Source organism: Triticum urartu, chromosome 7A, assembly GCF_056163025.1.
Source record: "Triticum urartu cultivar PI428250 chromosome 7A, HENAU_Tu73, whole genome shotgun sequence".
Lineage (NCBI taxonomy): Eukaryota > Viridiplantae > Streptophyta > Magnoliopsida > Poales > Poaceae > Triticum > Triticum urartu.
Window position 1 is genome coordinate 11,105,909 of NC_141879.1, and position 69,763 is coordinate 11,175,671.

At 44.1% G+C, this 69,763-nt stretch overlaps 1 protein-coding gene and 3 non-coding genes across 5 annotated transcripts; all 4 read right to left on the reverse strand.

The window, feature by feature from the left end:
• Positions 1-27,305: 27,305 nt before the first annotated feature.
• Positions 27,306-27,379, reverse strand: TRNAN-GUU (transfer RNA asparagine (anticodon GUU)). The gene has a single exon. It is a non-coding gene; the product is annotated as a tRNA-Asn (tRNA).
• A 130-nt stretch (positions 27,380-27,509) lies between these two features.
• Positions 27,510-27,583, reverse strand: TRNAM-CAU (transfer RNA methionine (anticodon CAU)). Its single transcript has one exon. It is a non-coding gene; the product is annotated as a tRNA-Met (tRNA).
• Positions 27,584-35,027: 7,444 nt separating this feature from the next.
• On the reverse strand, positions 35,028-37,434 carry LOC147956908 (uncharacterized). 2 transcript variants are annotated; one of them, XM_087536988.1, is made up of 4 exons: positions 37,135-37,434; positions 36,893-37,053; positions 35,574-35,671; positions 35,028-35,482 (listed from the first exon to the last, which is right to left on the reverse strand). In XM_087536988.1, exons 1-3 carry the CDS (start codon positions 37,318-37,320, stop codon positions 35,608-35,610), a joined length of 411 nt encoding a protein of 136 aa, XP_087393114.1. In that variant the 5' UTR covers positions 37,321-37,434; the 3' UTR covers positions 35,028-35,482; positions 35,574-35,607. The 2 variants fall into 2 exon arrangements, with proteins under 2 accessions (XP_087393114.1, XP_087393113.1); XM_087536987.1 differs by lacking the exon at positions 36,893-37,053 and having other exon boundaries at positions 37,135-37,424.
• Positions 37,435-49,714: 12,280 nt separating this feature from the next.
• Positions 49,715-50,018, reverse strand: LOC147956909 (signal recognition particle RNA). The gene has a single exon (XR_015612440.1).
• Between the last annotated feature and the right edge of the window lie 19,745 nt (positions 50,019-69,763).

The window sequence follows — 69,763 nt, forward strand, 5'->3', positions numbered from 1 at the left end:
CGGACATGACTGAAATCCTCAAGAAGTAAGTTAAATCGATCATTATCCACCATATCAGCAACTTTGTTCATTTCCTGATATCAAGTAATTGTTTTCTTTGTCCGGCAGGGTTTGGAGAAAATTCACCAAAATAGTTCCGGGACTGCCGAAGGAGCTGGAATTTAGACACCCGAAAGTAAGTACTATAGTAGCATGTTCCGCGCATCTCCTAGTGATTCAAGCGCTAGTTTCATCAATACCATTTAGCATTCTTGCTTATCAGTTTGATTGACCTCTATTTCTTGTAAAGTGGTTGTGGCAGGAACAAGGGAATGATTTCTGTGGATACTACATCTGCGAGTCCATCCGCCACACGACCTGTGAGCGGGGCGGGTACTCTAACGAACAATATGAAGTATGTAAATAACAACATTCACAATTTTATTTTATTACCATCATTTGTGTTGAGTTTCATTCATTTATATATATATATATATATATATATATATATGTATTGACCCCCTTCTTCAAATTAGATGTTTCGGAAGCGGGATGAACTCCTAGCACCAGCTCGCATGCGAGCAATTCAAGAGGAATTGGCGGCATTCTTTCTTGACCACGTGATCCCTGAAGACGGAGAATTCTATGTGGACCCTGAGTCCGTATGATTATATTTGTAAGAGATAATTATTGTATATATGTAGCCGGTAGTGTCAGATAGATATACGAGAACTTGTTGTTCGACCAATCTCTCGGAGAAGGAGAGGTGGTCAATATCACTTCTCTCTGTATATATGCATATATGTTCATGACGATCTTTTGTTTCCTTCGTTTGCTTACTAGCTAGCTAGCGTGTCTAGTCCTCTCTATATACGTATGTATAGTACGTAGCGTCGACCAAGCACGGACATAACAGAGGACACTTCTCTCTATTAATTATAACTAGCTAACACAATATATGAAACACCTAAATTAGCCCCCCAAAACTCCCAACCCCCCCCCTTTCAAAAAAAAAACAAAAACCCCAGCCACAGAAGTGCTGACGCGTGGATGCCTATTGGTCCCGGTTGGTGCCACCAACCGGGACCAAACGGTCTCCTGACTGGGCTCTGCGCACTGCCCACGTGGAGGGCCTTTAGTCCCGGTTCTGGATTGAACCGGGACTAAAGGGGGGAGGTATTAGTACCGACACTTTAGTCCCGGTTCCGGAACCGGGACTAAAGGCCCTTATGAACCGGGACTATAGGCCCTTTTTCTACCAGTGCTCATATCATCAAGAATAAATCAAGCAGGACGTAGGGTTTTACCTCCATCAAGAGGGCCCGAACCTGGGTAAACATCGTGTCCCCTGCCTCCTGTTACCATCCGCCTTAGACGCACAGTTCGGGACCCCCTACCTGACATCCGCCGGTTTTGACACCGACATTGGTGCTTTAATTGAGAGTTCCTCTGTGTCGTCGCCGTTAGGCTTGATGGCTCCTACTATCATCGATAGCGATGCAGTCCAGGGTGAGACTTTTCTCCCCGGACAGATCTTTGTGTTCGGCAGCTTCGCACTGCGGGCCAACTTGCTTGGCCATCTGGAGCAGATCGAAAGTTACGCCCAGGCCAGGTTTGAAAGCTTAAACCACACGGCCGATATCCACGGAGACTTGATCTTCGACGGATTCGAGCCTCTGCCTTGTGCGTCACGCGGTCACGATGAGTACGATTTAGCTCTGCCATCAGACAGTGTTCAAGAAATCACACCAGCAGCCGTTCTGACCCTTAATTTGGAGCCAGTTGCGCCTCCCATGGACAGGTGGATAGACCCCGCCACAGAGGCCGCATCCCCAACGGCGATCGAGCCAAATATCGATCTTACCCTTCACGAGAGCCGTGTTGTTAAACTGCCGGATACTTCTCCGGCCACGGACTCTGAACCGCCTGCGCCCGTTCCTATCGAATTCGGTTGGGCTCCGATCATGGAGTTTACCTCCGCGGATATCTTTCAGCACTCGCCCTTCGGTGACATACTGAACTCATTAAAGTCTCTCTCCTTGTCAGAAGAGTCCTGGCCGAACTATGTCCGGCAGGATTGGGATGCGGATGACGAAGAAATTCGCCGCCCACCCACCACCCACTTAGTAGCTGATAACCCACAAGTATAGGGGATCGCAACAGCTTTCGAGGGTAGAGTATTCAACCCAAATTTATTGATTCGACACAAGGGGAGCCAAAGAATATTCTCAAGTATTAGCAGCTGAGTTGTCAATTCAACCACACCTGGAAACTTAATATCTGCAGCAAAGTGTTTAGTAGCAAAGTAATATGATAGTGGTGGTAACGGTAACAAAAGTAAAGACAGCAAAAGTAATGTTTTTGGTATTTTGTAGTGATTAATAGTAGCAGCGGGAAAGTAAATAAGCGAGAACCAGTATATGGAAAACTCGTAGGCACCGGATCAGTGACGGATAATTATGCCGGATGCGGTTCATCATGTAACAGTCATAACATAGGGTGACACAGAACTAACTCCAATTCATCAATGTAATGTAGGCATGTATTCCGTATATAGTCATACGTGCTTATGGAAAAGAACTTGCATGACATCTTTTGTCCTACCCTCCCGTGGCAGCGGGGTCCTATTGGAAACTAAGGGATATTAAGTCCTCCTTTTAATAGAGAACCGGAACAAAGCATTAGCACATAGTGAATACATGAACTACTCAAACTAAGTTCATCACCGGGAGTGGTCCCGATTATTGTCACTTCGGGGTTGCCGGATCATAACACATAGTAGGTGACTATAGACCTGCAAGATAGGATCAAGAACTCACATATATTCATGAAAACATAATAGGTTCAGATCTGAAATCATGGCACTCGGGCCCTAGTGACAAGCATTAAGCATAGCAAAGTCATAGCAACATCAATCTCAGAACATAATGGATACAAGGGATCAAACCCTAACAAAACTAACTCGATTACATGATAAATCTCATCCAACCCATCACCGTCCAGCAAGCCTACGATGGAATTACTCATGCACAGCGGTGAGCATCATGAAATTGGTGATGGAGGATGGTTGATGATGACGACGGCGATGAATCCCCCTCCCCGGAGCCCCGAACGGACTCTAGATCAGCCCTCCCGAGAGGTTTTAGGGCTTGGCGGCGGCTCCGTATCGTAAAACGCGATGATTTCTTCTCTCTTATTTTTTTCTCATCGAAACTCAATATATGGAGGTGGAGTTGGAGTCGGAGACGCAACAGGGGGCCCACGAGGTAGGGGGCGCGCCCTAGGGGGGGGGGTGGCGCCCCCACCCTCGTGAGAAGGGTGTGGGCCCCCTGGTCTTCATCTTTGGCGAGGATTTTTTATTGTTTTTTCTAAGATGTTCCGTGGAGTTTCAGGTGATTCCAAGAATATTTGTTTTCTGCACATAAAACAACATCATGACAATTCTGCTGAAAACAACGTCAGTCCGGGTTAGTTCCATTCAAATCATACAAGTTAGAGTTCAAAATAAGGGCAAAAGTGTTTGGAAAAGTAGATACGATGGAGACGTATCAACTCCCCCAAGCTTAAACCCTTGCTTGTCCTCAAGCAATTCAGTTGACAAACTGAAAGAAAGAAAAACTTTTACAAACTCTTTTGGTCTTGTTGTTGTAACTATGTCAAGCCAGCATTCAAGTTTTCAGCATAGATCATAACTAGGCACATTTGCAATAATTTTCAGGTCTCACAATTACTCATATCAATAGCATAATCAACTAGAAAGTCATAATAATAAATCTCGGATGACAACACTTTCTCAAAACAATCACAATATGATATAACAAGATGGTATCTCGCTAGCCCTTTTTGAGACCGCAAAACATAAATGCAGAGCACCTTTAAAGATCAAGGACTGACTAGACATTGTAATTCATGGTAAAAGAGATCCAATCATAGTCATACCCAATATAAATTAACAGTAATGAATGCAAATGACAGCTGTGCTCTCCAGCTACTGCTTTTTAATAAGAGGGTGATGACTCAACATAAAAGTAAATGGATAGGCCCTTCGCAGAGGGAAGCAGGGATTTGTAGAGGTGCCAGAGCTCGGTTTTGAAATGGAGATAAATTGTATTTTGAGCGGTATACTTTCATTGTCAACGTAACAACTAAGAGATGGCGATATCTTTCATGCTAAACACATTATAGGCGGTTCCCAAACAGAATGGTAAAGTTTATACTCCCCCTCCACCAACAAGCATCAATCCATGGCTTGCTCGAAACAACGAGTGCCTCCAACATACATCAGGTCCCAGGGGGAGTTTTGTTTGCAATTAATTTTGATTTAGTTTGCATAAAGCATGGGACTGTGCATCCCGGTGACCAGCCATTTTCTCATGAGTGAGGAGCGGAGTCCACTCCTCTTGAGAATAACCCGCCTAACACGGAAGATAAGGACAGCCTTGGTTGATACATGAGCTATTCGAGCATACAAAACAGAATGATTATTTGAAGGTTTAGAGTTTGGCACATACAAATTTACTTGGAACGGCAGGTAGATACCGCATATGGGAAGGTATGGTGGACTCATTTGGAATAACTTTGGGGTTTAAGGGATTGGATGCACAAGCAGTATTCCCGCTTAGTACAAGTGAAGGCTAGCAAAAGACTGGGAAGCGACCAACTAGAGAGCGACAACAGCCATGTACATGCATTAAAATTAATAAACATTGGATGCAAGCATGAGTAGGATATAATCCACCATGAACGTAAATATCGTGAAGGCTATGTTGATTTTGTTTCAACTACATGCGTGAACATGTGCCAAGTCAAGTCACTTAAATCATTCAAAAGAGGATACCACCCCATCATACCACATCATAATCATCTCAATAGCATGTTGGCACACAAGGTAAATCATTATAACTCATAGCTAATCAAGCATGGCAGAAGCAACTATGATCTCTAATTGTCATTGTAAACATGTTTATTCATAATAAGCTGAATCAACAATGAGGGACTCATCATATTTACAAAAACAAAAGAGGTCGAGTTCATACCAGCTTTTCTCATCTCAGTCAGCCCATCATATATCATCATAATTGCCTTTCACTTGCACGACCGAACGGTGTGGATAATAATAAGAGTGCACGTGCATTGGACTAAGCTGGACTCTGCGAGCATTCAATAAACAGGAGAAGACAAGGCAATATGGGCTCTTGGTTAAATCAACAATAATGCATATAAGAGCCACTTCAACAATTTAATTATGGTCTTCTCCTATTGACCCCCAAAGAAAAAGAAAAGAAATAAAACTATTTACACAGGAAAGCTCCCAACAAGCAAAAGAAGAACGGGAAATATTTTTGGTTTTTATTTTTAATTATTACTACTACAGCAGAAAAATAAACTACTACTAATTTTTTTCATTTTTCTTAAGGTTTAACAAACACACAAGAAGAAAGAAGGAAAAAGAAAATAAACTAGCATGGATATTACAGTGAAAAGGTATGAGCACCGACATCTAGCAATGAGTGTGTGTGAACATAAATGTAATGTCGGTGAGAAATACGTACTCCCCCAAGCTTAGGCTTTTGGCCTAAGTTGGTCTATGGCCACGGCTGGCCTGGCGGATATCCATAATAATAGTTGTTGGGGTCGTACTGTGATGAGGAGGAATAGTTGGGATCATACTGATGTGCAGCGGTTATCGCCTGCTGAGCTGCAGCGTGGAGTCGAGTTGCCTCCGCTCTCCTCTCGTACTCTTCTGCCTCCTCTCTGGTAATAGCATATCTTCCTTTTGTCTGTGAATCAAAGAAGGCAGGAGCAGGGAGAGTAATACGGAAAACACGTCGTTTATCAAAAATTAAGCAATATAAGAGAGGTGATTCAGGCCTCTCGATGAACTGGTGCGAAGCCATAGAGTTATAGTCTAAATATGCAGGAGGCAACTCCATATCACCCTCACGAATGTCTATTTCAAGAAAATGAGCTAAGCGGGTTGCATAAATTCCTCCAAAGAAATCTTCATTATGTCTATTATGATGCAACCTACGAGCTACAATGGCTCCCATATGATAAGATTGGTCTCCTAACATAGCACTCCTAAGAATGCTAAGATCAGGGACACACATGTGACATGTTTCATCCTTAGCATTTATGCATCTACAGATAAAGAGAGCAAAATAATGTATAGCAAGAGAGTGAATGCTCTCTATGGTAGCATGCGTTATATCTCTAGATTCCCCCACAGTTATACTAGCAAGAAAGTTTCTAAATTCAGATTTAGGGGGATCCCTAACACTACCCCATGATGGAAGTTCGCAAGTAGAAGTGAAATCCTCTAGGTCCATGGTATAAGATTTGTCATAAAGATCAAACATGACTGAAGGAGAATTACGCAAAGATGAATACTCAAACCTCCTCACAAATGAACTTGTGAGATCATGATACTGGGGGCATTTGTTAGCCTCAAAATCTTCAAGACCGGCATTGCACAAATATGCTTTGAATTCTTCTTTAATTCCCGCACGGTCCATAAAATTTTCCGACGGCCATTTGCAAGGCCGTACCGGAGCGTCTCTTGGTGGATCCTCGTCAGCATCGCGCATAGCAATCCTGGGTCCTTGCTTCTTAGAGGAACCACCTTGGAACATCTTCCTAAGCATAATGTCTTTCTCTGAAAAATTCTGAAATTTTTAGTAACTTCAGAATAAAAGTAAACCAAACTCAATAAAACTGATAGCAACTACTCCTACAAGTGCCTAGAGCCTATATCAAGCATTAGAACTACTTGGAACCATATAAATTTGACATGCAAGCTCAAGAACATGATCACATATGCAGCACAAATTTGCAAAGAATAAAGCACTAGAACAAAAACTAATTGGACCAATGGAGGAGTCACATACCAAGGAACAATCTCCCCAAGCAGTTTTGCGAGAGGTGCTTTGAGCATGGAGATCGAAAATCACAGCAAAAGTGGCTGGAACTCGTGCTTGAGTTGGTTTTTCGGGTTTGTGTGAGATAGAGGAAGAAGATGGGTGCTGGGATAAGTGGAGGAGGGCCACCGTGGGCCCACGAGGCAGGGGGCACGCCCTATAGGGGGGGCGCGCCCACCACCCTCGTGGCCAGGTGGCAGCTCCTCCCGCGGTAATTTTTGCACAGTAAATCCTCAAATATTCCCGAAAAAATCATATTAAATTGGCATGGCATTCTAAGGACTTTTATTTTCGGGATATTTTTATATTGCACGGATAAGTCAGGAAACAGACAGAAAAATACTATTTTTACTAATTAATAGAAAGTAAAAGTGGGGTACAGAAGTTTGTGCTTCTAGTTTCATCCATCTCATGCTCATCAAAAAGAATCCACTAACAAGGTTGATCAACTCTTGTTAACAAACTCATTCCGATAATCATGAAACCGGAGAAATTTCGAATAACACTATGTTAGCTCAATGGGGATATGCACATCCCCAATAATAAGATTATCATATTTCTTCTTAACAGTAGGAAGGGGAAATTCAAAACCTCCAAATATAATCGATGGAATTTTTCCAATAGAGTTGATACTATGAACTTGAGGTTGTTTCCTCGGAAAGTGTACCGTATGCTCATTACCATTAACATGAAAAGTGACATTGCCTTTGTTGCAATCAATAACAGCCCCTCCAGTATTAAGAAAAGGTCTTCCGAGAATAATAGACATACTATCATCCTCGGGAATATCAAGAATAACAAAGTCCGTTAAAATAGTAACGTTTGCAACCACAACAGGCACATCCTCACAAATACCGACAGGTATAGCAGTTGATTTATCAGCCATTTGCAAAGATATTTCAGTAGGTGTCAACTTATTCAAGTCAAGTCTACGATATAAAGAGAGAGGCATAACACTAACACCGGCTCCAAGATCACATAAAGCAGTTTTAACATAATTTATTTTAATGGAGCATGGTATAGTAGGTACTCCTGGATCTCCAAGTCTCTTTGGTATTCCACCCTTAAAAGTGTAATTAGCAAGCATGGTGAAAATTTCAGCCTCCGGTATCTTTCTTTTATTAGTAATGATATCCTTCATATACTTAGCATAAGGATTTGTTTTGAGCACATCAGTCAATCGCATACGCAAAAAGATAGGTCTAATCATTTCAGCAAAGCGCTCAAAATCCTCATCATCCTTTTTCTTGGATGGTTTCAGAGGAAAAGGCATGGGTTTCTGAACCCATGGTTCTCTTTCTTTACCATGTTTCCTAGCAACGAAGTCTCTTTTATCATAACGTTGATTCTTTGATTGTGGGTTATCAAGATCAACAGCAGGTTCAAATTCTACATCATTATCATTAGTAGGTTGAGCATCATCATGAACATCATCATTAACATCTTCACCAGGTTCATGTTCATTACCAGATTGTGTTTCAGCATCAGACATAGAGATATCGTTTGGATTATCAGGTGGTTCAGCAATAGGTTCACTAGAAGTTTGCACAGTTCTATCATTTTTCTTTTTCTTCCTTTTAGAAGAACTAGGTGCATCAATATTATTTCTTTGAGAATCTTGCTCGATTCTTAGGGTGGCCTTCAGGATACAAAGGTTCCTGAGTCATTCTACCAGTTCTAGTAGCCACTCTAACAGCATAATCATTTTTCTTACTATTCATTTCATCAAGCATTTCTTTCTGAGCTTTAAGTACTTGTTCTACTTGAGTGGTAACCATAGAAGCATGTTTGCTAACAAGTTTAAGTTCACCTCTAATATTATCCATATAATCACTCAAGCGTTTAATCATAAAGGTATTCTGCTTTAATTGTCTACCAAAATAAGCATTAAAGTCATCTTGCTTAAACATAAAGTCATCAAACTCATCCAAGCACTGACTAGCAATTTTAGTAGGAGGGACTTCAACTTTATCATATCTATAGAGAGAATTTACCTTTACTACCTGTGTCGGGATATCGGGAGGTTCTTCAGTAAATAAGTAGTTGAGATCATATACTTCTTCAACAGGCGGTAAATTAAGACCATGTATTTCTTCAATAGGAGGTAAATTCTTAACATCTTCAGCTTTAATACCTTTTTCTTTCATAGATTTCTTTGCCTCTTGCATATCTTCGGGACTGAGAAATAGAACACCTCTCTTCTTCGGAGTTAGTTTAGGAATAGGCTAAGTAATTGGCTCAGGAGTTGGCTCAGGAGGTGGCTCAGGAGGTGCCCAATTATTTTCATTTGCCAACATATTATTCAATAAAATTTCAGCATCATCCGGTGTTCTTTCCCTGAAAAGAGAACCATCACAACTATCCAGGTAATCTCTGGAAGCATCAGTTAGTCCATTATAAAAGATATCAAATATTTCAGGTTTCTTAAGAGGATGATCAGGCAAAGCATTAAGTAACTTGAGAAGCCTCCCCCAAGCTTGTGGGATACTCTCTTCTTCAATTTGCACAAAATAGTATATTTCCCTCAAAGCAACTTGTTTCTTATGAGCAGGAAAATATTTAGCAGAGAAGTAATAAATCATATCCTGGGGACTTTGCACACAGGCGGGATCAAGAGAATTAAACCATTTCTTAGCATCACCCTTTAATGAGAACGGAAATATTTTGAGTATATAAAAGTGGCGTGATCTCAGATTATTAGTAAATAGGGCAGCTATTTCATCTAACTTACGAAGATGTGCCACAACAGTTTCAGATTCATAGCCATAAAAAGGATCAGATTCAACCAAAGTAATTATATCTGGATCAACAGTAATATCATAATAATCCTGATCAGGAACACAGATAGGTGAAGTAGCAAAAGCAGGGTCGGGTCTCATCCTACCTCTAAAAGATTCCTTACTCCACTTAATTAGTAACCTCTTACGTTCAGGTTTATCCGGACAAGCAAGAATAGCTTCATAAGATTCATTATTAAAAAGATAACCCTCAGGAATAACAGGCATAGGTTCATCATCACTACCATCATCGTGTTCAGGTTCACTAATTTCTCTTTCTCTAGACTTAGAAATTTGCTCATCTAGAAATTCACCAAGTGGCACAGTAGTATCAAGCATAGAAGTAGTTTCATCATAAGTATCATGCATGGCAGAAGTGGCATCATCAATAACATGCGACATATCAGAATTCATAGCAGTAGTAGGTTTAGGTGTCGCTAGCTTACTCATAACAGAAGGTGAATCAAGTGCAGAGCTAGATGACAGTTCCTTACCTCCCCTCGTAGTTGAGGGATAAATTTTTGTCTTAGCGTCTTTCAAGTTCTTCATAGTGTCCAGCAGATATAAATCCCAAGTGACTCAAAGAATAGAGCTATGCTCCCCGGCAACGGCGCCAGAAAAAGATCTTGATAACCCACAAGTATAGGGGATCGCAACAGTTTTCGAGGGTAGAGTATTCAACCCAAATTTGTTGATTCGACACAAGGGGGGCCAAAGAATATTCTCAAGTATTAGCAGCTGAGTTGTCAATTCAACCACACCTGGAAACTTAATATCTGCAGCAAAGTGTTTAGTAGCAAAGTAATATGATAGTGGTGGTAACGGTAACAAAAGTAAAGACAGCAAAAGTAATGTTTTTGGTATTTTTGTAGTGATTGTAACAGTAGCAACGGAAAAGTAAATAAGCGTAAACCAGTATATGGAAAACTCGTAGGCACCGGATCAATGATGGATAATTATGCCGGATGTGGTTCATCATGTAACAGTCATAACATAGGGTGACACAGAACTAGCTCCAGTTCATCAATATAATGTATGCATGTATTTCGTAAATAGTCATACATGCTTATGGAAAAGAACTTGCATGACATCTTTTGTCCTACCCTCCCGTGGCAGCAGGGTCCTATTGGAAACTAAGGGATATTAATGCCTCCTTTTAATAAAGAACCGGAACAAAGCATTAACACATAGTGAATACATGAACTCCTCAAACTATGGTCATCATTGGGAGTGGTCCCAATTATTGTCACTTCGGGGTTGCCGGATCATAACACATAGTAGGTGACTATAGACTTGCAAGATAGGATCTAGAACTCACATATATTCATGAAAACATAATAGGTTCAGATCTGAAATCATGGCACTCGGGCCCTAGTGACAAGCATTAAGCATAGCAAAGTCATAGCAACATCAATCTCAGAACATAGTGGATACTAGGGATCAAACCCTAACAAAACTAACTCGATTACATGATAAATCTCATCCAACCCATCACCGTCCAGCAAGCCTACGATGCAATTACTCACGCACGGCGGTGAGCATCATGAAATTGGTGATGGAGGATGGTTGATGACGACGACGGCGACGAATCCCCCTCTCCGGAGCCCCGAACGGACTCCAGATCAGCCCTCCCGAGAGAGATTAGGGTTTGGCTGCGGCACCGTATCGTAAAACGCGATGAAACTTTCTCTCTGATTTTTTTCTCCCCCAAAGCCAATATATGGAGTTGGAGTTGGCGTCGGAGGGCATCCAGGGGGCCCATGAGGTAGGGGGCGCGCCCAGGGGGGAGGGGCGCGCCCCCACCCTCGTGGACAGGGTGTGGGCCCCCTGGTCTTCATCTTTGGCGAGGATTTTTTATTATTTATTCTAAGATATTCCGTGGAGTTTCAGGTCATTCCGAGAACTTTTGTTTTCTGCACATAAAACAACACCATGGCAATTCTGCTGAAAACAGCGTCAGTCCGGATTAGTTCCATTCAAATCATACAAGTTAGAGTCCAAAACAAGGGCAAAAGTGTTTGGAAAAGTAGATACGACGGAGACGTATCAGGGAGCGACGACTGCCGGCGTTCTTGGAAGTGATGCCGGAAGGGGAGTGGTAGAGCTGCTGCTGCATCAAGGTGCTGTAAAGACGGGGGTGACGCATCCCTCGTCGGTGCTGCTAAGTTGCTCGCCGACATGCACTGGGTGGATGTTGCGAGGCTGCTCACCATGGGAGCGTGGGTGTTATGAGGCGTACATACTTCAATGGCCGCATCGATCGTTCCAGGACCACGGCTACAAGGCGTGGCGCGACGACATCAACAATCACGATCATGCTGCATGGCGTGCTTCAGTTTGTCGTGGCAATGCTTCGACGACCACGACGCCGTCGACGGTCATGGCAATGCTTCGATGACCACGGCAACAGGTGTGTTTCAATGGCCGTGGCAATGCTTCCATGACCATGACGACTTCGATAGCCATGCAATGCTTCAACAACTAGGGCGACGAGGCATGTCATGACGACGTTGACGATTGCAGCGATGCAATGAGGATGCTCCAATGGTCGCAGGGAGGCTTAGACGACCACGACAACATCGACGATTGTGGAGATTCTCCAATGACCACGACGACAGGCGTGCTTCAATGGCCGTGGCAATGCTTCCATGACCGTGACGACTTCGATGGCCAGTCGACCATGGCAATGCTTCAACGACTAGGGCGGCGGGGCATGCCATGACGTCGTTTGACGAGCGTGACCATGCAACAAGGCATGCTTCAAGGTCGTGGCGATGCTTCGACAACCACGACGGTGTAGACGACTGTGGAAATGCTTCGACAACCATGACGATGAGGCGTGCCATCACAGTGTCGACGTCCGCGGCCATGCAACGAGGCATGCTTCAATGAGCTTTATGGAGCATCACCGGTGTTGTTATGGAGCATCGACGGGTCGCCGAAGTATCACTGGTGCTGCGATGGAGCATCGTCGGGCCATCAGAACCTCGCGGGTGCTGCATTGGAGCATCGACGGGTTGCCGGAGCATCACGGGGGCTGCAATGAAGCATCAACGGGGCGGCGGAGCATCGCCGGTGCTGCAACGAAGCATTTGCCGGGCTGCCGGAGCATCACCATTGCTTTGATGGAACATCAACGGGTCGCCGAAGCATAGCTGGTGCTGCGACGGGACGCTGGAGCATCGCTGATGCTTCAGGAGCTGGTCGCAACAGCGTCGGTGCTGCCAGTGGCGGAGCTAGGGGGACGAGCCCCCCCCCCCAATGATCGAGCGGACATGGAGCGGTAATATAGAATTAGCTTAACGATCTCATCTTCTCACGTACTTGGCCCCCCCTATTTTCTGAACGTTAATTTTGGAAAAAGAAAAAAAATGGAGCCCACTAGTGGCCAGATTGGCTCTAATCTCCAGGCCGGTGCGCTGTGTTCTCCCGTAATTAGCTCGTACGGGGGATTAGTGCGCATAAAATTAGGCCGGTTACTGTTGTTTCTGCAAACCGGCGCCTGCAGGCGCGTCAGCTGGGCCGGCCCATCTAAGTTTTTTCTTCAATGAGCTTTATGGAGCATCACCGGTGTTGTTATGGAGCATCGACGGGTCGCCGAAGTATCACTGGTGCTGCGATGGAGCATCGTCGGGCCATCAGAACCTCGCGGGTGCTGCATTGGAGCATCGACGGGTTGCCGGAGCATCACGGGGGCTGCAATGAAGCATCAACGGGGCGGCGGAGCATCGCCGGTGCTGCAACGAAGCATTTGCCGGGCTGCCGGAGCATCACCATTGCTTTGATGGAACATCAACGGGTCGCCGAAGCATAGCTGGTGCTGCGACGGGACGCTGGAGCATCGCTGATGCTTCAGGAGCTGGTCGCAACAGCGTCGGTGCTGCCAGTGGCGGAGCTAGGGGGACGAGCCCCCCCCCCCCCAATGATCGAGCGGACATGGAGCGGTAATATAGAATTAGCTTAACGATCTCATCTTCTCACGTACTTGGCCCCCCCTATTTTCTGAACGTTAATTTTGGAAAAAGAAAAAAAATGGAGCCCACTAGTGGCCAGATTGGCTCTAATCTCCAGGCCGGTGCGCTGTGTTCTCCCGTAATTAGCTCGTACGGGGGATTAGTGCGCATAAAATTAGGCCGGTTACTGTTGTTTCTGCAAACCGGCGCCTGCAGGCGCGTCAGCTGGGCCGGCCCATGGCAGGAATTCGGGCGGAACCCAACATTTATATGGCATATGGCATATTTGAATCATCTCATGTGTTTAAGAACGATGAAGGAAATATTTTGGGATAAAGGAGTCTTTGATCGTCGTATTCCTGAATATAACACAGCGATACAACACTTGCATAACGAACTATCACACCAATTGCACTGGTTCCGGACGCATAGGGGTATCAATGCTCTAGCGATGAAGACTAAAGCCCTTGTCATAATGGATAATACGTCTGTGGGTTACAGATACGTGTATGGGAATCTACTCGCAAGTGTCCAGTTAGGCTGTTGTGGGACTATGACATTGTTGAGTATCACACAAGGTGATGCTGCGATTCTGGAACTCATATCAGGGATGGGTAATTTCATGGAAATTATGAGAAATTCTGAACCATTTCTAGGGTGGGCGACGGGTGGATCGTTATTAATTTCGTGGGAGAATATGCATTCAGATCTTATGGATCCTCCCACTGTAGGGGATGACATCCCTCATATCATATACGACAAAAACATCAACGACGGCCCCTTTGATGGCGGGATCGAAGATGGGGAGGGCGGCATACCTCTCCCTCCAGCAGCAGATGGTGGGGGTGAGGGTCCCGTGCCCGATAGCAATAGTAATAATGTGGGTTGGGGGAGTATTCTCATCGGATTTGGTCTAATAATTGGTGGAGTATGCATTGGGACTGGTGTAGTTCCTCCAGACCTAAATCTCTCAGAAATTCTCAGCAACATATTGAAAGGAGGGAACGAATAATAAAATGATTATGAGGCAAAAACAGATGAGGATGCAGTTTCAAATTCAATCAATTAAGATAGGTATTTCAGGAATAATTAGTATGGGAATGGATGGAAGCAATTCTAGAGTTTCTGATATCTTATATAGCATAAATAGGAATGGTAGAAGGAGCTATTGTATATACCTGAATAGTAGACCCGCATATCGGTTAGCGTCAACAGTAGAGACAATGTATAATAGCGACCCAAAGGGATGGGAGAGTCGGGGAGTCCTCCGTTTCCGTATGGAGCGCGCCGTTAAAGCAATTTTAGCTAATCGTTATGTGTTATCAAACATAGAGTGTTGTTCTCTAACAAAAATTCCTCACGCCTTCGAGGCTCTCCTCCACGGTGAATATAGACGAGGGTATTCACACCAATATTATGATGCGGAAACCCAAACTACTAATGTTTGGAGAGCGGGGTGCGGCGTAGATTTACTAGTATTGATGGCACTATCAAAACGTCTATTGGAATTGATAGGTCACCCGCACAACGTTTACGAGTTGGAAGATCTTGAGGAAGCTCACTATTCTTATATTAGTAAGATGTCAACGAATGTAAGAAGAGTGTACAAGATCGACTTCTCATTATGGAATGTGAAGAAGTATACTCTTCAGAAAGTTGTGTTAAGCTATGTAGATGGGTTGAGTAGCATGGAAGAAGCGCTGATTGGAATGTTGTTAAACAACCCCTTTTACTATCAGGATAAAGGGTGGGATGCGTCATGGGAGTATGTCCCAGAGATAGGAGAAATCTCTCGGGTGCTATTTCACGTTTACTTGAGGGCGCAATTTGACTCGAAGATATGGAAGGCATATCCAGGAGTTAGTTACTCACGGTTGGGTAGCGAAGTGATTATAGTAATCAAGGATGAAACATATATCGATCTGGAATCGTTGTTAGAAGATGTAGGTATTCCTGGGAAAATCGACTATCTCGATGAGGAGAATAGTACAACCCCTTGTCTGGTTTGTACCCCACATGAAAGAAAAGTCATCGTTTTAGCGGATGGGTGTATTGAAGTGGAGAACAGCGAGGATTATCTGTGATAGAAGGCTTCGTTACAATCCTAGCTATGCCATAGGGGTAAATAGCAATGTCGCACGTGTTTTTGCTGTTGTTAGATCCACGGCATAGATCTAAAAGATGGCTCCACATGCACAGAGGGTGGTATACCACTTCGTAAATAGAAGAAAGAATGGGAAGATTTGAGACGAACCACATTTCCAAGAGATTGATGTCTACTCCGTGTCCTGTAACCTCGAATCTAGTGGAAAAAGAAAAAGCTAGTTCCACTTCAACGCTGTTATCTGCATCGGGCGATACTCCTTCAACGAGAGTGAGTCGCTTAACACGGAACCACTTTCAGAAGCTTTATTGAGTTCGAGTTTTGATAGTTGCGAAGATCCGAGTTCGGCTACTTACGAAGAAGGGGAGACTACCCTATTCCTACCCCCACAGACAGACTAGCTAAGCGTGGTAGTTGAGTGAACAGGCTATCAAGAGATTTATGCCCTCTATCTGATAGTGGTAAATAGAAGCCGTAGGAATTTCCCCATCTATATACATTCGAACCGCTCTTCGTCATATTTCACTCTTCTAGAGGATAAAATACAACGATTTACTCACCCTATTCAGACAGTACCTAAACATGGAAGAGAGAGTCGACGATGCCTTCCCGTCAACATCCTGCAGCAATCGGCATAACGTCAAACAAGTGTTGTCGATTTGGCAGCGCTCGCTCGTAGGAAGCAAAAACGATCGCGTGCCTCATCCTTTGTCATGACTCTATTCCTAGGTCAAGGGCAAAACGAACCCTATGAGGACATAAGCACAAACCGACTTACCTGGGAGTGTATAAAACCGGGCCCCCGTTTTACACCATAACTCGAGTACCCGATAAATGGAAGGGATAACCTTCCTATGTCAGATGGAGTGTATAGATGACGGGAGGTTGGAGGGCTTGTTAGCACGCCTAGTGTACGGCCTTGTTGAGAAAGGTATAGATCGCCCCTTCTGATCTTTACGGTTACATGTTGACATCACCATTCACAATGTTATTATATATCTTTACCGGATAACTCTTACGGGCGAGGGCATTATTGATTTCAACCTAATAGGGCTACTCTAAAACCTACCGATTTATCATTTATCCTGCTCGACGATCAAAGACACATTAAAAACCTCTCAATAAATCCCTTCTTAATACGAAAAAGAAAAAGGGGTGATGATGTGAGGGAAACGATAAAGGATGAGAGAAACGCATGTAGGATTAGGTTAGAACCTACATATAGACCCTGTACAGAGCTGTGCATTCATAATAATAATGTGGTTTACAAGGACTGCGCTTCTATCACCTTCATGCAGAGAGTCAGCGTACCAAAGACATAACTAGCAATACACTAAAAATCAATTACGGTTGTTTAGTTAGCGATCCTACTATCAATCAGACGTATTTGACTCGATTGACGGATTCGCTACTTCGACCTCCCCCCCTTCAACTTCTTGACACGAACAAGAATAAGTTTTCAGGATGTTGCTAACCGTGAAATTAGGTGTTTTCATTTCTGCAAAGTTTTCCTTATAAAAGAGGTCCATCTGGAAATTCATCCAATAGCGTTCTTGCGCTTTTTGCATTATAGCTGCGTACAGCATAATATCATGCATCATATAGTTCACATATTCCTGTTTTTTCTCTACTAGATTGTGTATTGACATCGTCTCGGTGTTACAAGCTTTAGAACTGTGTTGTCGGCAAAACATATCAAGCAACTCATCTTCCTGGATATAACATAAAAGATCATTAAAGTCCCGCACTTTGAAAAGTAATCGGTTATTAACTGCTGAATACACCCTCATATTGGAGATATTATTATATCTCGTAAGCGTTGAACATTTGAACTCATGTTTACGATGTATCAAACAATTCCTTAGTATACGATAACTATCATCTCTATCGAAATTCGTTAAATAAACGTGAATACTCCTTCTTTCATTTTTCACTCTCCTAGTTAAACCGGTCAACAAACTATATACTAACCGTCTACCTCCCTCGGTTAGACACTTAGCGAGAAGAGTTGAGTCATTAGCGGAAGAAAACATATGACTATCCTTCAAAACAGATACTTGATTACCTCTAACCTTCATAACAGTTGAGTAGTCAGTGGAAAACATATGATTATCCTTCAAAGCTAGAGGTTGATTAGCTCTAACCATAACGAACGCACCTGAATGTGGTATCTTAAACTGCTGATATCTATCTCTATATAAAAGTGTAAGCATATTAACAACAATGACTGGTTTGAGAGTTGGAACGTCCGGAACCTGCTTAACCTTCTTCACTTTTCGATTATAGTGAATTTTACAAGGAGAGAAGTCATTCTCATTCCTCTCCGCGACTATTTGATTATAAATCGACCGAATAGAGGGAATTGTGTTGCGCGTGTCTGGATATCCGCTCCAAATACTAGGAACCCTCATCCGATTAGAAAGTTTTAGATTAGAGTTCTGAATCGTCAGAGTCTCTTCAGCTGGAAGCTTCAGTTGATACTTATCCTGTAGCTTAGTGATGTAGGGGTTTTTCCGAGTATCGGCTGTATTCGTTTTCTTTGGCCTTCTCGGTATACTAGAGACTAGGGTTTGTAGTCTTTCTGATATCTCCAACGAGTCATAAAGCATCTTATAAAGATCTGATGAAGATAAGCACTCACTAATCTCCTCTCTTTTCGAATGGGGCGCTAAAAATCTAAGACCCACTTTATAAACAGGTTTCTGATGATACTTCTCAGCAACTTGGATCATCTCTCTATACACTATATTGATTATATAATCAATCGGGAGGATTTGAGAAGGATCCGATTCATCATAGAGCCAGATGCTCGTTGATGTAGGAAGGGTATCATCAATTTCTGGACAGGAGCCTTTTTCCAAGTATAGCACTGGCACGATGGAAGCTGTCGTAAGATCGCCCTCCTTCGGGATTGGGATTCTTGGATAGATATATTTCTGTAATAGTATATAACATGCAACTGTATGTGCAACCCAATGATTAACCAATGGATAAACAGGTTTATACTCTACGCTAGCTATTGCAATCATACCTTTGACTGTATAATATTTCCATGACGTCAGATCGAAACGTTCGCTGAGTTCAGTGATAGCCCCAGTATCAATATTCAGAATACTAGTACAATAGTACCGGAATCTAAGACTTCGTCTCTGGAATAAGTCATTCATGGTATCACCTTATCCTTCTAATTTTGTGGCCGGTTTTGTGGTAAGCGTGATAGATTGAATCAACAAGCAGTAGTGTGATCTGCTGCTTGCGGTCAGTACTACGTGTGATCTCAATCATATTTCATGATGAAGATACCTCTAATGTTCCCACTAGATCTTAGACCCGCTAACCTCCACTCTTGCCTTTCAGTTTATTTCCCGCGATCCTAATCTTTAGTTCCACTTCTGACTGGATGGGAGAAGACCCTCCAAGGTGAGCTGGTTTCGGCCTTCTTTGTGAGCAGCTCCTAACTCGCTCGACGGGGTATGATCGCTACTGTTGATAGGTCGATCGGAAAAGAATAAGTTCCAGGACTGAACAGAAAGAAAGTACTCTAACACTTTCTTCGCCATTCTTTTCTATGAGGAGCTCTATTTTGCTAATAAAAATGTAATGCTACCTCCCTACGGCGATTCATAACTAGAAGAACTCGTTGGCACAACCGGACCTTATTAAAGGCCTCGGCCGTCTGATCGACTGAAAGATCTTATCTTGGAGTTCTAGTATGGGTCGTCGGCCCTTTCTCCTCCTCAGTAGGTGCAAACCCTGGTTCTGTAAATGATTATAACTGCCTTGGAGCTAGATAAGCAAACCTTCTTCTGTTTGAGTATGATGGATGTTACACCCACTGCCAGATACAAGCAAAAGCTTTCCAGCTAAGCTAGGAGTCAGAACGAACTCATGAAGCTATCCTTCTTCTTGGATCTCAAGATTCAAATGGAATTTTATCACCCCGGATTTTGGCTTTAATTTCCACTTTATACTTGAGTTAAGCAAGGCACCAGCATGGGAGAGAAGATAGCCCCTCGGGATCGCTTACTAGCCGGCCTGCTTGATTTATTTATGAGGTATCCAGATGGCACTGCACCGGCGAGGGAAAGGGAAGCTGATGAGAGGTAAGGGAAAAGTCCATTTAATGAATAGGTTCACTACAGACTGTACTATCTCTAGACCCCCTCTCTATACTCCCTCATAATATATGGATCCCCCGGATAATATTGATCCTCCAACAGCTGACATATCTTATCTAAACTCCCGGAAACCTGGGCATGGCTTTTTCGAACTTAGTTGATTTCGCAAGAAGCAACTTGAAAAGCACAAAGACTACATCTAAACAAACCTTACGTCTTCGTTCGGCTCATTCTTGCTTATCTCACCCTATTTCCTTACTTTAGCTTAGAAGTAGGCATATGGGAAGTTACACAAAGATGACTTATCGGTTGGCCTAAGCTTACTCGATTCCATTCTTTCCAATATCATATACGCCTAGTGAAATGCATCTATCTCCTCTCCTCCCCTTCTTTCTTTTTATCCATTTTATATACCTAGTCGAAGACTACTTCAGATTATAGGGCGGGCTTTTCTACCCATTGACCGGGACCGATCACTGTGTTTGACCGCTCTTGGTATTCAGACCTTGGACTTTTTCGCTAGGAGCTGATCCATTCTTTAAGAGCTCTATACATAAAGAGAAGGCGTATTCACTTAAAGGACTGTGAAATCTACCCTATGCCCCGAAAAGTCTAGGCACCTAAATAAAGTAAAGATGGGATCCCTGACCAATAGATTAAGCTATCCAATGAGTTAGGAACCTTTTTTCTTCCCCCTTCTCTTCTCCGCTTTGCTCGAGGGAATACGACGAGCACTCATCTCCAGCATTCAGGTGGTCCTATCATCTCTATTTCCTCCCGACATTTCCTTCTCTAGTCAGGGAAGCCATAATCAGTCAGTAAGAAGTATATCTATAGGGAGTTTCTAATAAGAGAACTGGATGTGCGAAACTTGTGTCAAGAGGGGTGTAGAAAGGAGAAAAAGCATAGTTCAAACTAGCCTCATCACAAAAAAAAGCCCATGATCAAATGTCTTCTTTGAGGTGGCACAAAGACGAAAGTAATTAGTTCAACAAGGCCGATGATAGAAGGGCTGGGCCTAATTAATTGTTCTGGTATAGAGATGAATGAGAGGATGGAGATAGCGCATTGAATGGTTTGAGGAAGTAGTTAAACAATGATAAAATTTTGCACAGATAATGCGGGATGAAAGTTCGATATGTTCCTAAAAATATGCTAATTTGAAAGGTAGGAATTTTTATGGTGACCTATGAAATATGAACTCGAAAATGCCAACCTCGAGAGGAGTAGGCGATCTCACTGCGTAATGCGAAAGTGCCCGTCTGGTCGAAGTAAGAAATAGCATTAGATACTGGTCAAACAGCAGACCCGAGCATATGGAGGACAAGTGGAAAGTGGATTCCAGGTTCGAGAGGTTCCTCCGTCTGCCTCGGCTCCAAGGCGGCTACCAAGCTCGTAAGCAAGCGGTCTGTTAATGATACTTAATGAAAAAGAGATCGGCTCTTGGATGATATATTTGGTTATAATAACACATTCCTTAGGTTAGAAACCGATTCAATCGACTACTTACTGAAATGAAATAAGAACCCTCTTTGGGAGAAGTTCTCATTGTGATTAGAATGACCAGCACGAAAGCAGTGATCTTCTAGGTCTGGCTCATAAATAGGCCTTGGCTCCGCGGCAAGTCCTTCTTAAGCATGTGATGGAGCTCAAAAACGGCGTTAGGCCGTGAGGGCAACTGATGACCATTCGGTCTATTGATAGGACAGTCACTACCGAAACCCCTTTCTATGTCCTTACGAAGATGGAATACGATCTTAAACTTAGACGAGTTGCTAACCGAAGGCAAAAACCAGGGATTTTTGGAGTATGTACCTCGATTTCCAACGGGAAATTCATATCTAATAGAGGACTAGATCGATGCTTTAATGCGAGGGCAGGGTATCTACTCGCTTTCTTGCCTTATCACGAGCTATTGAGAACGGATCTAAGGGCATCCCTACCTACAATCCTTCCTTGGTGCCCCATTCCTATCTTCTTTTCCAGCCATCAAACTTGTTCAATTCGTTTTCTTGAGATCTGTGGAATAGTGATATCATACTTGAATCCACATTCCCAGTATTTGAGGAAGAAGTAGAATCTTAGTCCTTTCGAATTTCTAAGTTGGGAATTTGATATCGACTAAATCAAGAAACTCGATTTCACTATGATATGACCACTGAACCCTTTGATGCAACATTTCTTGTTTCCAGAAGATCTCGGATGGTTTCTGAAGCTTCCATGATCTTGTAAAAGAAAGAAACCCTTTCTATAAGTCATGAAGACGTGGACCAAAAGACTAAGAAACTGCACAATCTATTGATTGACTGAAAAACTCAAGCTGAGTAACTTGCTTGAATGATCGCTCCGGCTCTGGGCCGTCTGATCTTCGGGATGCAGAATAGGGGATCGCTTGCCAACCGTTAGTTAGGACCAGTGAAAACCCACGCTTGGTGAAGGCGAAGTTCAGTTTGGAGATCTAACAATTCCTTATGTCGTGTATCCTCGATTGATGCAGCCTCAGATGCTTCAATTGTAGATTTGAGTATTGAGCGAAAGGTTACACCACCTATAGGTTCTGTATTACAGGCCAATCCTACTCCACTAGTACCAATAGGCGGCATAGGGGAAAAAGCACAACACCTAGGAATAGGAATCAACAACACAAAAACTTTCTGAGAAATTACCCAGCAAGAAAACGTATGCGCGTGGGCGCAACGGATTTCGCTCCCGTGCGCTCATCCCTTGCTTGTTCTTTCGGACTAGCACTCTTTCCCTCTCTTTGAAGTAGATTTCTCAGCTCCACGAGTCAAACGAAATAAGGCGAAAGGCCCACTACTTCTTCATTCATGGCTTATTGATTTGATTGATCCCCCTTTCGTATTCATTCGACCTGAGGTGAGGTTGGAACAAGAGTTTTCATAAAAAGAATGGTTCTTTTATGCAATTATGAACGGGCAGGCCTCTTGTGGATTCCTCCAACTCTATGAATGAAGGGGGGAGTATGAGGAAGGCCGATTTTCTTTCTATATGAAGATGAAAAAAGGATCCGGGTCAAACATTTCTTACTTTTGTTGAGTATGACTGAATGAGGAAGAGCTCCTTATGTGGTATCACTTTACCACCATCTGAAATGCGCGAAACTCCGATTGGTGGAAGCCAGTCCATGAAGATTCTCCCTTCTCTTACGTGAAATTCCCCTCTTTCGGTAAGCATCCAGTATCTCAGCAAATGAACATTTCTCTAAGCTTATCCTGTAGCTTATACGTCGTTTGAAAGCTGCTCCAAGGATCCAACGAATAGCTAAGGTTTGTTGACGATCCCTGGCTACAATCCCAGGAACATCATAAATAGTACCTGCGACTCCTACTTTGACCACTTCGCATATTGGCTTTATATTATCTACGGCGTCAACCATAAGTTTTATTACATCGCGTTCAGTTCGAGCTAGGCGGTGAAAAGTTTTATAAACAATAGCACGAACTCTCGTTCTTTTACCATCGATCATGCGAAAGTTTACCAATTTCTTGATCAATTCTTTTTGCTCACCATCAAAGTCCCCCATATAGCTGAGAATTTCCGAGCAATTGGAAGCCGCTTTCGATGACGAGGCCGATAAATTGATATTACGCGATCGTTACTGTCCATCTTTTTCAGCTCTGCTCCCGAAAAGAGAAAGGAAAGGAGACTGATCTTGACGTCGGCGTTGGTTTTTCCAACGAAACGAATATTTTTAGAACGGAACTTCACACTCAACAATTAGAAACCTAACTAGATCAACAGCGCCATTCTCGAATGTTTGACATATCTTCCAAAACCAATCTTAAGGATAGGATCATTTAAATGATCGAGATCACGAATCACACCTTTCTGCTAAGCTCCGGCTAAAGCGATTGTAGCAGCACCGGCACCTATTGATTTAGCTCCTTCTAACATGTCGAGTCGCGACATGACATTGTTTCACGAACTTCCATGACAAAATGCTAGTTGCCTCGTAACGCATACACTGGAGCGTTTGTCCCATCGACGAAGGCCGCTATACGCGTTTTCTGAAGAGCAACATTCTCTTATAACCAAACATCGCAAAGACAGAAAGGAGTATCCTGAACGTAAGGCCAATGGCTAGCATACTTCGCTGAACACTCACGATATTCAGCTAAAGCTGGATGCATATTAGATTAGATTATATTCTATTATATCTTGCCTTGGTAGAGCGAAACTTTGAACCCAACACAAGCAACTCTCCCGGTTTAGCGATATTGATGGGTTCCAGCCTCATTCCACTAGCCCTAAAAGCATTCTAAATATATAAAAGAGGGGGAATGGATTCTACAAGAAAAGGCGGGCAAAGGTAGTTCAGGGGTCAATTCTTGGAGCATAGCTCATTTCTAAGTCCCCAACCCATCTCGTGCTCGTGCTGTACGCGATCGAATCTTGCGGCCGGATAGAGCAATGGAATCACCGAGTCGTATGAAAAGAGGGCTCTTCTTTTTAATCTTAACACAAAGGCTAGCTCCCCTGGGGGTTGTCATATTACAATCATTTGTATTACTTTCCTACCAATCCTGAACTAGCTATGACCCTTATAGCGAGCCTCGCTTTACCGTTTCAGATAGAAACATATGGCGCTCCTAAAGTCGATTGGATACTTTCTTTTTTATTGAATTAAGCTAAGCCGTGGACTTTCTCACGTGAAGAACTCCTTCTTATGAGCTCATGGACTTGATCAATGCTAGTTCAAGTTCACGTCATATTAGGAAATTAGTTCATTAATTCGTTTATTTGCCAACGAAGAAGCCTTGCGCTACTCGGAAAGTACTGACTAGAGGGGGGGCGTGTGGATCCACAGTCCTAGCCATTCTCACAACGGGATAATAAAGCGAACAAAGACCATGAGAAGAGATTACAACATCCAGAACGAAGCCTGTCAAGCCAACATCCAGACGGTGGTGATGACGGTTCAACTGGGTCAGATACTTCCGCTACTTCATTAGGGAAGATGAATAATATCTTCGGTCGTTGTTCAAAGATCAACAGTTTAATCCACAGAATTAGCTGTCAATGTATATCTGCTCTGAAACATTATCAAATCGTCGATATTAGTGCGACATGGGCTTCGTTAATCGATTTATTGTGTGCTCTCGGAGGTGCTATACAAGGTTGGGCTGCTCTATATGAAACTGAAATCGTGATAGCTTATATAATCTATCTGTATTTAGGGGAGTATTTTACTAAATACCGGTTTGATATCAGTCATCGCGTAGCTGGAAGTGCTTTTGATTACACTGTTTTTGATAGACCGAATACTCGCATAGTAAAGGCGCCTAAGAAATCGTTATTGTTTGACAAAACCCTGCCCTTTTTTGCAAATTGGCCTGCATCTTCGACCATTCCGTGGTCTACCATTAGAAATAGGTATTATTCGGTTAATAATTTGAATAGAATAATGAATTCTTTAGGTTTAGTGAGTATAAACAAGTTAACTCTGTCGTGGAATGAGATCCATAACACATATTATGGTTCTGGGGTGAAATCCCTATTTGCTGAAGGGTACACAAGACTATTAGTTCAAGTTACAACAAGGGCATATGCACATAAATTCGAGGGGGGTAGTTTCTGCACTTTCCATATCCTCGTTTTATTAGGGATCGGGGTAGTTGTTTGGTACAAATTTAGTGCACAAGATCCACTTACTCTACCACTAGAGGATACGAAGCTCCACTTGTTCGAGCCATTCAAACATTATAGTTCCGTAGTAGAGGGTTATAATAAAATCACATACTGGATGACTGAAGATGTCGTGGAGATAGTTTATAACAATTATAAACCTTCTTGTGAACCTTTTTACCGAATAGTTGAGGTTAATCAATATGATATGGAGCATCTGGCTCAAAAAGAACGTATGGCTTCGATTGGACTAGCAATCATGATTGCAACCTTTATCACTACAAACGTGATTATACCTGTAACACTACCCCTTATACAATACTGAAAGAGGGCATATTATAAAACTATGTTTTACCTAATGAATTTACGAGCTATTTTACACCTGGAATTTATAAGCAAGAGATTTATACTCTTAAAGGGTGCCACATAATTCGTTGAGGGGGAATTCGGACATATAGTTCGAGGCGTAATTTGTCGAGAATTCTGTATTCCCAAAAACGGTATCTGAATTCAACACTCTAATTTGAATCTTATGTGCAAGAAGTTCAATGAGTCCCGATACTCCGATTTAGAAAGAACCTCTTCTGCTCTAGCATGGGATGCTCGCCGACTACATCAGTACACGCTTTATCATAAATAGGATGAACGCTGAAAGTCCTAGAGTCTCACTCATGGCATTTGCTCGAGTTATAGAGGCTCTATCTATATTCTTATTATCGTGCTTGGATAGCAATCCTTTCTTTCAATCGACTAAGACTGTTAGAAAGCACATTCATATAAGCCTTGCCTTTCAGTAACTATCCTTAGCGCTGTTCTTCTGCCTATCTCCTATTGGTCAGACAGATCCGGGCTTATCAAGTGGTACTGAAATAGGGTCAAATTCTGTTTAGTAGAAAGGAAGGAAGACGGCATGGGTCTCGTCGGACTTGATGACGATGCCGAAGTATAAGGGAGGCATGGGATTTAGAGACATTGAAATTGAGAATCTGGCTATCTTGGCTAGGCAAGCCTGGCGGATTCTACAAGATCCTATGTCTCTTAGCGCCCGGGTGTTGAAAGTGGTTTATTTTCCAACTGCTCCTAAGTGCTGCTCTAGGAAACAAACCGTAACAGATATGGACGGGAATAAAAAATGGACGCTGAGTAAATCTGTAATATTCCTATTAGCCATGTCACTTAGGGAAACTTCTGGGCGTGGCCCGGCATTATAAGAAGACCGGTAACAAAGGAAGGAGACTATCTATTTGCTGAGACTATGGTTACTCTTAGCTTGACATACAGAGTTTAGGATGTGATCGATCGGTCGGGAGGACAATAATAACAATGTAGAGAATTGGTCTAGCTACAACCCTCCAGTGGAATTAAAGCGACTCGCCAAGGCCAGTTCGATAGAAAGGGAACCCTTGTGGAGAGACAGGATCCCCATCTTTCGGTGGAAGAACCTCTTGATCTTACGCCCTATGTTCTTGGTAAAGTGAGCTATGTCATAGCCTATTGCTACCCGATCTACAAGTCGGTCTACTTCTGGCTCTTGCCTTGATTGGAACGGCTTTCGAGTAAGAAAGGGCCTTTACTTTCCCCCTGAGGGTAGGAAAATCATGATCGGGATAGCGGACGTAAAGCTATTGAACTTAGGTATGCTCTTTCCTTTTGTCGAAGTGGAATCGTAGAACACAATGTGATACGATGAGATAGAAAATGCAATAGAAATAGAAATAAGGATAGCAAACGGGTTACCTACTCTACTCCTAAGGGTCAAAGCAAGCCCTTTAATTCCATTCTTTATTCTTACATTAAAGAATGAATCAAATCTCCCCAAGTAGGATTCGAACCTACGACCAATCAGTTAACAGCCGATCGCTCTACCGAACTGAGCTATTGAGGACGAACGAATTGCTTAATAAGCTGAACACCCACATAATCTCGATTTGACACAGCAACACTTTCCATAACAACAGGGATTAAAAAACAGGTGATCAGGACTCGGATCCTGGGTATCTGTCTGACGTGTGATAAGGCGGGGACAGGATTCGAACCTGCAGTCTTCAGGTCATGAGCCTGATGAGTTGACCAATTCCTCTACCCCGCTTCTTCCCCTGATCTTTCTTTCCCTCTTCAGTGAGTGACTCGAAAGAACTAATTAAATAGGGGTTTTCGATCTGCTTTCTATACTAAAATTCGAGAAATCATTTTTTGATTCAGGTTGATTCGGGCAGTTCAGTATTGAATTATCCATCCTTTCGAGTACTAAAATGCAAGAAATCTCGTCGTTGCTACTACTTCCCGAATTCCAGTTGGCAAATACAATTATAGTTTGGAAGATCGCCTGAAGGTGTTAACTCTGAACCTGAAGAAACAGAGCAGGCAAGTTCAGAAGCAGAGAAGAGTCAGAAAAGCGGGGCAATAGCAATCATTGAAGCGGGGTAGAATGCATAAAATGCAATACGTTCCCCACGAGAGGCGAGGCACCTTAGGTGCAGACTCGCGACCGTGCTCCCAATCTGGATCTGGATATGAGATTGAATAAAGTTATGATATCGGATCGGAGTACCAATGCATCCGTACTGACTGGCAATAGTTGAGCCGCATAAAGCAAGCAGTTCGAGACTCAATATGCCCACCTTTTTGGTGTATCCGTAGCTTTCAAATACTTAGGTATCCCAATTCACCACAGGAAGCTCCTAAATAAGGAATCGTGTAGAAGACTGATTTTAAGCTAGAATGGGTCTTTCAACTGGTGCTTGATACGTGTTACTACGACGACCAAGAATCTTCACGGAGTGGAAGTAGCAATAAGTTTGAAGCTCGTTGGCTTTGTGCAGAAGCAGTGGAATGGAAAGCAATAAATTGTTTAAGAAGAAGTAAATAGTTCAGCTTGAAACCAAAGTCCAGAGTTCTTCCTTCATGCTTGCTTCCCAGTCGATGGCCCTACTTTCACCTTCCTCATCGATTTAGTGAACGATTGATGTACAGCGGGAAGAACCGCAGACGATACATCACCTTAAAAGCTACCTATACGTCCGTTTTTATATCCAAACAGAAGCCTCTATAGATGACCCGGAAGACAGACACGAGCAAACATCTCTGCGCAGAAAGCAACCGGGTTCAAACAGAGATTGACTATCTCCTTTTCTTGCTCGATCCTCTGGAAATCGTTTGGAAGGTAGATTTTGCGAATAACAAGTGTGATACTGACGACGTGCTCCTAAGGCGACTGCTTAGTCGACAAACCAACACTTATACGAATCGCTAGAGCTCTCGGGTGGGATCAACTAGCTTACCCAGGCACTGTTTGCTTCAGACATGGCTACAAGGAAAGCAGCAGTATCTTAGGACACACGGGTAAGCAGATCTTAGACTTAGTACACTCAACGCCAACAAGAATTCGGCCCTCCATACATATCGACACACCCGGGGGCTCTGTTTTAAGTGCAGTGAGAAATGGGGCCATGAACAACAAGATCCAGCTTTTAAATATGACACGGGGTAGTGGGACCAGATGTATCTCATGTCCATAGTAGGGCGAGTCCAACACGCGCTCAAGTCTCCCACATAATCTCATACCTGAAGAGACGTTCATCTCCCCGGCGTGGCCGTCGTCGATCACCCCCGTAAAGCTGGAGCAAGATAGGGCCGGGGTGGGGCGCAAGCAAGCGTTTTCAGGTTCCAGCCCATCCTCCCCACGTTTCCCCTCCAGCTCCTTCATGACCTCCTTGTCTTTATCGAGAGCGAGAGGAGCAGCTTCAGTACGACGGGGATTCAGTAGCGCTACCTTGCCTTCCATTGAGACCCCCAAAATCCCGATTTCAAAGAAAGTATCTCTCGAGTTGCTTCGGTGCCTCTCTTGCTCTGGTTTCATCAGCTCATTACCTTTAAGCTAGAGTCTGCCATGGCGAGGTCTTATTCTTCAACATAATCCAGCGGTCCAGGTGCGTGCGAAAGCGGAAACTCTTCCGGATCTTGTTTATTTGTATTTGCTCATTTCCGATTATGCTTTATTTGTAGATAGCCTTGATGATAGGCTTCGACCTCGACTTCTCCGTTTCTAAGATCCAATGGTGGAATCATTACTCCAAGGCAGGCAAAATTGACCATTTCTAAGTAAGTTCAGCTAGCGTCACCCCGAAGGGAGAAATAGATCTTCTTGTCCGGATGCAGGAAAATAAAGCAATAAGAGATCTAGCAATGACTATGGTCCATAAATCATTTCCTTGGTGGCATTTCCCAAACTTGATTTCCTTTTTATGCACCTGATACCTAATCGATAACGAAGCTGAATGGCTTTTTTCGGTCCAATTCCATCCATTTTTGTTGAGGCAATTCTGACTTGTTCATCGGGAAGTGATCTAGCTCCTGAGATATATGACATTCTTTATCCTTATCTTTTCCTGGTCTTCTCGGCTGGAATCTACAATCTACACCTCTCCAAACACAATATCTTGAGTACCCGGAGAAGTTCTCTTTGTCTTCGAGCTTTTATTCCTCAATCCACTTATTCGTTCCCTTCTTTCATATACCTCCCCACCAATAGATAGAGACAAATGGGAATAACCGAACCACGTCTACAAAATGCCAGTACCATGCAGCTGCTTCAAAGCCAACGTGATGCTTCTTGGTCAGATGACCAAGATATTGGCGAATACCACATACGATCAAGAAAAGAGTACCTATAATCACATGAAAACCATGAAAGCCAGTTGCTAAGAAAAAGGTAGAACCATAAATACTATCCGAAATAGTGGAGGGTGCTTGGTAATATTCCATTCCTTGAAAGCCAGTGGATACTAGAGCCAGTGAAACGGTTGCTACTAAAGCGTAAACTGCTCGTTTTTCCTTCCCCGCGAGTATAGCATGATGAGCCCAAGTTACGGCAGCTCCGGATGAAGGGAGAATAGGGGTATTAAGAAGAGGGATTTCCCAAGGATCTAAAACCCCAATCCCTTTTGGGGGCCAAATACCTCCGATCTCTACCGTAGGTGCCAAAGAAGAATGAGAAGAAGCCCAAAAAAAAGCAAAAAGGAACATAACCTCCGAGACTATGAAGAGAATAGAACCATATCGAGGTCCTAATTGTACAGCTTTTGTATGATGCCCTTCCAACGTGGATTCACGTAGAACATCCCGCCACCATACGAACATGGTATAAAGGAGAAATATTAGGCCCAAACTGAGAAGTGTTGCACCCCCTTGAAATGAGTGCATGTACATCACACCTCCTACGGTGGTTGCCAAAGCTCCGAGTGAACCCGAAATAGGCCATGGACTTGGATCTACCAAATGATAAGAATGCCTCTGAGATTCAATCATAAACCACTTTGCCCCGGTTGTATGTAAACCCCCCTTCACCCCCATCCCCTAAAGTGGTAAAGAAGGAGGCTCTTTTTTGTCTCATTAGGACAAACAAATAGGAAGGGATAGTTCTTTCATTGCATTGATAGAAGTGAGACTATCAAAAGATCTCTCTATTATTTAGAGAAAAGAGTTGGCGTGGGTTCTACCAACGAAACGAAGAAGTTTTGGATTGGTTTTTATCATTCGGAACCCTCTCCGTATTAGTAAGAAAAACACACCCAGACTCTTACTTCAATGGTGGGAACAACCTCAGCGGCGTGAACATGAACAATCATTCTATGCAAAATTTCATGTTAGGAAGAATAAGAAGAATCTCATTCATGTGTTCATGCTAACAGAAGAGCGGATCCAATACACATAAGACTTTTTGTCAGGAAATTCCTAATGTAAATGATGAATTTGGGATGTCATGCCCCACAAGTTAGTTGCCCAAGCGCTCCCTAGGAGGGCAGTCTACCACAAGATAGAGTTTGAGCCTGGAGCCAAAGCCCCAACCCCTCCATTTTAGGTTTTTATCTGGAAAGAATTTCAGGAAGTCATATCGGCCAGATAAGCCTCTGACGGCTCCATATTGATTTTTCCCCTGTTTTCTTTCAGAAGAAGCGGGAGCCATTTTGCATTGAAACTCGGTATCAGCAGAGTCATCTCCTGAGAAAGACTTCTTTCTTATTTATACAAGATTTCAGAGAACATAGTGAAGCCCTCAAAGCGCTAACAAAGTCGTAAGTAGAGAAGTTTTCCAAAAAGATACCTCGTTTTTCCATTAAGTGTGCGTTGTCTGATGAAGAATAACGGGGGAGCCAACTCAATAACCTAGCGGAGGAACCGTCCGGACTTGAAACAGCGGATGCAACCCTTGCATTTCGTTCTTTTGTTCTTTACTCTATTTTCGCTTTGGCACTCACTTCCTTTGGAATAAGGGCATTTTTCTTCTCTACTCGTTCCGTTGACCATCAAACAGTTTCTTAATTATGTTATGTCAAATGATGGGAAAAAGGAAGGAGTAATCAAAAAAGACTAGAACTACCCGATCCGTTGAAATACGATACGAAGGAAACGGACTTCAATCCCTCATTCTTATTGTTTGTTCTTCTGATCCCCTTGTTTTTCACTCGCTTAATTCGGAAGAGGAAAACGACAGCAGCTAAAGTGAGAAATAAACAACTGCTCGGAAAGCTTCGGTTTGAGCGTTGGTTTTGATGACAGTGAAGAAAGCTCGCCCAAAAGACGTACGTGGAACCAATGATACCAAAAAAAGAATCAAATATGAGGAGAACTGGGTGCATTGGTAAACGGCTCCGCCATAGCTTGTACGACTTCTGAATCCTATTAATGGCGCTCTCCGAATAAATAAGTAGATACAGGCGGACTACATACACGTGCTCTCCGAGTAGGGAAAGTGAGAAATCTACGGTCTTCCATCCGCGGATGTGACAAATCCAATCCAATTTGGTCTTGTCCCGTGGCTCGGACCCGGTCGCGTAAATGCAGCTACCACTACGACGGGATACTCTAGTTATTTACTCTGTTTCAATCCCTATTTGGCCATTCAACAGTAGCGTACGGCCTTTGGAAAGCATCTCTTCCTAGAGGGGACTCCCGCTTGTGATCTTCTTCCTTGGGTCGGAGAAAATAGAACTTACCAATTGGAAATGGAAATGCCGAATGAATTGAACCAAACTACGGAAACTGTGGTTGAGCTTGCCTGTCATCAACGAAGGATGGTTGTGAAGTTGGTGGAAGAAAGCAAACCAATGAATGCAGCTAGTCACCCCGAAAGGCGAGCCCATGTCTTTTGAGAAACTGACACAACCTGTTGTGTTGACTTATCTTATACTAAGGGTCCGTCCCAGCCAACAAGGGATTTCTCAAAATTCTAGGATGAAACAGCATCATATCTCAGCTTGATTATGAGAGAGATTGAAGTGAAAGAACCCGGTTTCAGAGCTAGGGGGACGAGCCCCCCCCCCCCCCCCCAATGATCGAGCGGACATGGAGCGGTAATATAGAATTAGCTTAACGATCTCATCTTCTCACGTACTTGGCCCCCCCTATTTTCTGAACGTTAATTTTGGAAAAAGAAAAAAAATGGAGCCCACTAGTGGCCAGATTGGCTCTAATCTCCAGGCCGGTGCGCTGTGTTCTCCCGTAATTAGCTCGTACGGGGGATTAGTGCGCATAAAATTAGGCCGGTTACTGTTGTTTCTGCAAACCGGCGCCTGCAGGCGCGTCAGCTGGGCCGGCCCATCTAAGTTTTTTCTTCTGTGTTTAAAAAAGAAGAACCCCAAAGCAAACTGCGGTGGTCTTGATTCGAACCCGCGACCTCCCCGAGCAAATTACATGAGCAACCACCACGCCACCCGAGTGGGTTCTATTAGAAATGAACTTTCTACCTTTCTTGTTCTTTCTTTTCCCTTTTCTCTTTTTCTTTTTTTTCCTTTTTTCTTTTTTCATTTTTCGTTTTTTGTTTTTTTCTGTTTTAAATGCGTGATTGTAAATCGGTGAACTTTTTCTTCCAAATACAGACGTTTTAAAAAATGCATGGCCTTTTTTCAATTTTCGTGAACTTTTCTAAAAAATCATGAACTTGTTTTTCATATTCAATGAACTTTTTAAAAAATGATGAACTTTCTTCGAAAATTCATGATCATTTTTCAATTTCGATGAACTTTTTTTAAAATTGGTGAAATTTTCTAGAAAATTGATGATTTCGTTTTTGAAAATCCGTGAACTTTTTCAATTTCGATGAACTTTTTTCAAATTTGATAAACTTTTTTTAAACCGATGAACTTTTTGTTTGAAAATTGATGAACTTTTTTCAAGTTTGTGAATAAATTGATGAACTACTTTTGAAAATCCATGAACTTTTTTCAAATTTGATGAACTTTTTTTAAATCAATGAACTTTTTGTTAGAAAAATGATGAAAGTTTTTCAAGTTTTTGAACTTTTCTTGAAAATTGATGACCTTTGTTTGAAATCTATGAACCTTTTCAAATTCATGATTTTTTTTCATCGAATAATTCAGAAAATATTAATTGGTACAGTTTTGTGCAATAAAATAGCGAGGCAGCTTTGTTATTATATTATTTTGCGCTGTTACCTAACACTAGTGGCAAGTAGTTCGAGTGTCTAGCAGAACTCGTACGCTACGGAAACTACATGAGTTTGAAACCTTTCGAGATCATTTATTTTTGCGATTTTTTGAACGCACGCTATGATATTTCCATGTTGCCGTTCTGTGCCCTTGCTATCAATCGCCTCTGCTCTCCTTGACCCGATCTGATTCGTAGGGCGGCGGCCCGATCTGATTCGTATAGGGCGGTGGCGCGACTCATCATCCTGCTCGACTTGTCAATTCTTACGGCCCCAATCGACGAACTAGCCAAAGTTCAACACTATCTACTAAACTTTCCAACTCTAAATTCTCATTGTATCAGTGTCGAATTTATACATCAGTTTTTTGTTGTTCTGGTTGTGTGACTTGTGACGCTGTGATTTTATGAAGAGTTGATATCTATTGGTAGTCATAGAAATTATCATGATTGTGATGCAAATTATCTTGTAATGTTCCTGTTTTTGATGCAAATTTTACCCGCAAAAAGAAAAAACTAATTCGAGATTGCAGTTCAGCAATTGAAGAGAAACTTAATCTTAAAGGTAAATTTAAACTAATATTATCGCTGAAGCGAACCTTTTTCTATATGTTTTTTTTGCATTGGACACTTTTTTAGCTGTAGTTGACTTGGCCCCCCTATACTCAAATCCTGGCTGCGCCCCTGGGTGCTGCAGCCGTGTCCAATGCTGATAAGTTCGCCGGCGTTTTGCTTTCAGATGACCGGCGACACAGCTGATGCAACGTGAACTTGCTTTCAGATGACCGGCGACACAGCTGATGCAACGTGAACGTTGCATCTGGTGCAAGCAGAAGTTCGTGGTCCATGCCGGCCAACTGCGGCTCGTCGCGTGGGAAAGGTCGCTGCGTTGCACACGATGGCTGGCTGGAGTGACGAGAACTACCCACCTCCAAACCCAAATTTGTACTACTAATATTTGTGTGCTGTAAACTACCCACTTCCAAACCCGAATCAATTTGTACTCGTGTGTACTGTTCTGCCTTGTAAAACTTTGTAGCAACTTTTCTACGTTTCTCCCTTCTTAATATATATTCAAGCATTGTCAATTCCTCAAACAAATATCCATATATAGTCATAGCTCGCTACACTCATACACAGCTGATACGCATATCAATACATGAGTTCCCTAACATAACCTACTACTCATTCAGAGCTCACAACTAGCTGATAAAAGACGAACACCCATACAAACAGCTCGGAGTTCTATAACATAGTGAAGTGCTGACACATGGCTGATAGGCATATTGATACATGAGTTCCCTAATATAACCTGCTACTCGTTAAGAGCTCACAGCAAGCTGATGACAAGACGTCTCAGCTTGTTCCACTAGTTCATCAACTCGGCTTGTTCTGCTAGTTCATATCCATCACCTCATCTTCTTCCGCTTGTTTATAAGGAATGACAAGCGTTATGACTTTCACCACAGCAGCACAATAGGCCATACGCTTGAGAGAAGCCCAAAGATCCTTCTTGATTATATCAGACCTCTCCTTCTCCTTCCTTCAGAAAAACATGTATAGTTATATGATTATTTAAATGATAGAAACAAACTAGTATTGATAAGCATTAGAAAAGGGAAATAAAATCATACTGAATACGGTCCACAAACTCATTGATCTGTTCCCTTAAGAAGCTTGCCTCACGTTCGAGCTCCTCTTTGCTAGCTGATTCCAAGTTAATTCTTGTGCGCTACAATAAAAATAGGAAAAAAAAATAATGTAAGGGATCTGGTAAATTAAGAAATCCCACCTCCTTTCTATGGCATGCTTGTACTTGTGTCCACTTTACAAAAGTTGCTCAAAAATGATTCTATAGTTAGGATCAATGTCCAAATAACAAAGATTACCCCACCATTTAGTGTTTACAAGATAAAGGAGAATGCACACTATTTAAGAACACGCAATATAATTATATATATACTTGCACAACGAAAAATAAACATCTAAAAAGATCATTCGTCTAAGATCTAAAATTCGAAATCCCAACAATCAACCAAGGAAGCGGCAGAAAGGGGAAGATTTGAGTAATCTATGCTTGTTCAACCTAGATGCTTTGTGCTACAATTTGTAATGGGCAGGAGGTAAACATATTTCTACTAAAAAAGCCGTGTAGCATATTCAATGTCTATATAAGCTGCCGTTTCAACCAGCCTGGCCTTTAAATGTGGTTTGATACAACAGGTCTAGAATATTTCACGAAGGTCTTTATCTAGAGCAATGCCTAGAATCTTAGGGTTGGTTTCAATAAAAGGTGAGCATTTTCTAGAATTTAACATAAGAAGACTGGTGGCAATGTTTACATACCAGGAGTGCCCCAAAGATTACAAAACTATAGCAGTTTTATGTTTGTAAAGATTATAAATCACTAGGGTACTAGTATCCAAGGTTTTGGCTACTGAGGAGCACTTTTTTCTCGTGGGTCACCGAGAAACTCGGTTACCACGGTTACCATGAAATTCTGAGAAAATTTTGGACGAATTTCTTTGCTTTTTTTAATCTGAACAAAATCCGTCAAAAATTCATTCAAAATTCACTCAAATTCAAAATTTCAGAATTTTTTGCTTGGGAAGTTGATTTCTCGTGGGGTACTGGGAAACGTGGTATCCACCCGGTAACCAGTTTTCTCGGGCCGTACCCAAAACGCTGCTAGTATCCAGATTTATCCTATTCACTTTTGATATGTGTGTGAGATTTACACACAAAATTTAGCTCTTGCATTACCCATGGTCAAACCGCGCGCCCCTGCAGATCATGGAAGATATGAAAAAACATGGCTGCACGTGCATCTATTTACGCCCAGCCATCTACTGCCCACATAAACTCCACACTGAGCAATAATGATACTCACTATGATCAAAATTAATTGACGCAGCCTTTATACAATACTGCATCGCTTGCAAAAACGACTTACATAATGAGACGGAAGGAGTACAATACAATGTTGTATAGAGGCTGCGTCAATTGATTCGAATCGGAGGGAGTAGTTTCAATATCAATACACCCAGGAGACAAGCAAACATATCCCTGGAACCTAGTGGCCGACATGATTTGTTTGTGCAGGGATTGTGTGATCTGCAGAGATGAGGATTGAGGGGTCAAAACAAACAAAATTGAACTAGCAACATGTATCAGAGAGGAGGGGTTGTGAGGTACCAGATTCCTGGTGGAGATGAAGCAGGGACGGCCGCCGGCCGGCGGGGGGCGGCGGGGGGCGGCGGCGGCGGCGGAGTGGAGGTTGGGGCGGCCGCCGGGCAGAGGGGAGAAGCTGACGGCCGGCGTCTGCAGGCGGAGCGCAGCGGCGGAAGTCCGCACCCTCGCCATCAGGGTGCGCAGCGCCATGGATGGCGGATCAGGCTCGGATGTGTAGGGCGGTTGCTGGCAGCGCGGCGATGTCTCTGGAAGCAGCGGACGGGTGTCCACCTCATCCCGTCCCCTCGTATATGTCTACGACAAGTATGTCTCCGGAACCGGAAGCCGCTGGGCTCTTTTTCTTTTTCTTTTTTTAATAGGGAAAGTAAAGCCGCTGGGCTATTTTTTTTGGAAATTATGCCGCTTTATTTAAACGAAACTAGGGATCCCGTCTGCAATTACATCCAAAAAATAAAGTCTGGTGGTGAATCCACGCAAATCTCTGAATGATTATCTCCTGCACCTACTCTAGCAAGCTTGTGAGTGGCTACATTCCCAGAGCGTCGAACCCACGACACATTCGAATCCTCCAGCGTATTCATCCTCTTTATATCCTGCACCAAGGTCCTACGGCGGACAAATTCCTTTTCGGGCCGTTGAGCATCTGTACCACAGCTTGATAGTCCAGTTCGACATGAGCTCGCTGAACATGAAAATCTATGGCCACCTGTATAGCAGTTGATTTATCAGCCATTTGCAAAAATATTTCGGTAGGTGTCAGCTTATTCAAGTCAAGTCTACGATATAAAGAGAGAGACATAACACTAACACCGGCTCCAAGATCACATAAAGCAGTTTTAATATAATTTCTTTTAATGGAGCAAGGTATAGTAGGTACTCTGGGGTCTCCAAGTTTCTTTGGTATTCCACCCTTAAAAGTATAATTATCAAGCATGGTGGAAATTTCAGCTTCCGGTATCTTTCTTTTATTAGTCATGATATCCTTCATATATTTAGCATAAGGATTTGTTTTGAGCACATCAGTTAATCTCATACGCAAAAAGATAGGCCTAATCATTTCAGCAAAGCGATCAAAATCCTCGTCATCCTTTTTCTTGGATGGTTTCGGAGGAAAAGGCATGGGTTTCTGAACCCAAGGTTCCCTTTCTTTACCATGTTTCCTAGCAACAAAGTCTCTTTTATCATAACGTTGATTCTTTGATTGTGGGTTATCAAGATCAACAGCAAGTTCAATTACTACATCATTATCATTACTAGGTGGAGCATCATCATGAACATCATCATTAATATTTTTACTAGGTTTATGTTCATTACCAGATTGTGTTTCAGCATCAGACATAGAAATATCATTTGGATTATCAGGTGGTTCAGCAATAGGTTCACTAGAAGTTTGCACAGTTCTATCATTTTTCTTCTTCTTCTTTTTAGAAGAACTAGGAACATCAATATTATTTCTTTGAGAATCTTGCTCGATTCTCTTAGGGTGGCCTTCAGGATACAAAGGTTCCTAAGTCATTCTACCAGTTCTAGTAGCCACTCTAACAGCATAATCATTTTTCTTATTATTCATTTCATTAAGCACTTCTTTTTGAGCCTTAAGTACTTGTTCTACTTGAGTGGTAACCATAGAAGCATGTTTTCTAACAAGTTTAAGTTCACCTTTAATATTAGCCATATAATCACCCAAGCGTCTAATCATATAAGCATTTTCTTTTAATTGTCTACCAAAATAAGCATTGAAGTCGTCTTGCTTATACATAAAGTTATCAAACTCATCCAAGCACTGACTAGCAATTTTAGTAGGAGGGACTTCAACTTTATCATATCTATAGAGAGAATTTACCTTTACTACCTGTGTCAGGATATCGGGATCAGGAGGTTCTTCAGTAAATAAAGAATTAAGATCATATGTTTCTTCGACAGGCGGTATATTAAGACCATGTATTTTTTCAATAGGAGGTAAATTCTTAACGTCTTCAGCTTTAATACCTTTTTCTTTCATAGATTTCTTTGCCTCTTGCATATCTTCGGGACTGAGAAATAGAACACCTCTCTTCTTCGGAGTTGGTTTAGGAATAGGTTCAGTAATTGGAGCAGGAGTTGGCTCAGGAGGTGCCCAATTATTTTCATTTGTCAACATATTATTCAATAGAATTTCATCTTCATCCGGTGTTCTTTCCCTGAAAAGAGAACCAGCAAAATTATCCAGGTAATCTCTGGAAGCATCGGTTAGTCCATTATAAAAGATATCAAGTATTTCAGGTTTCTTAAGAGGATGATCAGGCAAAGCATTAAGTAACTTGAGAAGCCTCCCCCAAGCTTGTGGGAGACTCTCTTCTTTAATTTGCACGAAGTTGTATATTTCCCTCAAAGCAGCTTGTTTCTTATGAGCAGGGAAATATTTAGCAGAGAAGTAATCAATCATATCCTGGGGACTACGCACACAACTAGGATCAAGAGAATTAAACCATATCTTAGCATCACCCTTTAATGAGAACGGAAATATTTTGAGTATATAAAAGTAACGCGATCTCTCATCATTAGTGAACAGGGCAGCTATATCATTTAACTTAGTAAGATGTGCCATAACAATTTCAGATTCATAGCCATAAAACGGATCAGATTCAACCAAAGTAATTATATCAGGATCAACAGAGAATTCATAATCCTTATCAGGAACACATATAGGTGAAGTAGAAAAAGCAGGGTCAGGTCTCATTTTATCTCTAAGTGATTTTTGTTCCATTTAATTAATAACCTCTTAAGCTCATATCTATCTTTGCAAGCAAAAATAGCGGCAGAAGATTCCATATCAAAAAGATAACCCTCAGGAATAACATGCATATTTTCATCATCACTATCATCATTGTATTCAGATTCAATAATTTCTTTTTCTCTAGCCCTAGCAATTTGTTCATCAAGAAATTCACTAAGGGGCACAGTAGTATCAGGCATAGAAGCAGTTTCATCATAAGTATCATGCATAGTAGAAGTGGCATCATCAATAACATGCGACATATCAGAACGAATAGCAGAAGCAGATGTAGGTGTCGCTAACTTACTCATAACAGAAGGTGAATCAAGTGCAGAGCTAGATGGCAGTTCCTTACCTCCCCTCGTAGTTGAGGGATAGATCTTGGTTTTTAGATCTCTCAAGTTCTTCATAGTGTCCAGCAGATATAAATCCCAAGTGACTCAAAGAATAGAGCTATGCTCCCCGGCAATGGCGCTAGAAATTAGTCTTGATAACCCACAAGTATAGGGGATCGCAACAGCTTTCGAGGGTAGAGTATTCAACCCAAATTTATTGATTCGACACAAGCGGAGCCAAAGAATATTCTCAAGTATTAGCAGCTGAGTTGTCAATTCAACCACACCTGGAAACTTAGTATCTACAGCAAAGTGTTTAGTAGCACAGTAATATGATAGTGGTAGCAGCAACAAAAGTAAAGACAACAAAAGTAATGTTTTTGGTATTTTGTAGTGATTATAACAGTAGCAGCGGGAAAGTAAATAAGCGAGAACCAGTATATGGAAAACTCGTAGGCACCGGATCAGTGATGGATAATTATGTCGGATGCGGTTCATCATGTAACAGTCATAACATAGGGTGACACAGAACTAGCTCCAATTCATCAATGTAATGTAGGCATGTATTCCGTATATAGTCATACGTGCTTATGGAAAAGAACTTGCATGATATCTTTTATCCTACCCTCCCGTGGCAGCGGGGTCCTATTGGAAACTAAGGGATATTAAGGCCTCCTTTTAATAGAGAACCGGAACAAAGCATTAGCACATAGTGAATACATGAACTCCTCAAACTAAGGTCATCACCGGGAGTGGTCCCGATTATTGTCACTTCGGGGTTGCCGGATCATAACACATAGTAGGTGACTATAGACCTGCAAGATAGGATCAAGAACTCACATATATTCATGAAAACATAATAGGTTCAGATCTGAAATCATGGCACTCGGGCCCTAGTGACAAGCATTAAGCATAGCAAAGTCATAGCAACATCAATCTCAGAACATAATGGATACTAGGGATCAAACCCTAACAAAACTAACTCGATTACATGATAAATCTCATCCAACCCATCACCGTCCAGCAAGCCTACGATGGAATTACTCACGCACGGCGGTGAGCATCATGAAATTGGTGATGGAGGATGGTTGCTGATGACGACGGCGACGAATCCCCCTCTCCAGAGCCCCGAACGGACTCCAAATCAGCCCTCCCGAGAGGTTTTAGGGCTTGGCGGCGGCTCTGTATCGTAAAACGGGATGATTTCTTCTCTCTTATTTTTTTCTCATCGAAACTCAATATATGAAGGTGGAGTTGGAGTCGGAGACGCAACAGGGGGCCCATGAGGTAGGGGGCGCGCCCTAGGGGGGGCGCCCCCACCCTCGTGAGAAGGGTGTGGGCCCCCTGGTCTTCATCTTTAGCGAGGATTTTTTATTGTTTTTTCTAAGATGTTCCGTGGAGTTTCAGGTCATTCCGAGAATATTTGTTTTCTGCACATAAAACAACATCATGGCAATTCTGCTGAAAACAGCGTCAGTCTGGGTTAGTTCCATTTAAATCATACAAGTTAGAGTCCAAAACAAGGGCAAAAGTGTTTGGAAAAGTAGATACGACGGAGACATATCAGTAGCCACTGTCAATGACTTAACCGACATGCTCGACTCCGACTCCGAAGACATCAACGGTATGGACGATGATGCAGGAGACGAGCAGGAACCACTGCCGACAGGGCACTGGACGCCCACTTCATCACATGACGTATACATGGTGGACACACCAAAAGACGACGACGACGAGGAACGGAAGAACGCAACGATGGGTTGTCCCCTCGAGAAGCAGTCAAAGCGGCTGTGTAAGCGCCGCTCCAAATCACGCCTCGGCAGAAACGACGATCATATAGACCCAGCGTTAGAGCAGGGTGAACCATCGCCGGACCACGGCAACACGGAGAATCAAACTGAACAACCCGACTCTGTCAAAGATAATTGTCCGGACGACATCACACCAGACAGACACCCGGAGCAACATAATACCCGTCAAAGGCTTGTTGCCACCGCGAGGAGTCTAAAAAAGCAGAAGCAAAGACTCAAGGCTGCGCAAGACACACTCCGAATCAGATGGAGTAAAGTACTCAACACAGCAGCAAAGTACGGCGGTAATCGCCCCACCAAGAGCTACCCAAAGAGGAAGTTGCTACCTGAATTCGATGAGGAGGCCTTAGATCCCCTGCAACCAAAAATTAAAACGGCCATCTGGCCGGATAGACGACCTCACGGCCAACATAATGTGGCAACCGATGCCGCACACAAGCCAGTACGCGATCCACGCGAGGGCTCGCATCAAAAGGACGGCGCAACCAGATCCATCTACGGACCACGCAAGCACGCTCCAGCATGAAATACAACACAACAAACATCCAAACAATGCGGTACGCCCAAATACAGGGGTGCCGCACACCCCCTATGTTTCACCGATGAGGTGCTGGACCATGAATTTTCAGAGGGATTCAAACCCGTAAACATAGAGGCATACGACGGAACAACAGACCCTGGGGTCTGGATTGAGGACTATATCCTCCATATCCATATGGCTCAAGGACACGATCTCCACGCCATCAAGTATTTACCCCTCAAACTCAAAGGGCCAGCTTGGCACTGGCTTAAAAGTCTCCCTGAAAGCTCCATTGGAAGCTGGGAAGAGCTTGAAGATGCTTTTCGGGCAAATTTTCAAGGGACTTATGTCCGACCCCCGGACGCGGACGATTTGAGTCATATAACTCAACAGCCCAGAGAGTCAGCCCGAATGCTTTGGAACAGGTTTCTTACTAAAAAGAACCAAATAGTCGACTGTCCGGACGCCGAAGCCTTGGCAGCTTTTAAGCACAACGTCCGCGACGAATGGCTTGCCAGACACCTCGTCCAAGAAAAGCCGAGAACAATGGCAGCATTAACAAGCCTCATGACCCGCTTTTGCGTGGGTGAGGACAGCTGGCTGGCCAGATGCAGCACCAGCGACCCAAGTACATCCGAAGTTAGAGATGGAAATGGGAAATCACGACGCAGCAAAAATAATAAGCGCCGGAATAAAGAAGACAGCCCGAAGAGCACGGTGGTAAAAGCCGGATTCAGAAGGTCTCGACCAGGTCAGCAAAAGTCGCCCTCTAAAGGCGCCAGAGATGAACTTTTCATCCTAAACAAAATTCTGGACCAAATATGTCAGATCCATAGCACCCCGATAAACATGCAAATCATACCCACAGAGAATGTTGGGTCTTCAAGCAGTCCGGCAAGCTCAACGCCATACACAAGGGGGAGGATACACCAAGCGAAGACGAGGATGAGCCTCTCAAGAAAGACACTGGGGAACAAAAGAAATTCCCACCAGAAGTCAAAACAGTGAACGTGTTACACGTGATCAAGGGGAGAAACAAAGCGGCACTCCCATAGTAATATGCCCAAGGGCCTATCACCGCGGAGTCCTGCCACTGGTCGTCTCAACCGATCACTTTCGACCATCGGGATTACTCAGCAAGTATCCGGCGTGCAGGATGGGCTGCCTTGGTATTAGACCCAATAACTGACGGATACCATTTCACACGAGTCCTGATGGACGGTGGCAGCAGTCTAAACCTGATATATCAGGACACAATCCGCAAAATGGGGATAGACCCAACGAAAATTTGCCACAGCAATACTACCTTTAAAGGAGTAACGCCAGGCCCAGGGGCTCACTGCATGGGCTCCCTGCTACTAGAGGTTATATTCGGCTTCCCCGATAACTTCCGTAGCGAAAATTTAACATTCCACATTGCTCTGTTCCAAAGTGGCTATCAAGCACTACTTGGACGTGAAGCTTTCGCTCGCTTTAATGCAATACCGCATTACACTTCCCTGGAGCTTAAGATGCCCAGTCCACGTGGCATCATTACAGTGAATGGAAATATTGAGCGATCCTTGCGCGCCGAAGAGAGTGCGACTGCCTTGGCAGCCGCACACTAAAAACTGCCTCACCAACTAAAGCATTTGATAGGTCGTCAAGACCACGGACACGGTTAGACGAATCTGGCGTAGCTATATGTAATTCATATATGTTTGACGGCCACACCCCTATTACAAATACAAGGGGCTCAACGCGCGCAGACAAGTGGCAATTTTTACTCATCTTGAATTGTACATGGTTTCTTTAAACCTACCTTTTTGCACGACAACTTTTCACCTAAGTTTCTCTCTTTTACAGATGACCATCATGCTACACCCATCCAGGATACGGCACAACGGAGACACAGGCGCAGATGTGCAGCAGGGACCCGTTCCAGGGATTCTTTTTAGATTAGGACCCTGCGTAAACCTTTTTTACTGTCTCTTGTTGATACACATCCCTCGGATTCTCAGTACAATTGAGAAGGATGCTGACGTCTTGGCATGTGGCCACGTCAGAATAATGCACGTACCTGGACACCAAGGGCTTCTTACAAAGGACACTATTTAGGCCCGGTTTATACCATAAAGACCGAATACCTTAGGGAGTGTTCGGTGTCGCGAGTTTGGCCTTATATGCATCAGCTCCGAGTCATGTATTTGGTCAAATGTTGGGTTTGCCTGGCTCCTGTGTTTTGTTGTCTTACGTTCCGCTCTATCGGCTAGGGAGGCACCAGGAGAACTACTGCAATTATGCCCCGGGTCATCCGGACGAGCACCTCAGTAGAGAAAGCCGAAAACTGACTGTCATGATATAGCGTGAGACTGGTCAACCACTCGATGACCTATCGGAATGTTAGAATTCCTCCGTCTTAACGAAGGGTCGTTTCCCGGTCAGGCATATACGCACCCCAAATTTGGGAGAGTGCGGAGCCACCAGGGGCTATATAGTAGCCCCACCGTCAAAATCCTATGGCTAAGTGAAAGTGTTAAAGCATTATAGTCCGGTTGCCTCGTTCGCTGCGCTATCACCTCCTTAATAGGACCAAGACGTTGGGTTAAGTGTGAACACGCGTCTTCTGCGAGCACCTCCGCATTATATGTGTGGGGGTTGAAGCCGACGACTGCAATCTTTCAGGTTATATACATATATACATAAACGGCCGCACATGAGGCATCATATTACTTTCAGGCAAAAGTATAAATACAGCCTTAATAAATTTCATAAAAAACATTGTGTTTACAATGGGAATACATGTCACTCAAACATAATATTCTTCGAGCACTGGGCCTCTATCAAACGAGCACCCTCAAGAACTTCTTCAAAATAGTGCTCGGCAGCCACTCGGCCTATGGCTGAACCCTGCGCCGCAACAGTGGTAGCATCCATCTCCGCCCAGTATGCTTTGACACGGGCAAGGGCCATCCGCGAGCCTTCTATGCACGCCGACCTCTTCATCGCATTGATGCGCGGCACCGCACCAAGGAACTGATGCACTAAGCTGAAATAGCCGTTCGGCTTCGGCTTTTCCGGCCACAGATGATCTACAACAGACCTCGTGGCGAGTCCGGACAATCTATTGAGTTCGGCCCATTCGGCTAGCTGATCAGTCAAGGGAAGCGGACGCTCTGGAATGTTAAATTGCGACCAGAACAGCCTGTCCACTTCACGATCTGTTTGATCTCGGAAGTATTCGGCCGCATCGACAGCGCTCGCCGCCAAGTCCATATATGCGTCTGCCGAACTCCACAGCCGATCCAGAGGGGCATACCACGGATCTCCGAACTTCCTCCGCAGCATAAAGGGCTTCCCAGCCGCAATATCCCCGTCTTCACGCAGCTCCTCCTTCTTCGCCCTCATAGCAGAGCGGGTGTCTTTGGTCGCCATCGTGGCCTTTTTAAGGTCCGTCCCCTTCACTCGGTTTTCTTCTTCAAGGAACTGGCAACGGTCGGCAATGTCTTTTAACTTTACAGCCATCTTGGCCATCTTCTCTTTGCTCTCACAATGCGCGGCCTTCTCGGCTCTCAACTCTTCGGCCGCCTTGAAAGCAGCCGCATTACTACTCCTTGCTTGTTCTTTGGCTCGGGCAAGTTCCGCCCGAAGGGTCTCCACTGTGGCAGCTCCATCTGCAGTCACAACATATTAAAGATACTGGCATCATGCTGCTCTTACTAAACATTACTTACCCTGTGCCTCGTCAAGCCGCTTGTTAACAAGCTCGATGTCGGCATCTGCCGCATCCAGTTGCCGCTTTAGTTCGGCAAACTCATTAGTCCGGCTAGCCACCGGAGCTTCCACCACCTGCACATAAAGGCGGTTTGGTTATTACCTGGGACTACGATCCTCTGTCCGCCGCCGTTCTCGACGGCAACCAGAGTCTCAAGGGCTACTATGTACACAAGGCACACCTAAAAATGTGCGATACTATCAAAAAGTATATCATTTCACGTACCTCAAAGCTCGTCAGTAGACTCATAAAGGCTTCATGCAGTCCGCTTTCGGTGGACGAAATTCTTTCCATCATCGTACCCATCAACGTACGGTGTTGTTCTGAGATGGCCGCTCGCTCCAACAGCTCCCTCAGTACGTCCGACCGCATACCAGACGGTGCCGGACTCTTTTGTTTGCTCTCTTCGAGAGCCGGACGCTAGGGACTTCGGGTGACTATAGGATTATCTTCTGGCCTCACCGGATCCAGAGAGGCCCTCCATGATGACACTTCAAGGTCGCCCGCTTCTTGAGCGGGGGAGTCCGGGGGAGGCATTTCGCTCTCCCTCATCTCCGGAAGAAGATCCCCCGAAGACGAGCTCTGCTGAGAAGGTCTAAGATCCGAACTGCAAGATAAATGCTTCGATTATTTTCCTCAGAGATAAGGTAGTATATCTTCACTATTAAAGTACTTTTTGATGACTTACAGCTCGTTAGAGGGTAGATCCCCGCGCGGACTTTGTGCGGCAAGAGCACCCTCCAAGGCAGGACCCTCTAGTGGAGATTTCTTCTCCTGTTTGGAAACCTTGGTTTTCGGATCTTCAGAGGTAGTCCTCTTCCTTCCCCGGGGTGAGAGAATGTCAGATTCCCCCCCCTTAGTTATTCACCCTCACGGAGACACCCCTTCCCTCGGTCGGAATAGGTAGTGGTGGAGGCCCGCTTTTGCCCTCTTTATTCCCCCCTTTATCTTCCTTTGAGGGCTCCCGGCAAGGTGCTAGCTCGAGCATCTTTTCCATTACCGGATTTTCCAAACCCTCAAGAAGGGGGGCCGAACACCGAATCATCTTCGCCTTTGTCAGCCAGTCCTGGTCAAAGAGCAATTTCTCATAATGACGTCATGATAAATGAAAGACGGTGTGTTCGGCTAGAGGATTACTTACTTGGTCGGCGGTACGGTTGCTGCTTAGGCCCACGTCCTCGGTAGTATCCGGACACTCTATTTGGGGTCCGAAGAATGATTTATACATCTCCTCGTGCGTCAGGCCGAGCAAATTCTGAATAGTGCGCGGTCCTTCTGGGTTGAACTCCCACATGCGGAGGGGTTGACGTTTGCATGGCTGGATTCGTCGAACCAGCACGACTTGCATTACCATAATCAAACTAAAATCTCCCTCGAAGAGATCTCGGATGCGGCTCTGCAATATGGGCACATCCTTGGCTGGACCCCAGCTCAGCCCCCTGCTGATCCATGACATCAGTTGTGGTGGAGGGCCCGAGCGAAAGGCGGGGGAAGCCACCCACTTGGCACTCTGGGAGCGGTGATGTAGAACCACTCCCGTTGCCTTAATCCGGACACCTCTGGAAAGGAACCTTTTGGCCACGGATCTACTGCTATCTTTCTTATTAATGCGCCTCCGCACACTGCATACTGCCCTTCGACCATCTTCCGCTTCACGTCAAAGGTCTTGAGCCACAGGCCGAAGTGAGGGGTAATGCGGAGGAAGGCCTCACACACGACAATAAATGCCAAGATGTGGAGAAAGGAATCCGGGGCTAGATCGTGGAAATCAAGCCCATAATAGAACATCAAACCCCTTACGAAGGGATCCAGAGGGAGGCCTAGTCCTCGGAGGAAATGGGAGATGAACACGACGTCTTCGTTGGGTTCAGCAGTAGGGACGACCTGCCCTCGGGCAGGCAGCCAATGCGAAACCTCGGCGGTCAGGTATCTGGCCTCCCTCAACTTCTTGATATCCTCTTCCGTAACGGAGGGCATCCACCGGCCTTGAAGGCTAGATCCGGACATGATTGAAGGTCCGAAGCACCTGACCTGGGCTTTGGGTGTTAGAACTCGGGGCGGGGGAAGGATTCGATTGAGCATGGGAGGGAAAAAGTAAAAGCATTGTCCCTTTATAAAGAGGGTGAATATCAAGCGTCCTCTCCGTAGCCGTTTGGGACTCGCCTATAATCTAGGAGTCCTAGACACGGTTGGGTTACCCACGACCGTATTGATGAGAATCCCGTAATTAGGGGAACACGATCTCTGCTTTGACAAGACGTGTCAAGAAACCGCCTCCCGTTATGTGTGGAGCTGGTTAAAGAAAAACAGTTCGAATAATCATCGAGCCATGGCATGATGTCATGTTGCCAAAATGTGTTAGCAGATTAAGATTTGTGGAAATATTATTCTCTCTACGGTGGTATGTGGAACTTATTTTGCAGGGTCGGACACTATCCTTGTATTCAAGTTCTTCTGTGATGTGATCAGAGGAGGAACCCGCCTTGCAATGCCGAAGACAACACTGTGTGCCGGACTCATCGTCATTGAAGCCTGGTTCAGGGGCTACAAAGGGAGTCCTGGATTTTGGGGTCTCCGGACAGCCGGACTATATCCTTTGGCTGGACTGTTAGACTATGAAGATACAAGATTGAAGACTTCGTCTCGTGTCTGGATGGGACTCTACTTAGCGTGGAAGGCAAGCTAGGCAATATGGATATGTGTATCTCCTCCTTTGTAACCGACCTTGTGTAGCCCTAGCCCTTTCCGGTGTCTATATAAACCGGAGGGTTTTAGTCCGTAGGAAAACATACAATCATACCATAGGCTAGCTTCTAGGGTTTAGCCTCTTCGATCTCGTGGTAGATCAACTCTTGTAATACTCATATCATCAAGAATAAATCAAGCAGGACGTAGGGTTTTACCTTCATCAAGAGGGCCCGAACCTAGGTAAACATCGTGTCCCCTGCCTCATGTTACCATCCGCCTTAGACGCATAGTTCGGGACCACCTACCCGAGATCCACCGGTTTTGACACCGACAATGGCACTTTGTAGTCAATAGTCAAAAGGAAAGAAAAAAATGATGGTTCGCTGGAGTAGACTGCGAGGCCTGGCCTACTCGACCTCGGCACCATCCCCTTGATAATCCTAAAAGAACTATAATGGCAACTTCTAGTCAATAGTCAAAAGAAAAGGAAAAAATTATGGTTCGCTGGAGTAGGCTGCAAGGACCAAACGGCCTACTCGAGCTGGGCACCATCTCCTTGATAGTCCAAAAAACCATAATGACAATTTGTAGTGACTAGTCAAAAGAAAAAGGGGAAAATGATGGTTCACGGGAGTAGTCTACTCGACCACGGTATCATCTCCTTGATAGTCCAAAAAGAACCATAATGGAAATTTGTAGTCAATAGTCAAAAGAAAAGAAAAAAATGATGGTTCGTTGGAGTAGGCTGCGAGGCCCAAGCGGCCTAAGAATGCAGCGGCTCGTTATCCTTCCACCGTTGGAAGTGGGCAGTTGTCGTTGCTCTATGAAGCCAGCCTCACGCTATGCCTGCCACATTATGGACTGTGAGGACCAGCTTTCGCATAGGCCCTAGCCGGTCCACTACGCAACTTGGAACGGGCGGGCCAGCAGTAGCATATCCAGACCAGGCCCGTAGCTCTACAACAGCGTCCACATCACTTTAATGCCCCCACTCGGGTTACAAGCTCTCGCAACTGAGCTCGGCGAATGAAGTAAGTGGAGACTACTATTTAAGCTGGTCAAATGCGTCCTCGGTTGGCGAGGTGGGACTAAACAAGGTGGGGTGATGTGCTTCCTGGTGGAAGGTGGCGTGTTGTGCTTTCTGCTGGAGCTGGGACTGAGATTAGAGTGGGCTTTGGCAGCTTAATTAGGCCTTTCTCATTTTGGGTTCATGAACGTGGCCATGCGGACAAGGCTTTGGTAGCTCAAAAAAATGTGTTGGTATTGAAATTAATGTGGGTTTTTGAATTACTTGTAATTAGCACAATTCACTAGTGCTAAAAAAATAGTACAATGTACTTGCTTCACAGAATTAGCTAAAAAAACATGCTTCACAAAAATGGAAACAATATAGAACTGCAGCATGATTAGTTCTGTATGAGTCTCATTACATAAACCAAGGCGGATTAGTGACTCGACTTGAGTCCCAGGGTTTCCGCGGCATCATTTTCGTAGTTACACTTGAGGAGGTCTGCCACCAGCAACCGACCCATTTTGCATCACTGACCTCATCGCCAAGTTGACAATGAAGCCATCGAGGAGTCTTATGAACCATGTTGTTGCACAAACTGGCCAACCGATCGAGTAGAAGGAGGGAGCAAGATTGGATCGAGGGGAAGGGGAGGAACGAGTCTTACAGAGAGGTTTTGCGCTGCTTAACAGATTGCAGCTTTTTAGGTGTTTCTGTTATTTATGCAGAGCTCAAAACGAGTTGCCGAATATAAAGGAAATCACACCCACGCACTCCTAGCCTACTGATCGTGCCATCCCACGATGCTAAGCTTGCGCGAGCCACTACGCCGCCGTCAAATCCGCTGAAGTTCCACGCCATCCCATGGAAGCGGCCTTGTTGGTGTTTCTACAGCTATCTGAAGAAACTGAACTAACTGAAGGAAAGAAAATTGAACCGAACGTGGACATGCGCACGCTATCGGTCACTTATTCAGCTATGGTAACTTAGAATAACACTGATCCTAGCAACAAGGATTATACTTCAAATCACCCCCTAATCCTGTTGCTCTCACTTAACCTGAATGATCCCAAGTCTGCACCGGAGCTCTGTGAATTTTGCACACCCAAGTGACTTTGTCAGTATATCAGCCAACTGATCTTCAGTCCGGACATGCTCAACCTCCACTTTTCTTTCTTCAACACACTCCCTGATGTAGTGATACCTCAGATCAATGTGTTTACTCCTCTCGTGGTGCACTGGATTTTTGCTCAGCTCAATCGCTGACTTGTTATCGATCTTGAGCTGCACTTTCCGCTTCTCTGTTCCAAGCATCTCTGAAACTAGTCCTCTGAGCCAAACAGCCTGTGTTGCTGCAGTGGCTGCAGCAATATACTCGGCCTCGCAGGAAGATAAAGCCACGATCTTCTGTTTCTGTGAGCTCCAAGTGATGACACTAGGCCCCATGAAAAACACCAGACCTGTCGTGCTCTTCCTGTCTGTCAGATCGCCGGCATGGTCGCTGTCACTAAACCCTGTCAGAACAGTCCCTTCTCCTGCTTTGTAAGTGCATCCGTAGTTCAGTGTGCCTCGAACATACCTCAGAATCTGTCTGACGATCGCCCAGTGCTGCTTTCCGGGAGCTTCCATGAACCTGCTGGCCACACCTACATCGTATGCAATATCCGGGCGAGTGTTCACCAGATATCTCAGACTTTCAATGATACTGCGATACCTAGTTGCATCCACTGCCTCTCCAATGTTCTTGACAACTTTTAGGCGATGCTCCATGGGTGTCAAGCTCGGATTGCAGTCACTCATTCCAGCATCTTCCAAGATCTTGGCTGCATATCCGGACTGACAGACAGTGATCATGCCATGCTCTTGCTTCACTTCAATGCCAAGATAGTAACTGAGCAACCCAAGATCTGTCATTTAGAAGAGTTCCTGCATCTGAGTCTTAAACCCCCTCAATGGCGTCAGTAGAAGTGCCCGTGATGATCAGATCGTCGACGTACACCCCTACCAGTAGAAATTCTGAGTCGTCTCCGCGCCTATACAGAGCATGATCCAACTGGCACCTTGCGAACCCAAGTGACTGCAGTGTGAGGTCCAACTTGGCGTTCCATGCCCGTGGCGCCTGCTTGAGCCCGTATAGCGCCTTCCGCAACTTGAGCACTTTGTGAACTTCGTTGTTGTGGAAAAAACCTGCTAGTTGGTGCACATACACTTCCTCCTCTAGTTCACCGTTGAGGAAAGCCGAGCGCACATCCATGTGGTGCACTCTCCAGCTTCGATGCGCGGCCATGGCGAGCAGGACGCGCACTGTCTCCAGCCGGGCGACAGGCGCGAAGACCTCATCGAAGTCGGCCCCTTGTTTTTGTGCATAGCCCTTTGCCACCAGCCGCGCTTTGTGCTTGATGATGTTGCCGGCCAGGTCTCACTTCAGTTTGTACACCCACTTCAGGCCGATCGCACGGTGGCCCGACTCTTGGGGAACGTAGTAATTTCAAAAAAATTCCTACGCACATGCAAGATCATGGTGATGCATAGCAACGAGAGGGGAGAGTGTGATCTACGTACCCTTGTAGATCGACAACAGAAGCGTTAACTTGGTTGATGTAGTCGTACGTCTTCACGGCCCGACCGATAAAGCACCGAAACTACGGCACCTCCGAGTTCTAGCACACGTTCAGCTCGATGACGATCCCCGGACTCCGATCTAGCAAAGTGTCGGGGAAGAGTTCCGTCAGCATGACGGCGTGGTGACGATCTTGATGTACTAATGTCGCAGGGCTTCACCTAAGCACCGCTACAATATTATCGAGGACTACGGTGGAAGGGGCACCGCACACGGCTAAGAATATGATCACGTGGATCAACTTGTGTCTCTAGGGGGTGCCCCTGCCTCCGTATATAAAGGCTCAAAGGGGGGGCCGGCCGGCCAAGAGGAGGCGCGCCAGGAGGAGTCCTACTCCCTCCGGGAGTAGGACTTCCCCCCTTTCCTAGTTGGAATAGGATTCGCGGAGGAGAGAGAGGAGGAAGGGGGGCTGGCCCCCTCTCCTTGTCCTATTCGGACCAAGGGAGGGGAGGGGCGCGCGACCCATCTCTGGCTACCTCTCCTCTCTTCCACTAAGGCCCACTAAGGCCCATATATCTCCCGGGGGGTTCCGGTAACCTTCCGGTACTCCGGTAAAATCCCGATTTCACCCTGAACACTTCCGATATCCAAACATAGGCTTCCAATATATCAATCTTTATGTCTTGACCATTTCGAGACTCCTTGTCATGTCCGTGATCACATCCGGGACTCCCAACAACCTTCGGTACATCAAAACGCATAAACTCATAATATAACTGTCATCGAAACCTTAAGCGTGCGGACCCTACGGGTTCGAGAACAATGTAGACATGACCGAGACACGTCCTCGGTCAATAACCAATAGCGGGACCTGGATGCCCATATTAGTTCCTACATATTCTACGAAGATCTTTTATCAGTCAGACCGCATAACAACATACGTTGTTCCCCTTGTCATCGGTATGTTACTTGCCCGAGATTCGATCATCGGTATCCAATACCTAGTTCAATCTCGTTACCGGCAAGTCTCTTTACTCGTTCCGTAATACATCATCCCGCAACTAACTCTTTAGTTGCAATGCTTGCAAGGCTTAAGTGATGTGCATTACTGAGAGGGCCCAGAGATACCTCTCCGACGATCGGAGTGACAAATCCTAATCTCGAAATACGTCAACCCAACATGTACCTTTGGAGACACCTGTAGAGCAACTTTATAATCACCCAGTTACATTGTGACGTTTGGTAGCACACAAAGTGTTCCTCTGGCACACGGGAGTTACATAATCTCATAGTCATAGGAACATGTATAAGTCATGAAGAAAGCAATAGCAACATACTAAACGATCGGGTGCTAAGCTAATGGAATGGGTCATGTCAATCAGATCATTCAACTAATGATGTGATCCCGTTAATCAAATGACAACTCCTTGTCCATGGTTAGGAAACATAACCATCTTTGATTAACGAGCTAGTCAAGTAGAGGCATACTAGTGACACTCTGTTTGTCTATGTATTCACACATGTATTGTGTTTCCGGTTAATACAATTCTAGCATGAATAATAAACTTTTATCATGATATAAAGAAATAAATAATAACATTATTATTGCCTCTAGGGCATATTTCCTTCAGTCTCCCACTTGCACTAGAGTCAATAATCTAGATCACATCGCCATGTGATTTAACATCAATAGTTCACATCTTTATGTGATTGGTTCACATCTCCATGTGACTAACACCCAAAGGGTTTACTAGATTCAATAATCTAGTTCACATCGCTATGTGATTAAGACCCAAAAAGTGATCATGTTTTGCTTGTGAGAGAAGTTTAGTCAACGGGTCTGCCACATTCAGATCCGCATGTATTCTGCAAATTTCTATGTCAACAATGCTCTGCACGGAGCTACTCTAGCTAATTGCTCCCACTTTCAATATGTATCCAGATTGAGACTTAGAGTCATCTGGATCAGTGTCAAAACTTGCATCGACGTAACCCTTTACGACGAACCTTTTGTCACCTCCGCAATCGATAAACATATCCTTATTCCAGTAAGGATAATTTTGACCGATGTCCATTGATCTACTCCTAGATCACTATTGTACTCCCTCTCTTAACACAGTGTATGGTATACAATAGATCTGGTACATAGCATGGCATACTTTATAGAACCTATGACTGAGGCATAGGGAATGACTTTCATTCTCTTTCTATCTTCTGCCGTGGTCGGGCTTTGAGTCTTACTCAACTTCACACCTTGTAACACAGGGAAGAAACTTTTCCCTTGACTGTTCCATTTTGAACTACTTCAAAATCTTGTCAAGGTATGTACTCATTGAAAAAACTTATCAAGCATCTTGATCTATCTCTATAGATCTTGATACTCAATATGTAAGCAGCTTCACTGAGGTCTTTCTTTGAAAAACTCCTTTCAAACACTCCTTTATGCTTTGCAGAATAATTCTACATTATTTCCAATCAACAATATGTCATTCACATATACTTATCAGAAATGTTGTAGTGCTCCTACTCACTTTCTTGTAAATACAGGCTTCACCGCAAGTCTGTATAAAACTATATGCTTTGATCAACTTATCAAAGCGTGTATTCCAACTCCGAGATGCTTGCACCAGTCCATAGATGGATCGCTGGAGCTTGACATGATCCATTCCATTAGCTTAGCACCCGATCGTTTAGTATGTTGCTATTGCTTTCTTCATGACTTATACATGTTCCTATGAATATGAGATTATGCAACTCCCGTTTACCGGAGGAACACTTTGTGTGCTACCAAACATCACAACGTAACTGGGTGATTATAAAGGAGCTCTACAGGTGTCTCCAAAGGTACATGTTGGGTTGGCGTATTTCGATATTAGGATTTGTCACTCCGTTTGACAGAGAGGTATCACTGGGCCCTCTCGGTAATACACATCACATAAGCCTTGCAAGCATTGCAACTAATGTGTTAGTTGTGAGATGATGTATTACGAAACGAGTAAAGAGACTTGCCGGTAACGAGATTGAACTAGGTATTGGATACCGACGATCAAATCTCAGGCAAGTAACATACCGATGACAAAGGGAACAACATATATAGTTATGCGGTCTTACCGATAAAGATCTTCGTAGAATATGTAGGAGCCAATATGGGCATCCAGGTCCCAGTATTGGTTATTGACCGGAGACGTGTCTCGGTCATGTCTACATTGTTCTCGAACCGTAGGGTCCGCACGCTTAAAGTTACGATGACAGTTTCATTTTGAGTTTATGTATTTTGATGTACCGAAGGTAGTTCGGAGTCCCGGATATGATCACGGACATAACGAGGAGTCTCAAAATGGTCGAGACATAAAGATTGATATATTGGACGGCTATATTCGGACACCGGAAGTGTTCCGGGGAAGTTTCGGATAAAACCGGAGAACCGGGGGGTTACCGGAACCCCCCGGGGGGTTAATGGGCCTCATGGGCCTAAAGTGGAGAAGAGGAAAGGCAGCCAGGGCAGGCCGCGCCCCCCCTCTCCCCCTAGTCCGAATTGGACAAGGAGGGAGGGGCGGCGCCCCCCCTTTCCTTCCTCTCCTCTCTTCCTTCCTCCCCCCTCTCCTACTTGGACAAGGAAAGGGAGGGGAGTCCTACTCCCGGTAGGAGTAGGACTCCTCCTGCGCGCCTCCTACTAGGGCCGGCCGCACCGCCCCTTGGCTCCTTTATATACGGGGGCAGGGGGCACCCTAGGACACACAAGTTGATCTTCGTGATCGTTCCTTAGCCGTGTGCGGTGCCCCCTTCCACGATATTACACCTCGATCATATTGTAGCGGTGCTCACGCGAAGCCCTGCGACAGTTAAACATCAAGATCGTCTCCTGAAGCTTTGCTGGATCGGAGCCCGGGGTGCGTCATCGAGCTGTACGTGTGTCAAGAACTCGGAGGTGCCGGAGTAACGGTGATTGGATCGGTTGGACCGGGAAGACGTACGACTACTTCCTCTACGTTGCGTCAACGCTTCCGCTTCGATCTACGAGGGTACGTAGACAACACTCTCCCCTCTCGTTGCCATGCATCACCATGATCTTGCGTGTGCGTAGGAAATTTTTTGAAATTACTACGTTCCCCAATAGTGGCATCCGAGCCTAGGTTTTATGGTTTGATGTTATATGCACGAGTAGAACACAAGTGAGTTGTGGGCGATATAAGTCATACTGCCTACCAGCATGTCATACTTTGGTTCGGCGGTATTGTTCGATGAAGCGGCCCGGACCGACATTACGCGTACGCTTACGCGAGACCGGTTCTCCCGACGTGCTTTGCACATAGGTGGCTTGCGGGTGACTGTTTCTCCAACTTTAGTTGAACTGAGTGTGGCTACGCCCGGTCCTTGCGAAGGTTAAAACGGCATCAACTTGACAAACTATCGTTGTGGTTTTGATGCGTAGGTAAGATTGGTTCTTGCTTAAGCCTGTAGCAGCCACGTAAAACTTGCAACAACAAAGTAGAGGACGTCTAACTTGTTTTTGCAGGGCATGTTGTGATGTGATATGGTCAAGACATGATGCTGAATTTTATTTTATGAGATGATCATGTCTTGTAACCGAGTTATCGGCAACTGGCAGGAGCCATATGGTTGTCGCTTTATTGTATGCAATGCAATCGCGCTGTAATGCTTTACTTTATCACTAAACAGTAGCGATAGTCGTGGAAGCATAAGATTGGCAAGACGACAACGATGCTACGATGGAGATCAAGGTGTCACGCCGGTGACGATGGTGATCATGACGGTGCTTCGGAGATGGAGATCATAGGCACAAGATGATGATGGCCATATCATATCACTTATATTGATTGCATGCGATGTTAATCTTTTATGCATCTTATCTTGCTTTGATTGACGGTAGCATTATAAGATGATCTCTCACTAAAATTATCAAGAAGTGTTCTCCCTGAGTATGCACCGTTGCGAAAGTTCTTCGTGCTGACACCACGTGATGATCGGGTGTGATAGGCTCTACGTTCAAATACAACGGGTGCAAAACAGTTGCACACGCGGAATACTCAGGTTATACTTGACGAGCCAAGCATATGCAGATATGGCCTCGGAACACGGAGACCGAAAGGTCGAGCGTGAATCATATAGTAGATATGATCAACATAGTGATGTTCACCAATGAAACTACTCCATCTCACGTGATGATCGGACATGGTTTAGTTGATTTGGATCACGTGATCACTTAGAGGATTAGAGGGATGTCTATCTAAGTGGGAGTTCTTTAAGTAATTTGATTAATTGAACTTAAATTTATCATGAACTTAGTACCTGATAGTATCTTGCTTATGTATGTTTGATTGTAGATAGATGGCCCGTGCTGTTGTTCCGTTGAATTTTAATGCGTTCCTTGAGAAAGCAAAGTTGAAAGATGATGGTAGCAATTACACGGACTGGGTCCGTAACTTGAGGATTATCCTCATTGCTGCACAGAAGAATTACGTCCTGGAAGCACCACTGGGTGCCAGGCCTGCTGCTGGAGCAACACCAGATGTTATGAACGTCTGGCAGAGCAAAGCTGATGACTACTCGATAGTTCAGTGTGCCATGCTTTACGGCTTAGAATCGGGACTTCAACGACATTTTGAACGTCATGGAGCATATGAGATGTTCCAGGAGTTGAAGTTAATATTTCAAGCAAATGCCCAGATTGAGAGATATGAAGTCTCCAATAAGTTCTATAGCTGCAAGATGGAGGAGAACAGTTCTGTCAGTGAGCATATACTCAAAATGTCTGGGTATAATAATCACTTGATTCGGATGGGAGTTAATCTTCCAGATTATTGCGTCATTGACAGAATTCTCCAATCACTGCCACCAAGCTACAAGAGCTTCGTGATGAACTATAATATGCAAGGGATGAATAAGACTATTCCCGAGCTCTTTGCAATGCTGAAAGCTGCGAAGGTAGAAATCAAAAAGGAGCATCAAGTGTTGATGGTCAACAAGACCACTAGTTTCAAGAAAAAGGGCAAAGGGAAGAAGAAGGGGAACTTCAAGAAGAACGGCAAGCAAGTTGCTGCTCAAGAGAAGAAACCCAAGTCTGGACCTAAGCCTGAAACTGAGTGCTTCTGCTGCAAGCAGACTGGTCACTGGAAGCGGAACTGCCCCAAGTATTTGGTGGATAAGAGGGATGGCAAGGTGAACAAAGGTATATGTGATATACATGTTATTGATGTGTACCTTACTAATGCTCACAGTAGCACCTGGGTATTTGATACTGGTTCTGTTGCTAATATTTGCAACTCGAAACAGGGACTACGGATTAAGCGAAGATTGGCTAAGGACGAGGTAACGATGCGCGTGGGAAACGGTTCCAAAGTCGATGTGATCGCGGTCGGCACACTACCTCTACATCTACCTTCGGGATTAGTATTAGACCTAAATAATTGTTATTTGGTGCCAGCGTTGAGCATGAACATTATATCTGGATCTTGTTTAATGTGAGACGGTTATTCATTTAAATCAGAGAATAATGGTTGTTCTATTCATATGAGTAATATCTTTTATGGTCATGCACCCTTGAAGAGTGGTCTATTCTTATTGAATCTCGATAATAGTGATACACATATTCATAATGTTGAAGCCAAAAGATGCAGAGTTGATAATGATGGTGCAACTTATTTGTGGCACTGCCGTTTAGGTCATATCGGTGTAAAGCGCATGAAAAAACTCCATACTGATGGACTTTTGGAACCACTTGATTATGAATCACTTGGTACTTGCGAACCGTGCCTCATGGGCAAGATGACTAAAACACCGTTCTCCGGTACTATGGAGAGAGCAACAGATTTGTTGGAAATCATACATACAGATGTATGTGGTCCGATGAATATTGAGGCTCGTGGCGGATATCGTTATTTTCTCACCTTCACAGATGACCTAAGCAGATATGGGTATATCTACTTAATGAAACATAAGTCTGAAACATTTGAAAAGTTCAAAGAATTTCGGAGTGAAGTTAAAAATCATCGTAACAAGAAAATAAAGTTTCTACGATCTGATCGTGGAGGAGAATATTTGAGTTATGAGTTTGGTGTACATTTGAAGCAATGCGGAATAGTTTTTCTACTCACGCCACCCGGAACACCACAGCGTAATGGTGTGTCCGAACGTCGTAATCGTACTTTACTAGATATGGTGAGATCTATGATGTCTCTTACTGATTTACCGCTATCGTTTTGGGGTTATGCTTTAGAGACGGCCGCATTCACGTTGAATAGGGCACCATCGAAATCCGTTGAGACGACGCCTTATGAACTATGGTTTGGCAAGAAACCAAAGTTGTCGTTTCTGAAAGTTTGGGGCTGCGATGCTTATGTGAAAAAGCTTCAACCTGATAAGCTCGAAACCAAATCGGAGAAATGTGTCTTCATAGGATATCCAAAGGAAACTATTGGATACACCTTCTATCACAGATCCGAAGGCAAGACTTTTGTTGCTAAATTCGGAAACTTTCTGGAGAAGGAGTTTCTCTCGAAAGATGTGAGTGGGAGGAAAGTAGAACTTGATGAGGTAACTGTACCTGCTCCCTTATTGGAAAGTAGTACATCACAGAAAACTGTTTCTGCGACACCTACACCAATTAGTGAGGAAGCTAATGATAATGATCATGAAACTTCAGGACAAGATACTACTGAACCTCATAGATCAACCAGAGTGAGAACCGCGCCAGAGTGGTACGGTAATCCTGTTCTGGAAATCATGCTGCTAGACCATGATGAACCTACGAACTATGAAGAAGCGATGGTGAGCCCAGATTCCGCAAAATGGCTTCAAGCCATGAAATCTGAGATGGGATCCATGTATGAGAACAAAGTATGGACTTTGGTTGACTTGCCCGATGATCGGCAAGCAATTGAGAATAAATGGATCTTCAAGAAGAAGACTGAAGCTGACGGTAATATTACTATCTACAAAGCTCGACTTGTCGCAAAAGGTTTTCGACAAGTTCAAGGGGTTGACTACGATGAGACCTTCTCACCCGTAGCGATGCTTAAGTCTGTCCGAATCATGTTAGCAATTGCCGCATTTTATGATTATGAAATTTGGCAGATGGATGTCAAAACTGCATTCCTGAATGGATTTCTGGAAGAAGAGTTGTATATGATGCAACCGGAAGGTTTTGTCGATCCAAAGGGAGCTAGCAAAGTGTGCAAGCTCTAGCGATCCATTTATGGACTGGTGCAAGCCTCTCGGAGTTGGAATAAACGCTTTGATAGTGTGATCAAAGCATTTGGTTTTATACAGACTTTCGGAGAAGCCTGTATTTACAAGAAAGTGAGTGGGAGCTCTGTAGCATTTCTGATATTATATGTGGATGACATATTACTAATTGGAAATGATATAGAATTTTTGGATAGCATAAAGGGATACTTGAATAAGAGTTTTTCAATGAAAGACCTCGGTGAAGCTGCTTACATATTAGGCATAAAGATCTATAGAGATAGATCAAGACGCTTAATTGGACTTTCACAAAGCACATACCTTGACAAGATTTTGAAAAAGTTCAAAATGGATCAAGCAAAGAAAGGGTTCTTGCCTGTGTTACAAGGTGTGAAGTTGAGTCAGACTCAATGTTCGACCACTGCAGAAGATAGAGAGAAAATGAAAGATGTTCCCTATGCTTCAGCCATAGGCTCTATCATGTATGCAATGCTGTGTACCAGACCTGATGTGTGCCTTGCTATAAGTTTAGCAGGGAGGTACCAAAGTAATCCAGGAGTGGATCACTGGACAACGGTCAAGAACATCCTGAAGTACCTGAAAAGGACTAAGGATATGTTTCTCGTATATGGAGGTGACACAGAGCTCATTGTAAATGGTTACGTTGATGATGGCTTTGACGCTGATCCGGACGATTCTAAATCGCAAACTGGATACGTGTTTACATTAAACGGTGGAGTTGTTAGTTGGTGCAGTTCTAAAAGAAGCGTCGTGGCGGGATCTACATGTGAAGCGGAGTACATAGCTGCTTCGGAAGCAGCAAATGAAGGAGTCTGTATGAAGGAGTTCATATACGATCTAGGTGTCATACCTAGTGCATCGGGTCCAATGAAAATCTTTTGTGACAATGCTAGTGCAATTGCCTTGGCAAAGGAATCCAGATTTCACAAAAGAACGAAGCACATCAAGAAACGCTTCAATTCCATCCGGGATCTAGTCCAGGTGGGAGACATAGAAATTTGCAAGATACATACGGATCTGAATGTAGCAGACCCGTTGACTAAGCCTCTTCCACGAGCAAAACATGATCAGCACCAAGGCTCCATGGGTGTTAGAATCATTACTGTGTAATCTAGATTATTGACTCTAGTGCAAGTGGGAGACTGAAGGAAATATGCCCTAGAGGCAATAATAAAGTTATTATTTATTTCCTTATATCATGATAAATGTTTGTTATTCATGCTAGAATTGTATTAACCGGAAACATAATACATGTGTGAATACATAGACAAACAAAGTGTCACTAGTATGCCTCTACTTGACTAGCTCGTTAATCAAAGATGGTTGTGTTTCCTAACCATAGGCAAAGAGTTGTTATTTGATTAACGGGATCACATCATTAGTTGAATGATCTGATTGACATGACCCATTCCATTAGCTTAGCACCCGATCGTTTAGTATGTTGCTATTGCTTTCTTCATGACTTATACATGTTCCTATGACTATGAGATTATGCAACTCCCGTTTACCGGAGGAACACTTTGCGTGCTACCAAACGTCACAACGTAACTGGGTGATTATAAAGGAGCTCTACAGGTGTCTCCAAAGGTACATGTTGGGTTGGCGTATTTCGAGATTAGGATTTGTCACTCCGTTTGACGGAGAGGTATCTCTGGGCCCTCTCGGTAATACACATCATATAAGCCTTGCAAGCATTGCAACTAATGTGTTAGTTGTGAGATGATGTATTACGGAATGAGTAAAGAGACTTGCCGGTAACGAGATTGAACTAGGTATTGGATACCGACGATCGAATCTCGGGCAAGTAACATACCGATGACAAAGGGAACAACATATATAGTTATGCGGTCTGACCGATAAAGATCTTCGTAGAATATGTAGGAGCCAATATGGGCATCCAGGTCCCGCTATTGGTTATTGACCGGAGACGTGTCTCGGTCATGTCTACATTGTTCTCGAACCGTAGGGTCCGCACGCTTAAAGTTACGATGACAGTTTCATTATGAGTTTATGTATTTTGATGTACCGAAGGTAGTTCGGAGTCCCGGATATGATCACGGACATAACGAGGAGTCTCGAAATGGTCGAGACATAAAGATTGATATATTGGACGGCTATATTCGGACACTGGAAGTGTTCCGGGGAAGTTTCGGATAAAATCGGAGAACCGGGGGGTTACCGGAACCCCCCGGGGGGTTAATGGGCCTCATGGGCCTAAAGTGGAGAAGAGGAAAGGCAGCCAGGGCAGGCCGCGCGCCCCCTCTCCCCCTAGTCCGAATTGGACAAGGAGGGAGGGGCGGCGCCCCCCCTTTCCTTCCTCTCCTCTCTTCCTTCCTTCCCCCTCTCCTACTTGGACAAGGAAAGGGAGGGGAGTCCTACTCCCGGTAGGAGTAGGACTCCTCCTGCGCGCCTCCTACTAGGGCCGGCCACACCCCCCCCTTGGCTCCTTTATATACGGGGGCAGGGGGGCACCCTAGGACACACAAGTTGATCTTCGTGATCCTTCCTTAGCCGTGTGCGGTGCCCCCTTCCACGATATTACACCTCGATCATATTGTAGCGGTGCTTAGGCGAAGCCCTGTGACAGTTAAACATCAAGATCGTCACCACACCGTCGTGCTGACGAAACTCCTCCCTGAAGCTTTGCTGGATCGGAGCCCGGAGTGCGTCATCGAGCTATACGTGTGTCAAGAACTCGGAGGTGCCGGAGTAACGGTGCTTGGATCGGTTGGACCGGGAAGACGTACGACTACTTCCTCTACGTTGCGTCAACGCTTCCGCTTCGGTCTACGAGGGTACGTAGACAGCACTCTCCCCTCTCGTTGCCATGCATCACCATGATCTTGCATGTGCGTAGGAAATTTTTTGAAATTACTACATTCCCCAACAGTTGCATCATATACAACTCTTCTTTAATAAATCCATTAAGGAATGCAGTTTTGTTTATCCATTTGCCAGATTTCATAAAATGCGGCAATTGCTAACATGATTCGGACAGACTTAAGCATAGATACGAGTGAGAAACTCTCATCGTAGTCAACACCTTGAACTTGTCGAAAACCTTTTGCGACAATTATAGCTTTGTAGATAGTAACACTACTATCAACGTCCGTCTTCCTCTTGAAGATCCATTTATTTTCTATAGCTTGCCGGTCATCGGGCAAGTCAACCAAAGTCCACCCTTTGTTCTCATACATGGATCCCATCTCAGATTTCATGGCCTCAAACCATTTCGCGGAATCTGGGCTCACCATCGCTTCTTCATAGTTCGTAGGTTCGTCATGGTCTAGTAACATAACCTCCAGAACAGGATTACCGTACCACTCTGGTGCGGATCTTATTCTGGTTTACCTACGAGGTTCGGTAGTAACTTGATCCAAAGTTTCATGATCATCATCATTAACTTCCTCACTAATCGGTGTAGGCATCACTTGAACTGATTTCTGTGATGAACTACTTTCCAATTCGGGAGAAGGTACAATTACCTTATCAAGTTCTACTTTCCTCCCACTCACTTCTTTCGGGAGAAACTCCTTCTCTAGAAAGGATCCATTCTTAGCAACAAATGTCTTGCCTTCGGATCTGTGATAGAAGGTGTGCCCAACTTTCTCCTTTGGGTATCCTACGAAGACACATTTCTCTGATTTGGGTTTGAGCTTATCAGGATGAAACTTTTTTCACATAAGCATCGCAACCCCAAACTTTAAGAAACGACAACTTTGGTTTCTTGCCAAACCATAGTTCACACGGTGTCGTCTCAACGGATTTAGATGGTGCCCTATTTAACGTGAATGCAGCTGTCTCTAATGCATAACCCCAAAATGATAGTGGGATATCGGTAAGAGACATCATAGATCGCACTATATCTAATAAAGTACGGTTATGACGTTCGGACACACCATTACACTATGGTGTTCCAGGTGGCGTGAGTAGTGAAACTATTTCACATTGTTTTAATTGTAGTCCAAACTCGTAACTCAAATATTTTACCTCTGCGATCATATCGTAGAAACTTTTATTTTCTTGTTACGATGATTTTCCACTTCACTTTGAAATTCTTTGAACTGTTCAAATGTTTCAGACTTATGTTTCATCAAGTAGATATCCCCATATCTGCTCAAATCATCTGTGAAGGTAAGAAAATAATGATACCTGCTGCAAGCCTTAATATTCATCGGACCACATACATCAGTATGTATGATTTCCAACAAATCTGTTGCTTGCTTCATTGTTTCGGAGAACGGCGTTTTAGTCATCTTGCCCATAAGGCATGGTTCGCAAGCATCAAGTGATTCATAATCAAGTGATTCCAAAAGCCCATCAGCATGTAGTTTCTTCATGCGCTTTACACCAATATGACTTAAACGGCAGTGCCATAAATAAGTTGCACTATCATTATTAACTTTGCATCTTTTGGTTTCAATATTATGAATATGTGTATCACTACGATCAAGATCCAACGAACTTGTTTCATTGGGTGTATGACCATCGAAGGTTTTATTCATGTAAACAGAACAACAATTATTCTCTGACTTTAATGAATAACCGTATTGCAATAAACATGATCAAATCATATTCATGCTCAACGCAAAAACCAAATAACACTTATTTAGGTTCAACACTAATCCCGAAAGTATAGGGGAGTGTGCGATGATGATCATATCAATCTTGGAACTACTTCCAACACACATCGTCACTTCACCCTTAACTAGTCTCTGTTTATTCTGCAACTCCTGCTTCGAGTTACTACTCTTAGCAACTGATCCAGTATCAAATACTGAGGGGTTGCTATAAACACTAGTAAAGTACACATCAATAACATGTGTATCAAATATACTTTTGTTCACTTTGCCATCCTTCTTATCTGCCAAATACTGAGGGGTTGCTATAAACACTAGTAGAAGCACTTAGTCTCAGGCTTAGGACCAGACTTGGGCTTCTTCACTTGAGCAGCAACTTGCTTGATGTTCTTCTTGAAGTTCCCCTTCTTCCCTTTGCCCTTTCCTTGAAACTAGTGTCTTGTTAACCATCAACACTTGATGTTTTTCTTGATTTCTACCTTCGTCGATTTCAGTATCACGAAGAGCTTGGGAATTACTTTTGTCATCCCTTGCATATTATAGTTCATCACGAAGTTCTACTAACTTGGTGATGGTGACTAGAGAATTCTGTCAATCACTATTTTATCTGGAAGATTAACTCCCACTTGATTCAAGCGATTGTAGTACCCAGACAATCTGAGCACATGCTCACTAGTTGAGCGATTCTCCTCCATCTTTTAGCTATAGAACTTGTTGGAGACTTCATATCTCTCAACTCGGGTATTTGCTTGAAATATTAACTTCAACTCCTAGATCATCTCATATGGTCCATGACGTTCAAAACGTCTTTGAAGTCCCGATTCTAAGTTGTTAAGCATGGTGCTCTAAACTATCAAGTAGTCATCATATTGAGCTAGCCAAACGTTCATAACGTCTGCATCTGCTCCTGCAATAGGTCTGTCACCTAGCGGTGCATCAAGGACATAATTCTTCTGTGCAGCAATGAGGATAAACCTCGGATCACGGATCCAATCCGCATCATTGCTACTAACATCTTTCAACACAATTTTCTCTAGGAACATATCAAAATAAACACAGGGAAGCAACAACGCGAGCTATTGATCTACAACATAATTTGCAAAATACTACCAGGACTAAGTTCATGATAAATTTAAGTTCAATTAATCATATTACTTAAGAACTCCCACTTAGATAGACATCCCTCTAATCCTCTAAGTGATCACGTGATCCAAATCAACTAAACCATGTCCGATTATCACGTGGGATGGAGCAGTTTCATTGGTGAACATCACTATGTTGATCATATCTACTATATGATTCACGCTCGACCTTTCGGTCTCCGTGTTCCGAGGCCATATCTGCATATGCTTGGCTCGTCAAGTATAACCTGAGTATTCCGCGTGTGCAACTGTTTTGCACCCATTGTATTTGAACGTAGAGCCTATCACACCCGATCATCACGTGGTGTTAGCACGAAGAACTTCCGCAACGGTGCATACTCAGGGAGAACACTTCTTGATAATTTTAGTGAGAGATCATCTTATAATGCTACCGTCAATCAAAGCAAGATAAGATGCATAAAAGATAAACATCGCACGCAATCAATATAAGTGATATGATATGGCCATCATCATCTTGTGCCTGTGATCTCCATCTCCGAAGCACCGTCATGATCACCATCGTCACCGGCGTGACACCTTGATCTCCATCGTAGCATCGTTGTCTTCTCGCCAATCTTATGCTTCCACGACTATCGCTACTGTTTAGTGATAAAGTAAAGCATTACAGCGCGATTGCATTGCATACAATAAAGCGACAACCATATGGCTCCTGCCAGTTGCCGATAACTCGGTTACAAGACATGATCATCTCATAAAATAAAATTCAGCATCATGTCTTGACCATATCACATCACAACATGCCCTGCAAAAACAAGTTAGACGTCCTCTACTTTGTTGTTGCAAGTTTTACGTGGCTGCTACAGGCTTAAGCAAGAACCAATCTTACCTACGCATCAAAACCACAACAATAGTTTGTCAAGTTGATGCCGTTTTAACCTTCGCAAGGACCGGGCGTAGCCACACTCAGTTCAACTAAAGTTGGAGAAACAGTCACCCGCAAGCCACCTATGTGCAAAGCACGTCGGGAGAACCGGTCTCGCGTAAGCGTATGCGTAATGTCGGTCCGGGCCGCTTCATCCAACAATACCGCCGAACCAAAGTATGACATGCTGGTAGGCAGTATGACTTATATCGCCCACAACTCACTTGTGTTCTACTCGTGCATATAACATCAAACCATAAAACCTAGGCTCGGATGCCACTGTTGGGGAACGTAGTAATTTCAAAAAATTTCCTACGCACACGCAAGATCATGGTGATGCATTGCAACGAGAGGGGAGAGTGTGATCTACGTACCCTTGTAGATCGACAACGGAAGCGTTAACTTGGTTGCTGTAGTCGTACGTCTTCACGGCCCGACCGATCAAGCACCGAAACTACGGCACCTCCGAGTTCTAGCACACGTTCAGCTCGATGACGATCCCCGGACTCCGATCCAGCAAAGTGTCGGGGAAGATTTCCGTCAGCACGACGGCGTGGTGACGATCTTGATGTACTAATGTCGCAGGGCTTCGCCTAAGCACCGCTACAATATTATCGAGGACTATGGTGGAAGGGGCACCGCACACGGCTAAGAATATGATCACGTGGATCAACTTGTGTCTCTAGGGGGTGCCCCTGCCTCCGTATATAAAGTCTCAAAGGGGGGCGGCCGGCCAAGAGGAGGCGCGCCAGGAGGAGTCCTACTCCCTCCGGGAGTAGGACTTCCCCCCCTTTCCTAGTTGGAATAGGATTCGCGGAGGAGAGAGAGGAGGAAGGGGGGCCGGCCCCCTCTCCTTGTCCTATTCGGACCAAGGGAGGGGAGGGGCGCGCGGCCCATCTCTGGCTACCTCTCCTCTCTTCCACTAAGGCCCACTAAGGCCCATATATCTCCCGGGGGGTTCCAGTAACCTCCCGGTACTCCGGTAAAATCCCGATTTCACCCGGAACACTTCCGATATCCAAACATAGGCTTCCAATATATCAATCTTTATGTCTCGACCATTTCGAGACTCCTCGTCATGTCCATGATCACATCCGGGACTCCGAACAACCTTCGGTACATCAAAACGCATAAACTCATAATATAACTGTCATCGAAACCTTAAGCGTGCGGACCCTACGGGTTCGAGAACAATGTAGACATGACCGAGACACGTCTTCGGTCAATAACCAATAGCGGGACCTGGATGCCCATATTGGTTCCTACATATTCTACGAAGATCTTTTATTGGTCAGAACACATAACAACATATGTTGTTCCCTTTGTCATCGGTATGTTACTTGCCCGAGATTCGATCGCCGGTATCCAATACCTAGTTCAATCTCATTACCGGCAAGTCTCTTTACTCGTTTCGTAATACATCATCCCGCAACTAACTCTTTAGTTGCAATGCTTGCAAGGCTTAAGTGATGTGCATTACCGAGAGGGCCCAGAGATACCTCTCCGACGATCGGAGTGACAAATCCTAATCTCGAAATACGTCAACCCAACATGTACCTTTGGAGACACCTGTAGAGCACCTTTATAATCACCCAGTTACGTTGTGACGTTTGGTAGCACACAATGTGTTCCTCCGGCACACGGGAGTTACATAATCTCATAGTCATAGGAACATGTATAACTCATGAAGAAAGCAATAGCAACATACTAAACGATCGGGTGCTAAGCTAATGGAATGGGTAATGTCAATCAGATCATTCAACTAATGATGTGATCCCGTTAATCAAATGACAACTCCTTGTCCATGGTTAGGAAACATAACCATCTTTGATTAACGAGCTAGTATAGTAGAGGCATACTAGTGACACTCTGTTTGTCTATTTATTCACACATGTATTATGTTTCCGGTTAATACAATTCTAGCATGAATAATAAACTTTTATCATGATTTAAGGAAATAAATAATAACTTTATTATTGCCTCTAGGGCATATTTCCTTCACCGACGGGAGCGTGGCAAGCTCCCAGGTGTTGTTGGCGCGGATTGACTCCATATCCGCCTCCATCACATCTCGCCATGCCGGCTCCTCCAGAGCATCATCGACGGACGCAGGCTCTTCTGCAGCAGAGAGACAGAGCCCACTGTACTCCAGCGTGCACTCTGGAGCGTGATCGATCATGTACTCCATCGACTTGAAATGGACGGGCACCCCCTCGGCATCAAACGACTCGCCGGTGGGCGGAGTCACCCACCCATCTTCGGGGTCGTAGAACTTCTGTGTTGGCGTAGACGGACCGGCACTTGAAGCTGGCACGCTCGACGCACTCGACGCGCCCATGCTCAACTCGCTGGACACGGGCGTCTGAGGG

What these genes read in the sequence shown, in the direction of transcription:
- LOC147956908 (XM_087536987.1), bottom strand. Translation starts at nt 37,320, where the DNA reads ATGGCGCTGCGCACCCTGATGGCGAGGGTGCGGACTTCCGCCGCTGCG. An exon ending in TCATCTCCACCAGGAATCTG is followed by an intron (nt 35,672 to 37,134) that starts GTACCTCACAAC and finishes TTTTTATTGTAG; the next exon opens with CGCACAAGAATTAACTTGGA. An exon ending in GAGTTTGTGGACCGTATTCA is followed by an intron (nt 35,483 to 35,573) that starts GTATGATTTTAT and finishes GTTTTTCTGAAG; the next exon opens with GAAGGAGAAGGAGAGGTCTG.